We start from the raw sequence: 68,397 nt of genomic DNA on the forward strand, positions 1-68,397 counted from the left end.
ACACACGCACACACACGCACGCACACGCACGCACACGCACACACACGCACACGCACACACACACACGCACACACACGCACGCACACGCACGCACACACAGCGGGTGAGTGGGTGAGTGAGTGAGTGGGTGGGTGGGTGAGTGGGTGGGTGGGTGGGTGAGTGGGTGGGTGGGTGGGTGAGTGAGTGAGTGGGTGAGTGAGTGGGTGAGTGGGTGGGTGGGTGGGTGAGTGGGTGGGTGAGTGGGTGGGTGAGAGGGTGGGTGGGTGGGTGAGAGGGTGGGTGGGTGAGTGGGTGAGAGGGTGGGTGAGTGGGTGGGTGGGTGAGTGGGTGGGTGAGTGAGTGGGTGAGTGGGTGAGGGGGTGGGTGGGTGAGTGGGTGGGTGGGTGAGTGGGTGAGTGGATGAGTGGGTGGGTGAGAGGGTGGGTGGGTGAGTGAGTGGGTGGGTGAGAGGGTGGGTGAGAGGGTGGGTGAGAGGGTGGGTGAGAGGGTGGGTGAGAGGGTGGGTGAGAGGGTGGGTGAGGGGGTGGGTGGGTGAGGGGGTGAGTGGGTGGGTGGGTGAGAGGGTGGGTGAGGGGGTGGGTGAGTGGGTGGGTGGGTGAGAGGGTGGGTGAGAGGGTGGGTGAGAGGGTGGGTGAGTGGGTGGGTGGGTGAGTGGGTGGGTGAGAGGGTGGGTGAGTGGGTGAGTGGGTGGGTGGGTGGGTGGGTGGGTGAGTGGGTGAGGGGGGTGGGTGGGTGAGTGGGTGGGTGAGTGGGTGAGTGGGTGGGTGAGAGGGTGGGTGGGTGAGTGAGTGGGTGAGTGGGTGGGTGGGTGAGTGGGTGAGAGGGTGGGTGAGAGGGTGGGTGAGAGGGTGGGTGAGAGGGTGGGTGAGGGGGTGGGTGGGTGAGGGGGTGAGTGGGTGGGTGGGTGAGAGGGTGGGTGAGGGACTGGGTGAGTGAGTGGGTGGGTGGGTGGGTGAGAGGGTGGGTGAGAGGGTGGGTGAGTGGGTGGGTGGGTGAGAGGGTGGGTGAGAGGGTGGGTGAGGGGGTGGGTGAGTGGGTGAGTGAGTGAGTGGGTGGGTGGGTGAGTGGGTGAGTGGGTGGGTGGGTGGGTGAGTGGGTGAGTGGGTGAGTGGGTGGGTGAGTGAGTGAGTGGGTGGGTGAGTGGGTGAGAGGGTGGGTGAGAGGGTGGGTGAGTGGGTGAGTGGGTGAGAGGGTGGGTGAGAGGGTGGGTGAGAGGGTGGGTGAGAGGGTGGGTGAGAGGGTGGGTGAGAGGGTGGGTGAGGGGGTGGGTGAGGGGGTGGGTGAGGGGGTGGGTGGGTGAGTGGGTGAGTGGGTGGGTGAGTGGGTGGGTGAGAGGGTGGGTGAGAGGGTGGGTGAGAGGGTGGGTGAGAGGGTGGATGAGAGGGTGGGTGAGAGGGTGGGTGAGAGGGTGGGTGAGAGGGTGGGTGAGAGGGTGGGTGAGGGGGTGGGTGAGGGGGGTGGGTGAGGGGGTGAGTGGGTGGGTGGGTGAGGGGGTGGGTGGGTGAGTGGGTGGTGAGTGAGTGGGTGAGTGGGTGGGTGAGTGAGTGAGTGGGTGAGTGAGTGGGTGAGTGGTGAGTGAGTGAGTGGGTGAGTGAGTGGGTGGGTGGTGAGTGGCTCCTGACCGGAGCTTTCTTGTCGATGGGTTTGATGACGAACTTCTTGTCACTGAAGGAGATGTTCCGGATCTCACTCCAAGGGAAGCCAATCTTAGGGGTCAACCTGGGGTCAAACAGGTCACGGAGAGGTCACAGAGAGGTCACAGAGAGGTCACGGAGAGGTCACGGAGAGGTCACAAAGAGGTCAAGGAGAGTCCAGGTACACTCCTGCCTCTGAGTCCCAGTGAGTGAGTCTATGAGTGAGTCTGTGGGTCCCTGAGTGAGTCTGTGGGTCTGTGGGCGAGTCTATGAGTGAGTGAGTCTGTGAGTGAGTCTCTGAGTGAGTCTGTGAGTGAGTATCTGAGTGAGTCTGTGAGTGAGTGTGTGAGTGAGTCTCTGAGTGAGTCTCTGAGTGAGTGAGTCTCTGAGTGAGCGAGTCTGTGAGCGAGTGAGTCTCTGAGTGAGTCTGAGTCTGACTAACTTGTCTGTGAGTGAGTCTCTGAGTGAGTGAGTCTCCGAGTGAGTCTCTGAGTGAGTCTCTGAGTGAGTCTCCGAGTGAGTGAGTCTCTGAGTGAGTGAGTCTCTGAGTGAGTGAGTCTGTGAGTGAGTCTCTGAGTGAGTGAGTCTCTGAGTGAGTCTGAGTCTGACTAACTTGTCTGTGTGTGAGTCTCTGAGTGAGTGAGTCTCTGAGTGAGTCTCTGAGTGAGTCTCTGAGTGAGTGAGTCTCTGAGTGAGTGAGTCTCTGAGTGAGTGAGTCTCTGAGTGAGTGAGTCTCTGAGTGAGTGAGTCTCTGAGTGAGTGAGTCTCCGAGTGAGTCTCCGAGTGAGTCTCCGAGTGAGTCTCCGAGTGAGTCTCCGAGTGAGTCTCTGAGTGAGTCTCTGAGTGAGTCTCTGAGTGAGTGAGTCTCTGAGTGAGTGAGTCTCTGAGTGAGTGAGTCTGTGAGTGAGTCTGAGTCTGACTAACTTGTCTGTGTGTGAGTCTCTGAGTGAGTGAGTCTCTGAGTGAGTGAGTCTCTGAGTGAGTGAGTCTCTGAGTGAGTGAGTCTCTGAGTGAGTGAGTCTCTGAGTGAGTGAGTCTCTGAGTGAGTGAGTCTCTGAGTGAGTGAGTCTCTGAGTGAGTGAGTCTCTGAGTGAGTGAGTCTCTGAGTGAGTGAGTCTCTGAGTGAGTGAGTCTCTGAGTGAGTGAGTCTCTGAGTGAGTGAGTCTCTGAGTGAGTGAGTCTCTGAGTGAGTGAGTCTCTGAGTGAGTGAGTCTCTGAGTGAGTGAGTCTCTGAGTGAGTGAGTCTCTGAGTGAGTGAGTCTCTGAGTGAGTGAGTCTCTGAGTGAGTGAGTCTCTGAGTGAGTGAGTCTCTGAGTGAGTGAGTCTCTGAGTGAGTGAGTCTCTGAGTGAGTGAGTCTCTGAGTGAGTGAGTCTCTGAGTGAGTGAGTCTCTGAGTGAGTGAGTCTCTGAGTGAGTGAGTCTCTGAGTGAGTGAGTTCTGAGTGAGTGAGTCTCTGAGTGAGTGAGTCTCTGAGTGAGTGAGTCTCCGAGTGAGTCTCCGAGTGAGTCTCCGAGTGAGTCTCTGAGTGAGTGAGTCTCTGAGTGAGTGAGTCTCTGAGTGAGTGAGTCTCTGAGTGAGTGAGTCTCTGAGTGAGCGAGTCTCTGAGTGAGCGAGTCTCTGAGTGAGCGAGTCTCTGAGTGAGCGAGTCTGTGAGTGAGTGAGTCTCTGAGTGAGTCTGAGTCTGACTAACTTGTCTGTGAGTGAGTCTCTGAGTGAGTGAGTCTCCGAGTGAGTCTCTGAGTGAGTGAGTCTGTGAGTGAGTCTCTGAGTGAGTGAGTCTCCGAGTGAGTCTCTGAGTGAGTGAGTCTCTGAGTGAGTGAGTCTCTGAGTGAGTGAGTCTCTGAGTGAGTGAGTCTCTGAGTGAGTGAGTCTCTGAGTGAGTGAGTCTCTGAGTGAGTGAGTCTCTGAGTGAGCGAGTCTGTGAGTGAGTGAGTCTCTGAGTGAGTCTGAGTCTGACTAACTTGTCTGTGAGTGAGTCTCTGAGTGAGTGAGTCTCCGAGTGAGTCTCTGAGTGAGTGAGTCTGTGAGCGAGTCTCTGAGTGAGTGAGTCTCTGAGTGAGTCTGAGTCTGACTAACTTGTCTGTGTGTGAGTCTCTGAGTGAGTGAGTCTCTGAGTGAGTGAGTCTCTGAGTGAGTGAGTCTCTGAGTGAGTGAGTCTCTGAGTGAGTGAGTCTCTGAGTGAGTGAGTCTCTGAGTGAGTGAGTCTCTGAGTGAGTGAGTCTCTGAGTGAGTGAGTCTCTGAGTGAGTGAGTCTCTGAGTGAGTGAGTCTCTGAGTGAGTGAGTCTCTGAGTGAGTGAGTCTCTGAGTGAGTGAGTCTCTGAGTGAGTGAGTCTCTGAGTGAGTGAGTCTCTGAGTGAGTGAGTCTCTGAGTGAGTGAGTCTCTGAGTGAGTGAGTCTCTGAGTGAGTGAGTGAGTCTCTGAGTGAGTGAGTCTCTGAGTGAGTCACTGAGTGAGTGAGTCTCTGAGTGAGTGAGTCTCTGAGTGAGTGAGTGAGTCTCTGAGTGAGTGAGTCTCTGAGTGAGTCTCTGAGTGAGTGAGTCTCTGAGTGAGTGAGTCTCTGAGTGAGTGAGTCTCTGAGTGAGTCACTGAGTGAGTGAGTCTCTGAGTGAGTGAGTCTCTGAGTGAGTGAGTCTCTGAGTGAGTCTCTGAGTGAGTGAGTCTCTGAGTGAGTGAGTCTCTGAGTGAGTCTCTGAGTGAGTGAGTCTCTGAGTGAGTGAGTCTCTGAGTGAGTGAGTCTCTGAGTGAGTCACTGAGTGAGTGAGTCTCTGAGTGAGTGAGTCTCTGAGTGAGTGAGTCTCTGAGTGAGTCTCTGAGTGAATGAGTCTCTGAATGAGTGAGTCTCTGAGTATCTGAGTGAGTGAGTGAGTCTCTGAGTGAGTGAGTCACTGAGTGAGTGAGTCTCTGAGTGAGTGAGTCTCTGAGTGAGTGAGTCTCTGAGTGAGTGAGTCTCTGAGTGAGTGAGTGAGTCTCTGAGTGAGTGAGTCTCTGAGTGAGTCACTGAGTGAGTGAGTCTCTGAGTGAGTGAGTCTCTGAGTGAGTGAGTCTCTGAGTGAGTCTCTGAGTGAATGAGTCTCTGAATGAGTGAGTCTCTGAGTATCTGAGTGAGTGAGTGAGTCTCTGAGTGAGTGAGTCACTGAGTGAGTGAGTCTCTGAGTGAGTGAGTCTCTGAGTGAGTGAGTCTCTGAGTGAGTGAGTCTCTGAGTGAGTGAGTCTCTGAGTGAGCGAGTCTCTGAGTGAGTGAGTCTCTGAGTGAGTGAGTGAGTCTCTGAGTGAGTCTCTGAATGAGTCTGAGTGAGTCTCTGAGTCTGAGTCTGACTAAGTTGTCTGTGAGTGAGTGAGTCTCTGAGCGAGTGAGTCTCTGAGTGAGTGAGTCTCTGAGTGAGTCTCTGAGTGAGTCTCTGAGTGAGTGAGTCTCTGAGTGAGTGAGTCTCTGAGTGAGTGAGTCTCTGAGTGAGTGAGTCTCTGAGTGAGTGAGTCTCTGAGTGAGTGAGTCTCTGAGTGAGTCTCTGAGTGAGTGAGTCTCTGAGTGAGTCTCTGAGTGAGTGAGTCTCTGAGTGAGTGAGTCTCTGAGTGAGTCTCTGAGTGAGTGAGTCTCTGAGTGAGTCTCTGAGTGAGTGAGTCTCTGAGTGAGTGAGTCTCTGAGTGAGTGAGTCTCTGAGTGAGTGAGTCTCTGAGTGAGTGAGTCTCTGAGTGAGTCTTTGAGTGAGTCTTTGAGTGAGTGAGTGAGTCTCTGAGCGAGTCTCTGAGTGAGTCTCTGAGTGAGTGAGTCTCTGAGTGAGTGAGTCTCTGAGTGAGTGAGTCTCTGAGTGAGTGAGTCTCTGAGTGAGTGAGTCTCTGAGTGAGTCTGAGTCTGACTCACTTGTCTGTCGCCTCGTAGATGTTCAGTCCCAGTGAGTCTGAGTGAGTGAGTCTGAGTGAGTCTCTGAGTGAGTCTCTGAGCGAGTGAGTGAGTCTCTGAGTGAGTCTAAGTCTGACTCACTTGTCTGTCGCCTCGTAGATGTTCAGTCCCAGTGAGTCTGAGTGAGTGAGTCTGAGTGAGTCTGTGAGTGAGTGAGTCTCTGAGTGAGTGAGTGAGTCTGTGAGTCTCTGAGTGAGTGAGTCTCTGAGTGAGTGAGTCTCTGAGTGAGTGAGTCTCTGAGTGAGTGAGTCTCTGAGTGAGTCTGAGTCTGACTCACTTGTCTGTCGCCTCGTAGATGTTCAGTCCCAGTGAGTCTGAGTGAGTGAGTCTCTGAGTGAGTGAGTGAGTCTCTGAATGAGTGAGTCTCTGAGTGAGTCTGAGTCTGACTCACTTGTCTGTCGCCTCGTAGATGTTCAGTCCCAGGGCGTCCACTCCGAGCCAGAGGTCGGTGCCCTTCTTGTTTTTGATCTCAAAGTAGTTGACGCCGTACATCTCCAGGTCCTGCGCAATCTTCAAGTACTCCAGCATGGCATCCTCCCTGTTCATCATCATCACCATCATCACCATCATCATCACCATCATCATCATCACCATCATCAACACCATCATCAACATCATCACCATCATCATCATGACCATCATCATCACCATCATCATCACCACCATCATCAACACCATCATCATCATCACCATCATCAACACCATCATCAACATCATCACCATCATCACCATCATCAACACCATCATCAACATCATCACCATCATCATCATCATCATCACCACCACCATCATCATCATCACCACCACCATCAACACCACCACCATCATCATCATCACCATCATCAACACCACCACCACCACCATCATCATCAACACCATCATCATCACCATCATCACCATCAACACCATCATCATCACCATCATCACCATCAACACCATCATCATCATCATCACCATCATCATCATCACCATCATCAACCATCAAACACCATCAATCATCATCACCATCATCACCATCAACACCATCATCATCATCACCATCATCATCATCACCATCATCACCATCAACACCATCATCACCACTACCACGTCCACGATCAGATCCACGACCACCACCACCCACCAACCACCACCACCATCACAGCAACAATGCTAACCAATCAGTCACTTGGCCACCCACTCACCCACGTAGTCACCCACGTAGTCACCCACCCACCCACTCACCTTCCCGCTCGCTCACCCACTCACTCACTCACCCACTCACCCACCCCACCCACCCACCCACCCACCCACCCACTCACCACCCACCCACCCACTCACCACCCACCCACCCACTCACTCACTCACCCACTCATTCCCCCACCCACCCACTCACCACCCACCCACCCACCCACTCACTCACCCACCACCCACTCACCCACCCACCCACCCACTCACTCACCCACCCACCCACCCACCCACTCCCCTTCCCGCTCGCTCACCCACTCACCCACTCCACTCACTCACCCACCCACCCACTCACCCACCCACCCACTCACTCACTCACTCACCCACCCACCCACTCACCCACCCACCCACCCACCACCCACTCACCCACCCGCCCACCCACTCACTCACCCACCCACCCACCCACTCACTCACTCACTCACCCACCCACCCACTCACCCACCCACCCACTCACCCACCCACCCACTCACTCACCCACCCCACCCACTCACTCACCCACCCACCCACTCACTCACCCACCCACCCACTCACCCACCCACCCACCCCCCTTCCCGCTCGCTCACCCACTCACCCACTCCACTCACCCACTTCACTCACTCACCCACCCACCCACTCACCCACCCACCCACTCACTCACCCACCCATCCACCCACCACCCACCCACCCACTCACCCACTCACCACCCACCCACTCACTCCCCCACCCACCCACTCACCCACTCACCCACTCACCCACCCACTCACCCACCCACCCACTCACCCACCCACCCACCCACTCACTCACTCACTCACTCACCCACCCACCCACTCACTCACCCACCCACCCACTCACCCACCCACCCACCCACCCACTCACCAACTCACCCACCCACCCACTCACTCACCCACCCACTCACCCACCGACTCACCCACCCACCCACTCACTCACCCACTCACCCACTCACTCACTCACCCACTCACCCACCCACTCACCCACCCACCCACCCACCCACCCACTCACTCACCCACCTACCCACCCACCCACCTACCCACCCACCCACCTACCCACCCACCCACCCACTCACCCACCACCCACCACCCACTCACTCACCCACCACCCACTCACTCACCCACCACCCACCCACCCACCCACCACTCACCACTCACCCACTCACTCACCCACTCACCCACTCACCCACCCACCCACCCACTCACCCACCCGACCAACCAACCCACCCACCCACCCACCCAACCACCCACCCACTCACTCACCCACCCACTCACTCACTCACCACCCACCCACCCACCCACTCACCACTCACCCACTCACCCACCCACCACTCACCCACCCACTCACTCACCCACCCACCCACTCACCCACTCACCCACCCACTCACCCACCCACCCACTCACTCACCCACCCACCACCCACCCACTCACCCACTCACCCACTCACTCACCCACTCACCCACTCACCCCACCCACTCACTCACCCACCCACCCACTCACCCACCCACCCACTCACCACCCACCCACCCACCCACCCACTCACCACCCACCCACCCACCCACTCACTCACCCACCCACCCACTCACCCACCCACCCACTCACCCACCCACTCACCCCCACCCACCCACTCACTCACCCACTCACCCACTCACCACTCACCCACCCACTCACCCACTCACCCACTCACCCACCACTCACCCACTCACCCACTCACCCACCCACTCACCCACCCACCCACTCACCCCTCACCACTCACTCACCCACCCACCCACCACTCACCCACTCACCCACCCACCCACCCACTCACTCACCCACCCACCACTCACCCACCACCCACCCACCACTCACCCACCACCCACCCACCACTCACCCACCACCCACTCACCCACCCACCCACCCACTCACCCACCCACCCACCCACTCACCCACCCACCCACCCACCCACCCACTCACCCACCGACTCACCCACCCACCCACTCACTCACCCACTCACCCACCCACTCACTCACCCACTCACCCACCCACCCACTCACCCACCCACCCACTCACCCACCCACCCACCCACCCACCCACCCACCCACCCACCCACTCACTCACCCACCCACCCACCCACTCACTCACCCACCCACCCACCCACTCACCCACCCACCCACCCACTCACCCACCACCCACCACCCACTCACTCACCCACCACCCACTCACTCACCCACCACCCACCCACCCACCCACCACTCACCACTCACCCACTCACTCACCCACTCACCCACTCACCCACCCACCCACTCACCCACCCGACCAACCAACCCACCCACCCACCCACCCACCCACCCACCCACTCACTCACTCACCCACTCACCCACCCACCCACTCACTCACTCACCACCCACCCACCCACTCACCACTCACCCACTCACCCACCCACCACTCACCACCCACTCACCCACTCACCCACCCACCCACTCACCCACCCACCCACTCACCCACCCACCCACTCACCCACCCACCCACTCACCCACCCACCCACTCACCCACCCACCCACTCACCCACCCACTCACCCACTCACTCACCCACCCACCCACCCACTCACCACCCACCCACCCACTCACCACCCACCCACCCACCCACTCACCACCCACCCACCCACCCACTCACCCACCCACCCACTCACCCACCCACCCACTCACCACCCACTCACTCACCCACTCACCCACTCACCACTCACCCACCCACCCACCTCACCCACTCACCCACTCACCCACCACTCACCACTCACCCACTCACCCACCACTCACCACTCACCCACTCACCCACCCACCCACTCACCACTCACTCACCCACCCACCCACCACTCACCCACTCACCCACCCACCCACCCACTCACTCACCCACCCACCACTCACCCACCACCCACCACTCACTCACCCACCCACCCACTCACCCACTCACCCACCCACCCACTCACCCACCCACCCACCCACTCACTCACCCACTCACCCACCCACCCACTCACCCACTCACTCACCCACTCACTCACTCACTCACCCACCCACCACCCACCACCCACCACCCACTCACTCACCACCCACCACCCACCACCCACCACCCACTCACTCACCCACCACCCACTCACTCACCACCCACCACCCACTCACTCACCCACCCACCACCCACCCACTCACCACCCACTCACCACACACTCACCACACACCCACCACTCACCACCCACTCACCCACCCACCCACTCACCACCCACTCACTCACCACCCACCCACTCACCCACTCACCCACTCACCCACCCACCCACTCACCCACCCACCCACCCACCCACTCACTCACCCACCCACCCACTCACCCACTCACCCACCCACCCACCCACCCACTCACCCACCCACCCACCCACCCACTCACCCACCCACCCACCCACCAACCCACCCACCCACTCACCCACCCACTCACTCACCCACCACTCACCACTCACCACCCACCTCAGCACTCACTCCCCCACCCACCCACTCACTCACCACTCACCCACCCACCCACCCACCCACTCACCCACCACCCACCCACTCACCCACCACCCACCCACTCACCCACCACCCACCCACTCACCCACCCACCCTCTCACCCACCCACCCACCCACCCACTCACCCACCCACCCACCCACCCACTCACTCACCCACTCACTCACCCACCACTCACCACTCACCACCCACCTCAGCACTCACTCCCCCACCCACCCACTCACTCACTCACTCACCACACACCCACCCACCCACTCACTCACTCACCACACACCCACCCACCCACTCACCCACCCACCCACCCACTCACCCACCCACCCACCCACCCACTCACCCACCCACCCACCCACCCACTCACCCACCCACCACCCACCCACCCACCCACCCTCTCACCCACCCACCCACCCACCCTCTCACCCACCCACCCACTCACCCACCCACCCACCCAGCCACCCAGCCACCCAGCCACCCACCCACTCACCCACTCACCCACCCACCCACCCACCCACCCACCCACCCACTCACCCACCCACCCACTCACCCACCCACCCAGCCACCCACCCACCCACCCACCTCAGCATGGCGCGATGCTCTTGGTGCCAGTTCTGGATGCGCTCCTCCCACTGCTCCTTCGTCAACTTGTGCTGCTCCAGCACCCTGCAGAGTGGGGGGGGGGTAGTAGAGGTGGGTGGGGGGAGGGGGGTGATAGTGGGTGAGTGGGTGAGTGGGTGGGTGAGTCGGTGGGTGAGTGGGTGGGTGAGTGGGGGGGGGGGGGTAGTGGGGGGTAGAGGTGGGGGGGGGGGGGTGATAGTGGGTGAGTGGGTGAGTGGGTGGGTGGGTGGGTGAGTGAGTGGGTGGGTGGGTGGGTGAGTGAGTGGGTGAGTGGTTGGGTGAGTGGATGAGTGAGTGAGTGGGTGGGTGGGTGAGTGAGTGAGTGAGTAGGTGAGTGGGTGAGTGGGTGGGTGGGTGAGTGGTGAGTGTGGCGAGTGCGAGTGGTGAGTGTGAGTGGTGAGTGTGGCGAGTGTGAGTGGCGAGTGAGTGGTGAGTGTGAGTGAGTGCGAGTAGTGAGTGTGGCGAGTGTGAGTGCCGAGTGAGTGTGAGTGGTGAGTGTGTGTGGCGAGTGTGAGTGGCGAGTGAGTGGTGAGTGTGAGTGAGTGCGAGTAGTGAGTGTGGCGAGTGTGAGTGCCGAGTGAGTGTGAGTGGTGAGTGTGTGTGGCGAGTGTGAGTGGCGAGTGAGTGGTGAGTGTGAGTGAGTGCGAGTAGTGAGTGTGGCGAGTGTGAGTGGCGAGTGAGTGTGAGTGGTGAGTGTGTGTGGCGAGTGAGTGCGAGTGTTGAGTGTGGCGAGTGTGAGTGGCGAGTGAGTGGTGAGTGTGAGTGTGTGCGAGTAGTGAGTGTGGCGAGTGTGAGTGCCGAGTGAGTGTGAGTGGTGAGTGTGTGTGGCGAGTGTGAGTGGCGAGTGAGTGGTGAGTGTGAGTGAGTGCGAGTAGTGAGTGTGGCGAGTGTGAGTGCCGAGTGAGTGTGAGTGGTGAGTGTGTGTGGCGAGTGTGAGTGGCGAGTGAGTGGTGAGTGTGAGTGAGTGCGAGTAGTGAGTGTGGCGAGTGTGAGTGGCGAGTGTGAGTGGCGAGTGAGTGGTGAGTGTGAGTGAGTGCGAGTGTTGAGTGTGGCGAGTGTGAGTGAGTGGTGAGTGTGAGTGGCGAGTGAGTGCGAGTGTTGAGTGTGGCGAGTGTGAGTGGCGAGTGAGTGCGAGTAGTGAGTGTGTGTGTGTGGCGAGTGAGTGCGAGTAGTGAGTGTGTGCGAGTAGTGAGTGTGGCGAGTGTGAGTGGTGAGTGGTGAGTGTGAGTGGCGAGTGAGTGCGAGTAGTGAGTGTGGCGAGTGTGTGTGGCGAGTGAGTGGTGAGTGTGAGTGTGTGCGAGTAGTGAGTGTGGCGAGTGTGAGTGGTGAGTGGTGAGTGTGAGTGTGTGCGAGTAGTGAGTGTGGCGAGTGTGAGTGGTGAGTGTGAGTGGTGAGTGGTGAGTGTGAGTGGCGAGTGAGTGCGAGTAGTGAGTGTGGCGAGTGTGTGTGGCGAGTGAGTGGTGAGTGTGAGTGTGTGCGAGTAGTGAGTGTGGCGAGTGTGAGTGGTGAGTGGTGAGTGTGAGTGTGTGCGAGTAGTGAGTGTGGCGAGTGTGAGTGGCGAGTGAGTGTAAGTGGTGAGTGTGAGTGGCGAGTGAGTGCGAGTGTTGAGTGTGGCGAGTGTGTGTGGCGAGTGAGTGGTGAGTGTGAGTGTGTGCGAGTAGTGAGTGTGGCGAGTGTGAGTGGTGAGTGTGAGTGGTGAGTGTGAGTGGCGAGTGAGTGTGAGTGGCGAGTAGTGAGTGTGGCGAGTGTGAGTGGCGAGTGAGTGTGAGTGGTGAGTAGCGAGTGGTGAGTAGCGAGTGGTGAGTGAGTGGTGAGCGAGCGAGCGAGCGGTGAGTGTGTGTGTGTGGTGAGTGAGTGGTGAGTGAGTGGCTGAGGGAGTGAGCGAGTGGCTGAGTGAGTGAGCGAGTGAGTGAGCAAGCGAGTGAGTGACTGAGTGAGTGAGCGAGTGATTGGTGAGTGAGTGAGTGAGCGAGCGAGTGGCTGAGTGAGTGAGCGAGTGAGTGAGGGAGTGGTGAGTGAGTGGTGAGCGTGAGTGAGTGGTGAGTGAGTGGTGAGCGAGTGAGTGAGCAAGTGAGCGAGCGATTTTGCGAGCGAGCGAGCGGCTGAGTGAGTGGCTGAGTGAGCGAGTGAGCGAGTGAGCGAGCGAGCGAGCGCGAGTGGTGAGTGAGTCTCACCGCTGAGGCAGGAGACGGTCTCCAGAGAGGTATCCGGCCCTCTGAGACTCCTGGTCGTAGTCTCCGTACTTGTGTGTGTGGTGAGACTGAGTGGCTGAGTGAGTGAGTGGCTGAGTGAGTGAGTGGCTGAGTGAGTGAGTGAGTGGCTGAGTGAGTGGCTGAGTGAGTGAGCGGCTGAGCGAGTGAGCGAGTGGCTGAGCGAGTGGCTGAGTGAGTGGCTGAGCGAGTGGCTGAGTGAGTGAGCGGCTGAGCGAGTGAGCGAGCGAGCGAGTGAGTGGTGAGCGAGCGGGTGAGCGAGTGAGTGAGTGAGTGGCTGAGCGAGCGAGCGAGTGAGTGAGTGAGTCTCACCGCTGAGGCAGGAGACGGTCTCCAGAGAGGTATCCGGCCCTGTGCGACTCCTGGTCGTAGTCTCCGTATTTGGCCTGCACCGCGTACGAAGCCAGCAGCACCGATGTCTCAGGCGGGCAGTAGATGTCGTCCGATAGGATGCCCTCCTTCACCTGTACACAACAACAACAACAACAATGTAAACAACAACATCAACATTAACAACAACAACAACGTTAACAACATCAACAACATCGACAACAACATTATCATCAACAACATCAACAACATCAACAACATCAACAACAACATTATCATCAACATCATCAACATCATCAACAACATCATCATCAACATCATCATCAACATCAACATCATCAACATCATCAACAACATCAACAACAACATCATCAACATCATCAACATCATCAACAACATCATCAACATCAACATCATCAACATCATCAACATCATCATCAACATCATCAACATCATCGTCATCAACATCAACATCATCAACAACAACATCATCATCAACATCATCAACATCAACAACATCATCATCACCATCATCACCACCATCATCACCATCATCATCATCATCATCACCATCATCATCATCATCACCACCACCACCACCATCATCATCACCACCATCATCATCATCACCACCATCATCATCATCACCACCATCATCATCATCATCATTACCACCATCACCATCATCATTACCACAACCACCATCACCACCACAACCACCATCACCATCATCATCACCATCATCATCATCACCACCATCATCATCATCACCACCATCATCATCATCACCACCATCATCATCATCACCACCATCATCATCATTACCACCATCACCACCATCACCACCACAACCACCATCACCATCATCATCACCATCATCATCATCACCACCATCATCATCATCACCACCATCATCATCATCATCACCACCATCATCACCATCACCACCATCACCACCACCACTATCATCACTATCATCACCACCACCATCACCATCACCACCATCATCACCACCACCATCACCACCACCATCATCATCACCACCACCATCACCACCACCATCACCACCACCATCATCATCACCATCACCACCACCACCATCATCACCATCATCATCACCACCATCATCATCATCACCACCATCACCACCACCACCACCATCACCACCATCATCACCACCATCATCATCACCACCACCATCACCACCACCATCACCACCACCACCACCACCATCATCACCATCACCACCACCACCATCATCATCACCATCATCATCACCACCATCATCATCATCACCACCATCATCACCACCACCATCATCACCACCACCATCATCACTACCACCACCACCATCATCATCACCATCATCACCACCACCATCATCACTACCACCACCACCATCATCATCACCATCATCACCACCACCATCATCACTACCACCACCACCATCATCATCATCAACACCATCATCATCACCATCATCATCACCATCATCATCAACATCACCACCATCACCATCACCACCATCACCACCACCACCATCACCACCACCATTATGGTAACCGCATGGAGTCTCTGGGTGATCTCCTGTAACCCGGTAACCGAGTGGTAACCTCACGGTAACGTGGTGGTGGTGACGTGGTGGTGGTGACATGGTGGTAACATGGTGGTAACGCGATGGTCACGTGATAACGCCGTGGTAACGTGGTGGCAACGTGGTGGTAACGCGCTGGTAACGTGGTAGACGTGATGGTAAGGCCATGGTAAGGTGATGGTAACGTGGTAACGCGCTGGTAACGTGGTAGACGTGATGGCAACGCCATGCTAACGTGGTAACGTGATGGTAACGTGATGGTAACGTGGTAACGTGATGGTAACGTGGTACATGTGATGGTAACTCCATGGTAACGCGATGGTAACGTGGTAAACGTGATGGTAACGCCATGTTAAAGTGATGGTAACTCCATGGTAACGTGGTAACTCCATGGTAACGTGGTAACGTGATGGTAACGTGATGGTAACGCCATGTTAAAGTGATGGTAACACCATGGTAACGTAATGGTAACGTGGTAACGTGATGGTAACGTGATGGTAACGTGGTAACGCGATGGTAACATGATGATAATGCCGTGGTAATGTGGTGGTGACGTGGTGGTGGTGACGTGGTGGTGGTAACGCCATGGTAACGTGATGGTAACGCCATGGTAACGTGATGGTAACGTGGTAACGTGATGGTAACGCCATGTTAAAGTGATGGTAACACCATGGTAACGTGATGGTAACACCATGGTAACGTGATGGTAACGTGATGGTAACGTGGTAACGCGATGGTAACATGATGATAACGCCGTGGTAATGTGGTGGTGACGTGGTGGTGACGTGGTGGTGGTAACGCCATGGTAACGTGATGGTAACGCCATGGTAACGTGATGGTAACGTGATGGTAACGCGATGGTAACATGATGATAACGCCGTGGTAATGTGGTGGTGACGTGGTGGTGGTGACGTGGTGGTGGTAACGCCATGGTAACGTGATGGTAACACCATGGTAACGCGATGGTAACGTGTTAACGTGATGGTAACGTGGTAACGTGATGGTAACGTGATGGTAACGTGGTAACGTGATGGTAACGCCATGCTAACGTGGTAACGTGATGGTAACGTGATGGTAACGTGGTAACGTGATGGTAACGTGGTACATGTGATGGTAACTCCATGGTAACGCGATGGTAACGTGGTAAACGTGATGGTAACGCCATGTTAAAGTGATGGTAACTCCATGGTAACGTGGTAACTCCATGGTAACGTGGTAACGTGATGGTAACGTGATGGTAACGCCATGTTAAAGTGATGGTAACACCATGGTAACGTAATGGTAACGTGGTAACGTGATGGTAACGTGGTAACGCGATGGTAACATGATGATAATGCCGTGGTAATGTGGTGGTGACGTGGTGGTGGTGACGTGGTGGTGGTAACGCCATGGTAACGTGATGGTAACGCCATGGTAACGTGATGGTAACGTGGTAACGTGATGGTAACGCCATGTTAAAGTGATGGTAACACCATGGTAACGTGATGGTAACACCATGGTAACGTGATGGTAACGTGATGGTAACGTGGTAACGCGATGGTAACATGATGATAACGCCGTGGTAATGTGGTGGTGACGTGGTGGTGACGTGGTGGTGGTAACGCCATGGTAACGTGATGGTAACGCCATGGTAACGTGATGGTAACGTGATGGTAACGCGATGGTAACATGATGATAACGCCGTGGTAATGTGGTGGTGACGTGGTGGTGGTGACGTGGTGGTGGTAACGCCATGGTAACGTGATGGTAACACCATGGTAACGCGATGGTAACGTGTTAACGTGATGGTAACGTGGTAACGTGATGGTAACGTGATGGTAACGTGGTAACGTGATGGTAACGCCATGTTAAAGTGATGGTAACACCATGGTAACGTGATGATAACGTGATGGTAACGTGGTAACGCGATGGTAACATGATGATAACGCCGTGGTAATGTGGTGGTGACGTGGTGGTGACGTGGTGGTGGTGACGTGGTGGTGGTAACGCCATGGTAACGTGATGGTAACGCCATGGTAACGCCATGGTAACGTGATGGTAACGTGATGGTAACGCGATGGTAACATGATGATAACGCCGTGGTAATGTGGTGGTGACGTGGTGGTGGTGACGTGGTGGTGGTAACGCCATGGTAACGTGATGGTAACACCATGGTAACGCGATGGTAACGTGGTAACGCGATGGTGACGTGATGGTAATGCCGTGGTAATGTGATGGTAACGCGATGGTAACGTGATGGTAACGTGATGGTAACGTGATGGTAACGTGATGGTAACGTGATGGTAACGTGATGGTAACGTGGTAACGTGCCTGCAGGAAGAAGAGCCTCTGTGTGATCTCCTGGATGAGCTCCTCTGAGACGTCCTCGGGGAAGAATTTCCCTCGAAAGCGAAACGCAAACGGGTTCTCCTTCTTGACGTCCTGCGCAGACACCTACATAGACACATAGTTAGACACAGTTAGATAGACACAGTTAGATAGACAGAGTTAGATAGACAGTTAGATAGACAGAGTTAGATAGACACACAGTTAGACACAAACAGTTAGATAGACACACACACACACAGACACACACACACACACAGTGACACACACACACACACAGTGACACACACACACACACAGTGACACACACACACACAGTGACACACACACACACACAGTGACACACACACACACACAGTGACACACACACACACACAGTGACACACACACACACACAGTGACACACACACACACACAGTGACACACACACAGTGACACACACACACACAGTGACACACACAATGACACACACACACACAGTGACACACACAGTGACACACACACACACACAGTGACACACACAGTGACACACACACACACACACAGTGACACACACACAGTGACACACACACACACAGACACAGACACACACACACACACAGTGACACACACACACAGTGACACACACACACACAGACACACACACACACACACAGACACACACACACACACAGACACACACAGACACACACACACACAGACACACACAAACAGACAGACACACACACACAGACACCCACAGCGTGGTGGTGGTGAGTGTGGTGGTGGTGAGTGTGGTGGTGAGTGTGGTGGTGAGCGTGGTGGTGGTGAGCGTGGTGGTGAGTGTGGTGGTGGTGAGTGTGGTGGTGGTGAGCGTGGTGGTGGTGAGCGTGGTGGTGGTGAGCGTGGTGGTGAGTGTGGTGGTGGTGAGTGTGGTGGTGGTGAGTGTGGTGGTGGTGAGCGTGGTGGTGGTGAGCGTGGTGGTGGTGAGCGTGGTGGTGGTGAGCGTGGTGGTGGTGAGCGTGGTGGTGGTGAGCGTGGTGGTGGTGAGCGTGGTGGTGGTGAGCGTGGTGGTGGTGAGCGTGGTGGTGGTGGTGAGCGTGGTGGTGGTGAATGTGGTGGTGGTGAGCGTGGTGGTGGTGGTGAGCGTGGTGGTGGTGAGCGTGGTGAGGGTGAGTGTGGTGGTGGTGAGCGTGGTGGTGGTGAGCGTGGTGGTGGTGAGCGTGGTGGTGGTGAGCGTGGTGGTGGTGGTGAGCGTGGTGGTGGTGAGCGTGGTGAGGGTGAGTGTGGTGGTGGTGAGCGTGGTGGTGGTGAGCGTGGTGGTGGTGAGCGTGGTGGTGGTGAGCGTGGTGGTGGTGAGCGTGGTGGTGGTGGTGAGCGTGGTGGTGGTGAATGTGGTGGTGGTGAGCGTGGTGGTGGTGGTGAGCGTGGTGGTGGTGAGCGTGGTGAGGGTGAGCGTGGTGGTGGTGAGCGTGGTGAGGGTGAGCGTGGTGGTGGTGAGCGTGGTGGTGGCGAGCGTGGTGAGGGTGAGCGTGGTGGTGGTGAGCGTGGTGGTGGTGAGCGTGGTGGTGGCGAGCGTGGTGAGGGTGAGCGTGGTGGTGGTGAGCGTGGTGGTGGTGGTGAGCGTGGTGGTGGTGAGCGTGGTGGTGGTGAGCGTGGTGGTGGTGAGCGTGGTGGTGGTGAGCGTGGTGGTGGTGAGCGTGGTGGTGGTGAGCGTGGTGGTGGTGGTGAGCGTGGTGGTGGTGGTGAGCGTGGTGGTGGTGGTGAGCGTGGTGGTGGTGGTGAGCGTGGTGGTGGTGGTGAGCGTGGTGGTGGTGGTGAGCGTGGTGGTGGTGGTGAGCGTGGTGGTGGTGGTGAGCGTGGTGGTGGTGGTGAGCGTGGTGGTGGTGGTGAGCGTGGTGGTGGTGGTGAGCGTGGTGGTGGTGAGCGTGGTGGTGGTGAGCGTGGTGGTGGTGAGCGTGGTGGTGGTGAGCGTGGTGGTGGTGAGCGTGGTGGTGGTGAGCGTGGTGGTGGTGAGCGTGGTGGTGGTGAGCGTGGTGGTGGTGAGCGTGGTGGTGGTGAGCGTGGTGGTGGTGAGCGTGGTGAGGGTGAGCGTGGTGAGGGCTACCTTCTTGTTGAGCTTGAGCCAGGTGGAGTACCCTTTGCCATCCACGTATTGCAGCCCAAAGAACCAAATCTCCCTCAGGCCAATCGTCTTCACCACCTACACACACAGACACACACACACACACAGACACACACACACACACACAGACACACACAGACACACACACACAGACACAGACACACACACAGACACACACACAGACACAGACACACACAGACACAGACACACACACACAGACACACACACACAGACACACACACACACACAGACACACACACAGACACACACACACACACAGACACACACACAGACACACAGACACACAGACACACACACAGACACAGACACACAGACACACACACAGACACACACACACAGACACACACACACAGACACACACACACACACACAGACACACACACACATACACAGACACACACAGACAGAGACACACACACACAGAGACACACAGAGAAAGTGAGACACGGTGAGAGACACGGGGAGAGAGAAAGACACGGGGAGAGAGAGAGAGACACGGGGAGAGAGAAAGAGAGACACGGGGAGAGAGAAAGAGAGACACGGGGAGAGAGAGAGAGACACGGGGAGAGAGAGAGAGACACGGGGAGAGAGACACGGGGAGAGAGAGAGAGACACGGGGAGAGAGAGAGAGACACGGGGAGAGAGAGAGAGACACAGGGAGAGAGAAAGAGAGACACGGCGAGAGAGAAAGACACGGGGAGAAAGAGAGACACGGGGAGAGAGAGAGAGACACGGGGAGAGAGAGAGAGACACAGGGAGAGAGAAAGAGAGACACGGCGAGAGAGAAAGACACGGGGAGAAAGAGAGACACGGGGAGAGAAAAAGAGAGACACGGGGAGAGAGAAAGAGAGACACGGGGAAAGAGAGAGAGAGACACGGGGAGAGAGAGAGAGACACGGGGAGAGAGAGAGAGACACGGGGAGAGAGAGAGAGACACGGGGAGAGAGAGAGAGACACGGGGAGAGAGAGAGAGACACGGGGAGAGAGAGAGAGACACGGGGGGAGAGAGAGAGACACAGGGAGAGAGAAAGAGAGACACGGCGAGAGAGAAAGACACGGGGAGAAAGAGAGACACGGGGAGAGAGAGACACGGGGGGGAGCTACAGGGTGAAAGACACGGGGAGAGACACGGGGAGAGACACGGGGAGAGACACGGAGAGAGACACGGGGAGAGAGACACGGGGAGACATGGGGAGAAAGACACGGGGAGACAGAGACGGGGGGGGGGGTCTCTCTGAGTCCCCCCTCAAGTGATCAAGAGAGCGATACAAGACAGCCCTGTTGCTATAGAAACCACACCCACCCACTCACCCACACGGCCATCGTGACCCCACCCCCACCCACCAACTCATCCACCCACCCACACGGCCATCGTGACCCCACCCCCACCCACCAACTCACCCACCCACCCATACGGTCATCGTGAACCCCACCCACTCACCCACCCACCCACACGGCCATCGTGAACCCCAATCACCTACCCGGCCATCAGGAACCCCACCCACCCACATGGCCACCATGAACCCCACCCACCCACACGGCCATCGTGAACCCCACCCACCCACACGGCCATCGTGAACCCCACCCACCCACCCACCCACACGTCCACCATGAACCCACCCACACGGCCACCATGAACCCACCCACCCACCCACACGGTCACCGTGACCCCACCGTGACCCCACCCACCCACCTGGTCAAACAGCTGTTTCCCCACCCACCCACCCACCCACACGGCCACCATGACCCCACCGTGACCCCACCGTGACCCCACCCACCCACCTGGTCAAACAGCTGTTTCCCCACCCACCCACCCACCCGGCCACCATGACCCCACCGTGACCCCACCCACCCACCTGGTCAAACAGCTGTTTCCCCACCCACCCGGCCACCATGACCCCACCGTGACCCCACCCACCCACCTGGTCAAACAGCTGTTTCCCCACCCACCCACCCACACGGCCACCATGACCCCACCGTGACCCCACCCACCCACCTGGTCAAACAGCTGTTTCCCCACCCACCCGGCCACCATGACCCCACCGTGACCCCACCCACCCACCTGGTCAAACAGCTGTTTCCCCACCCACCCGGCCACCATGACCCCACCGTGACCCCACCCACCCACCTGGTCAAACAGCTGTTTCCCCACCCACCCGGCCACCATGACCCCACCGTGACCCCACCCACCCACCTGGTCAAACAGCTGTTTCCCCACCCACCCGGCCACCATGACCCCACCGTGACCCCACCCACCCACCTGGTCAAACAGCTGTTTCCCCACCCACCCGGCCACCATGACCCCACCGTGACCCCACCCACCCACCTGGTCAAACAGCTGTTTCCCCACCCACCCGGCCACCATGACCCCACCGTGACCCCACCCACCCACCTGGTCAAACAGCTGTTTCCCCACCCACCCGGCCACCATGACCCCACCGTGACCCCACCCACCCACCTGGTCAAACAGCTGTTTCCCGGTGGTATTTGGCTGAATGGCAAATTCCAGCTCAGCATCCATCGTGGTCACTCTGACGTTGATCTAGAGGGAGGGACGGGGGGGGGGGAGACACGGGGGGGGGGGGGAGAGAGACACGGGGGGGGGGGGGGAGAGAGACACGGGGGGGGGGGGGAGAGACACGGGGGGGGGGAGACACGGGGGGGGGGGGGACACGGGGGGGGGGGAGACACGGGGGGGGGGAGACAAGGGGGGGGGAGACAAGGGGGGGGGAGACAAGGGGGGGGGGAGACACACGGGGGGGGGGGGAGACAAGGGGGGGGGGGGGAGACAAGGGGGGGGGGGGGAGGGAGAGGGGAGGAGAGGGAGGGGGGGGAGGACACGGGGGGGGGGGGGGGGAGACACGGGGGGGGGGGGGGGGGGGAGACATCATCGTCACGGCCAAGTGGTTTCACACCCTCAGCACACAAACAAGAAACCCGCAGCTCACGCCCACACAGCCACCACACACAGCTCCCCCAGGTAGCCTCTAGCAGGGCTGTAGGGGCAAGTGCCGTTACACACACACAGACAAAGCTACCCCAGGTAGCCTCTAGCAGGGGCTGTAGGGGCAAGTGCTGTTACACACACAGCTCCCCCAGGTAGCCTCTAGCAGGGCTGTAGGGGCAAGTGCTGTCACAAACACAGACAAAGCTACCCCAGGTAGCCTCTAGCAGGGCTGTAGGGGCAAGTGCTGTCACAAACACAGACAAAGCTCCCCCAGGTAGCCTCTAGCAGGGCTGTAGGGGCAAGTGCTGTCACAAACACAGACAAAGCTCCCCAGGTAGCCTCTAGCAGGGCTGTAGGGGCAAGTGCCGTTACACACACACAGACAAAGCTACCCCCAGGTAGCCTCTAGCAGGGCCTGTAGGGGCAAGTGCCGTTACACACACACAGACAAAGCTACCCCAGGTAGCCTCTAGCAGGGCTGTAGGGGCAAGTGCTGTTACACACACAGCTCCCCCAGGTAGCCTCTAGCAGGGCTGTAGGGGCAAGTGCTGTCACAAACACAGACAAAGCTACCCCAGGTAGCCTCTAGCAGGGCTGTAGGGGCAAGTGCTGTCACAAACACAGACAAAGCTCCCCCAGGTAGCCTCTAGCAGGGCTGTAGGGGGCAAGTGCTGTCACAAACACAGACAAAGCTCCCCAGGTAGCCTCTAGCAGGGCTGTAGGGGCAAGTGCCGTTACACACACACAGACAAAGCTACCCCAGGTAGCCTCTAGCAGGGCTGTAGGGGCAAGTGCTGTTACACACACAGCTCCCCCAGGTAGCCTCTAGCAGGGCTGTAGGGGCAAGTGCCGTTACACACACACAGACAAAGCTACCCCAGGTAGCCTCTAGCAGGGCTGTAGGGGCAAGTGCTGTTACACACACAGCTCCCCCAGGTAGCCTCTAGCAGGGCTGTAGGGGCAAGTGCTGTCACAAACACAGACAAAGCTACCCCAGGTAGCCTCTAGCAGGGCTGTAGGGGCAAGTGCTGTCACAAACACAGACAAAGCTCCCCCAGGTAGCCTCTAGCAGGGCTGTAGGGGCAAGTGCTGTCACAAACACAGACAAAGCTCCCCAGGTAGCCTCTAGCAGGGCTGTAGGGGGCAAGGTGCCGTTACACACACACAGACAAAGCTACCCCAGGTAGCCTCTAGCAGGGCTGTAGGGGCAAGTGCTGTTACACACACAGCTCCCCCAGGTAGCCTCTAGCAGGGCTGTAGGGGCAAGTGCTGTCACAAACACAGACAAAGCTACCCCAGGTAGCCTCTAGCAGGGCTGTAGGGGCAAGTGCTGTCACAAACACAGACAAAGCTCCCCCAGGTAGCCTCTAGCAGGGGCTGTAGGGGCAAGTGCTGTCACAAACACAGACAAAGCTCCCCAGGTAGCCTCTAGCAGGGCTGTAGGGGCAAGTGCTGTTACACACACACAGACAAAACTCCCCCAGGTAGCCTCTGTGTGGTGAATCTGTGGGTCTCTGTGTGGTGAGTCTGTGGGTCTCTGTGTGGTGAATCTGTGGGTCTCTGTGTGGTGAGTCTGTGGGTCTCTGTGTGGTGAGTCTATGGGTCTCTGTGTGATGAGTCTGTGGGTCTCTGTGTGGTGAGTCTGTGGGTCTCTTGTGTGGTGAGTCTGTGGGTCTCTGTGTGGTGAGTCTGTGGGTCTCTGTGTGGTGAGTCTGTGGGTCTCTGTGTGGTGAGTCTGTGGGTCTCTGTGTGGTGAGTCTGTGGGTCTCTGTGTGGGTGAGTCTGTGGGTCTCTGTGTGGTGAGTCTGTGGGTCTCTGTGTGGTGAGTCTGTGGGTCTCTGTGTGGTGAGTCTGTGGGTCTCTGTGTGGTGAGTCTGTGGGTCTCTGTGTGTGAGTCTGTGGGTCTCTGTGTGGTGAGTCTGTGGGTCTCTGTGTGGTGAGTCTGTGGGTCTCTGTGTGGTGACTGTGGGTCTCTGTGTGGTGGGTCTCTGTGTGGTGAGTCTGTGGGTCTCTGTGTGGTGAGTCTATGGGGCGAGTCTGTGTGGCGAGTGTGTGTGTGGTGAGTCTGTGTGGCGAGTGTGTGTGTGGTGAGTGTGTGGTGTGGTGAGTGTGTGGTGTGGTGAGTGTGTGGTGTGGTGAGTCTGCTGTGTGGTGAGTCTGTGGGTCTCTGTGTGGCGAGTCTATGGGGCTCTGGTTAAAAATAATATGCGGAAGGAAAATGGACAGGGTGGGGTTTCCTGAGTGGGTGAGTGAGTGGGTGGGCGAGGTGAATGGGTGAGTGAGTGAGTTGGTGAGTGAGTGGTGAGCGAGTGGTTGAGTGAGTGGGTGGGCGAGTGAATGGGTGAGAGTTGGTGAGTGAGTGGGTGGGTGAGAGGGTGGGTGAGTGAGTTGGTGAGCGAGTGGTTGAGTGGGGTGGGTGGGTGGGTGAGAGAGTGGGTGAGAGAGTGAGTGAGTGAGTTGGTGAGTGAGTTGGTGGTGAGTGGGTGTGTGAGGAGAGTTGGGTGAGTGAGTTTGTGAGTGAGTTGGTGGGTGAGCGAGTGGTTGAGTGGGTGAGCGAGTAAGTAGGTGAGTGAGCGAGTGGGTGAGTGAGCGAGTGGGTGAGTGAGCGGGTGGGGTGAGTGAGCGGGTGGGTGAGTGGGTAGGCGAGTGGATGGGTGAGTGGATGGGCGAGTGGGTACACGAGTGTGGTGAGTCGGTTAGTGAGTTGGTGAGTGAGTGAATGGGTGAGTGAATGGGTGCGCGAGTGGGTGAGTGAGTTGGTGGTTTAGTGAGTGGATGAGTGAGTTGGTGGTTGAGTAAGCGGGTGAGTTGGTGAGCGAGTTGGTAAGTGGGTGAGTTGGTGAGTGGGTGAGTGAGTTGGTGGTTTGAGTGGGTGAGTTGGTGGTTTAGTGAGTGGGTGAGTGAGTTGGTGGTATGAGTGGGTGAGTTGGTAGTTGTGTAAGCGGGTGAGTTGGTGAGTGAGTTGGTAAGTGGGTGAGTTGGTGAGTGGGTGAGTTGGTGGTTTAGTGAGTGGGTGAGTTGGTGAGTGGGTGAGTGAATTGGTGGTTTAGTGAGTGGGTGAGTGAGTGGGTGAGTGAGTTGGTGAGTGGGTGAGATGGTGAGTGAGTTGGTAAGTGGGTGAGTTGGTGAGTGGGTGAGTTGGTGGTTTAGTGAGTGGGTGAGTTGGTGAGTGGGTGGGTGAGTTGGTGGTTTAGTGAGTGAGTTGGTGAGTGGATGAGTGAGTTGGTGGTTTAGTGAGTGGGTGAGTTGGTGAGTGGGTGGGTGAGTTGGTGGTTTAGTGAGTGGGTGAGTTGGTGAGTGGGTGGGTGAGTTGGTGGTTTAGTGAGTGGGTGAGTTGGTGAGTGGGTGGGTGAGTTGGTGGTTTAGTGAGTGGGTGAGTTGGTGAGTGGGTGGGTGAGTTGGTGGTTTAGTGAGTGGGTGAGTTGGTGAGTGGATGAGTGAGTTGGTGGTTTAGTGAGTGGGTGAGTTGGTGAGTGGGTGGGTGAGTTGGTGGTTTAGTGAGTGGGTGAGTTGGTGAGTGGGTGGGTGAGTTGGTGGTTTAGTGAGTGGGTGAGTTGGTGAGTGGATGAGTGAGTTGGTGGTTTAGTGAGTGGGTGAGTTGGTGAGTGGATGAGTGAGTTGGTGGTTTAGTGAGTGGGTGAGTTGGTGAGTGGGTGGGTGAGTTGGTGGTTTAGTGAGTGGGTGAGTTGGTGAGTGGATGAGTGAGTTGGTGGTTTAGTGAGTGGGTGAGTTGGTGAGTGGGTGGGTGAGTTGGTGGTTTAGTGAGTGGGTGAGTTGGTGAGTGGGTGGGTGAGTTGGTGGTTTAGTGAGTGGGTGAGTTGGTGAGTGGGTGGGTGAGTTGGTGGTTTAGTGAGTGGGTGAGTTGGTGAGTGGATGAGTGAGTTGGTGGTTTAGTGAGTGGGTGAGTTGGTGAGTGGGTGGGTGAGTTGGTGGTTTAGTGAGTGGGTGAGTTGGTGAGTGGGTGGGTGAGTTGGTGGTTTAGTGAGTGGGTGAGTTGGTGAGTGGATGAGTGAGTTGGTGGTTTAGTGAGTGGGTGAGTTGGTGAGTGGGTGGGTGAGTTGGTGGTTTAGTGAGTGGGTGAGTTGGTGAGTGGGTGGGTGAGTTGGTGGTTTAGTGAGTGGGTGAGTTGGTGAGTGGGTGGGTGAGTTGGTGGTTTAGTGAGTGGGTGAGTTGGTGAGTGGATGAGTGAGTTGGTGGTTTAGTGAGTGGGTGAGTTGGTGAGTGGGTGGGTGAGTTGGTGGTTTAGTGAGTGGGTGAGTTGGTGAGTGGATGAGTGAGTTGGTGGTTTTGTGAGTGGGTGAGTTGGTGAGTGGATGAGTGAGTTGGTGGTTTAGTGAGTGGGTGAGTTGGTGAGTGGGTGAGTGAATTGGTGGGTGAGCGAGTTGGTGAGTGGGTGAGTGAGTTTGGTGGGTGAGTGAGTCAGTGATTGAGTTGGTGAGTGGGTGGGTGAGTGTCCGTTATGCCCATTTAAGGGCGTGGGCAGGGCGGCTGGTTGCCATGTAATTATGAAGGCGGTTGCCATGGTAACAGGGGGCATGTGACGTCACTAATAACTAAGCCCCCCCCTCCCCCTATCCTTCGCATAGCTCTACACTGAGCTCAGCTGCGCCAGCACAGACAAAGCTGCCCCAGGTAGCCTCTAGCAGGGCTGTAGGGGCAAGTGCTGTTACACACACACAGACAAAGCTGCCCCAGGTAGCCTCTAGCAGGGCTGTAGGGGCAAGTGCTGTTACACACACACAGACAAAGCTGCCCCAGGTAGCCTCTAGCAGGGCTGTAGGGGCAAGTGCTGTTACACACACACAGACAAAGCTGCCCAGGTAGCCTCTAGCAGGGCTGTAGGGGCAAGTGCTGCTACACACACACACAGACAAAGCTCCCCCAGGTAGCATCTAGCAGGGCTGTAGGGGCAAGTGCTGTTACACACACACACAGACAAAGCTGCCCCAGGTAGCCTCTAGCAGGGATGTAGGGGCAAGTGCTGTTACACACAGAGACAAAACTCCCCCTGTAGCCTCTAGCAGGGCTGTAGGGGCAAGTGCTGTTACACACACACACAAAGCTGCCCCAGGTAGCCTCTAGCAGGGCTATAGGGCAAGTGCCGTTACACACACAGAGACAAAGCTCCCCCAGGTAGCCTCTAGCAGGGCTGTAGGGGCAAGTGCTGTTACACACACACACAGACAAAGCTGCCCCAGGTAGCCTCTAGCAGGGATGTAGGGGCAAGTGCTGTTACACACAGAGACAAAGCTCCCCCTGGTAGCCTCTAGCAGGGCTGTAGGGGCAAGTGCTGTTACACACACACACAAAGCTGCCCCAGGTAGCCTCTAGCAGGGCTAAAGGGGCAAGTGCTGTTACACACAGACAAAGCTCCCCCAGGTAGCATCTAGCAGGGCTGTAGGGGCAAGTGCTGTTACACACACATAGACAAAGCTGCCCCAGGTAGCCTCTAGCAGGCTGTAGGGGCAAGTGCTGCTACAGAGACAAAGCGGCCCCAGGTAGCCTCTAGCAGGGCTGTAGGGGCAAGTGCTGTTACACACAGACAAAGCTCCCCCAGGTAGCCTCTAGCACGGCTGTAGGGGCAAGTGCCGTTACCCACACACACAGACAAAGCTCCCCCAGGTAGCATCTAGCAGGGCTGTAGGGGCAAGTGCTGTTACACACACAGAGACAAAGCTTCCCCAGGTAGCCTCTAGCAGGGCTGTAGGGGCAAGTGCTGTTACACACACAGACAAAGCTCCCCCAGGTAGCCTCTAGCAGGGCTGTAGGGTCAAGTGCTGTTACACACAAACACACAGACAAAGCTCCCCCAGGTAGCCTCTAGCAGGGCTGTAGGGGCAAGTGCTGTTACACACACACAAAGCTGCCCCAGGTAGCCTCTAGCGGGGTTGTAGGGGCAAGCGCTGTTACACACACAGACAAAGCTCCCAGGTAGCCTCTAGCAGGGCTGTAGGGTCAAGTGCTGTTACACACACAGACAAAGCTGCCCCAGGTAGCCTCTAGCAGGGCTGTAGGGGCAAGTGCTGTTACACACAGACAAAGCTCCCCCAGGTAGCCTCTAGCACGGCTGTAGGGGCAAGTGCTGTTACACACAGAGACAAAGCTTCCCCAGGTAGCCTCTAGCAGGGCTGTAGGGGCAAGTGCTGTTACACACAGACAAAGCTCCCCCAGGTAGCCTCTAGCAGGGCTGTAGGGGCAAGTGCTGTTACACACACAGACAAAGCTACCCCCAGGTAGCCTCTAGCAGGGCTGTAGGGGCAAGTGCTGTTACACACAGACAAAGCTCCCCCAGGTAGCCTCTAGCACGGCTGTAGGGGCAAGTGCTGTTACACACACAGAGACAAAGCTTCCCCAGGTAGCCTCTAGCAGGGCTGTAGGGTCAAGTGCTGTTACACACACAGACAAAGCTCCCCCAGGTAGCCTCTAGCAGGGCTGTAGATCTCTCTACCCCCCCTCCCCCCCCTCTCTCTCTACCCCCACCATCTCCCCCCCCCCATCTCCCTCCCCATCTCTCTACCCCACCCCCATCTCTATCTCCCCCCCTCTCCCCCCCCCATCTCTCTCCCCATCTCTCTCCCTATCTCCCCCCCCCATCTCTCTCCCTATCTCCCCCCCCTCTCCCCGTGTCTCCCAGTGTCCCCCTCCCCCCATCTCTCTCCCCATCTCTCTCCATCTCCCCCCCCATCTCTCTCCCCATCTCTCTCTATCTCCCCCCCATCTCTCCCCCCCCCTCTCCCCGTGTCCCCCTCTCCCCCCTCTCTCTCTCTACCCCCCAGCTCCCACCTCTCTATCCCCCCCATCTCCCACCCTATCTCTCTCCCCCTCCCCGTGTCTCCCCGTGTCCCCCTCCCCCCCTCTCCCCCCCCTCTCCCCCCCCCATCTCCCCCCCCCTCCCCCCCCCCCATCTCCCCCCCCCTCCCCCCCCCCATCTCCCCCCCCCTCCCCCCGTGTCTCCCCGTGTCCCCCTCCCCCCCGTGTCTCCCCCCCTCTCCCCCCCCCCTCTCCTCCCCCCCTCTCCCCCCCCCCTCCCCGTGTCTCCCAGTGTCCCCCTCCCCCCCTCTCCCCCCCCCTCCCCCCCCCCATCTCCCCCCCCCTCCCCCCGTGTCTCCCCGTGTCCCCCTCCCCCCCGTGTCTCCCCCCCTCTCCCCCCCCCCTCTCCTCCCCCCCTCTCCCCCCCCCCTCCCCGTGTCTCCCAGTGTCCCCCTCCCCCCCTCTCCCCCCCCCTCCCCGTGTCTCCCCGTGTCTCCCCCCCTCTCCCCCCCCCTCTCCCCCCCCCTCTCCTCCCCCCATCTCCCCCCCCCCTCCCCGTGTCTCCCCGTGTCTCCCCCCCTCTCCCCCCCCCTCTCCTCCCCCCCTCTCCCCCCCCCCCTCCCCCCGTGTCTCCCCGTGTCTCCCCGTGTCCCCCTCTCCTCCCCCCATCTCCCCCCCCCTCCCCCCCGTGTCCCCCTCCCCCCCTCTCCTCCCCCCTCTCCTCCCCCCATCTCCCCCGTGTCCCCCTCCCCCCCTCTCCTCCCCCCCCGTGTCCCCCCCCCTCTCCTCCCCCCATCTCCCCCGTGTCCCCCTCCCCCCATCTCCCCCCCCCTCCCCCCCTCTCCTCCCCCCTCTCCCCCCCCCCTCTCCCCCCCCCTCCCCCCGTGTCTCCCCGTGTCCCCCTCCCCCCCTCTCCTCCCCCCTCTCCTCCCCCCATCTCCCCCGTGTCTCCCCGTGTCTCCCCCCCTCTCCCCCCCCCTCCCCCCGTGTCTCCCCGTGTCCCCCTGGTCTCTGACCCTAGTCCGGGTCACACGGACGACCCCGTTCCCATGGAAACCTCACAAGCAGCCACCCTGGGTCACGTGGCCAACCCCCACCACCCCACGTGTCTCTCCCCCCCCCGTTGCGCTAACCACGACACATTAACACGCACACACCAACACACACGCACACACCAACACACACACTAACATACACGCTAACACACACACTAACACACACACTAACACACACACTAACACACACGCACACACGCACACACCAACACACACACCAACACACACACTAACACACACACTAACACACACACACTAACACACACACTAACACACACACACTAACACACACGCACACACCAACACACACTAACACACTAACACACTAACACACTAACACACTAACACACACACACCAACACACACTAACACACACACTAACACACACACACCAACACACACACTAACACACACACTAACACACACACACTAACACACACACTAACACACACACTAACACACACACCAACACACCAACACACACTAACACACACACTAACACACACGCACACACCAACACACTAACACACACACACTAACACATTAACACACACACACTAACACACACACTAACACACACGCACACACTAACACACACGCACACACACACTAACACACACTAACACACACACTAACACACACACCAACACACACCAACACACACCAACACACACTAACACACACACTAACACACACGCACACACCAACACACTAAGACGCACACACTAACACACACGCACACACCAACACACACTAACACACACTAAGACCCACACACACCAACACACACGCACACACCAACACACACTAACACACACTAACACGCACACACTAACACACACGCACACACCAACACACACTAACACACACGCACACACCAACACACACTAACACACTAAGACGCACACACTAACACACACGCACACACCAACACACACTAACACACACTAACACGCACACACTAACACACACCAACACACACGCACACACCAACACACACTAACACACACTAACACGCACACACTAACACACACGCACACACCAACACACACTAACACACACGCACACACCAACACACACTAACACACACGCACACACCAACACACACTAACACACTAAGACGCACACACTAACACACACGCACGCACACACCAACACACACTAACACACACTAACACGCACACACTAACACACACGCACACACCAACACACACTAACACACACTAACACGCACACACTAACACACACGCACACACCAACACACACTAACACACACTAACACGCACACACTAACACACACCAACACACACGCACACACCAACACACACTAACACACACTAACACGCACACACTAACACACACGCACACACCAACACACACCAACACACACTAACACACACGCACACACCAACACACACTAACACACACGCACACACCAACACACACTAACACACTAAGACGCACACACTAACACACACGCACGCACACACCAACACACACTAACACACACTAACACGCACACACTAACACACACGCACACACCAACACACACTAACACACACTAACACGCACACACTAACACACACGCACACACCAACACACACTAACACACACGCACACACCAACACACACTAACACGCACACACTAACACACACACCAACACACACGCACACACCAACACACACTAACACACACACCAACACACACTAACACACACACACACTAACACACACTAACACTAACACGCACACACTAACATACATTCCTTCACACAACACACAAATACACACATTCCTTTACACTAACACACACACTAACACACACAAACACACACACACACACTAACACACATTCCTTCACACACACAAATACACACACGTACCTTTACACTTACACACACACACTAACACACACACTAACATACATTCCTTCACACAACACACAATACACACACACACTAACACACACCAACACACACACACACACTAACATACATTCCTTCACACACACAAATACACACACACACAAACACACAAACACACCAACACACACACTAACATACATTCCTTAACACAACACACAATACACACATTCCTTTGCACTTACACACACACACCAACACACACTAACACACCAACATACATTCCTTCACACACACAAATACACACACGTACCTTTACACTTACACACACACACTAACACACACACTAACATACATTCCTTCACACAACACACAATACACACACACACTAACACACACCAACACACACACACACACTAACATACATTCCTTCACACACACAAATACACACACACACAAACACACACACACACACAAACAAACACACACACCAACACACACACTAACATACATTCCTTCACACAACACACAATACACACATTCCTTCACACTTACACACACACACTAACACACACACACTAACACACACACTAACACACACACACTTAACACGCACACACTAACACACAACAACCGCCATTCGCCACTAAGTGGCGCTGACGTCACCACGGCGCTTGTGCCAGGCTAGGTGCATGCTGAGGCGAACGACCGCTGGCAGGTCACGGGGCAGACCCAGCAGGTGCCACGGGTCGACTGATTGAGTTGACCGGTAGATGCACCACCAGCTGTACCCCCCCTACTGTGCCAGGCTAGGTGCAGGAGGAGGTCACGGGACAGACCCAGCAGGTGCCATGGGTCGACTGCTGTGCCAGGCTAGGTGCATGAGGAGGTCACGGGACAGACCCTGCAGGTGCCATGGGTTGACTGCTGTGCCAGGCTAGGTGCAGGAGGAGGTCACGGGACAGACCCTGCAGGTGCCATGGGTTGACTGCTGTGCCAGGCTAGGTGCATGAGGAGGTCACGGGACAGACCCTGCAGGTGCCATGGGTTGACTGCTGTGCCAGGCTAGGTGCAGGAGGAGGTCACGGGACAGACCCTGCAGGTGACATGGGTTGACTGCTGTGCCAGGCTAGGTGCAGGAGGAGGTCACGGGACAGACCCTGCAGGTGCCATGGGTTGACTGCTGTGCCAGGCTAGGTGCATGAGGAGGTCACGGGACAGACCCTGCAGGTGACATGGGTTGACTGCTGTGCCAGGCTAGGTGCAGGAGGAGGTCACGGGACAGACCCAGCAGGTGCCACAGGTCGACTGAGATGACCGGTAGATGCATCACCAGCTGTACCCCCCCTACTGTGCCAACTCGCTGCGTTTTATCCACCCGGCGCTCCGCTCGTTGTTGTGAGCGTCGCTCCTCTGCCCTCCGTTGTTGCTGCTGCCCCGCTGTGCACCTAGCCTGGCACCCCCAGTAGCAGCGGGCATCCTTCACGAGCCTCCTCTACAGAGGCCGATCTTGACACCGCTGGTACCGGTCATCGGCAAGTCCACTCAGCTCCACGTCCTCCTGTACCACATCACTCCATCTCTTCTCTAGCCCGTGTCACCAACTCACTCACCAACTCACCCAACCACTCACTCACCCACTCACCCACCCACTCACTCCATCTCTTCTCTAGCCCGTGTCACCAACTCACCCACCCAACCACCCACCCACTCACCCACCCACTCACCCACCCACATCACTCCATCTCTTGTCGAGCCCGTGTCACGAACTCACTCACCAACTCACTCACCCACTCACCAACTCACTCACCAACTCACTCACCCACTCACCAACTCACTCACCCACTCACCAACTCACTCACCCACTCACCCACCCACGCACTCACCCACTCACCCACCCACGCACTCACCCACGCACCCACCCACGCACTCACCCACTCACCCACTCACCCACCCACCCACGCACTCACCCACTCACCAACTCACTCACCCACTCACCAACTCACTCACCCACTCACCAACCGACTCACCCACTCACCAACCGACTCACCCACTCACCAACCGACTCACCCACCCACCCACCCACTCACCCACCCACCCACCCACCCACTCACCCACCCACCCACCCACTCACCCACCCACCCACTCACCCACTCACCCACTCACCCACTCACCCACCCACTCACCCACCCATCTCTTCTCCAGCCCGTGCCGCGCCAGTTTAGCCCCCTCTATGCGGCCGAACAAAAGCTGTTGAGGCATGCGGCGGCTGGGCATGCAGGCTACATGACCCAGCCACACTACACTAACACACCCTCCATTCACTCACACGCTCACACGCTCACACGCGAACACTCACACACTCACTCACACTCACACACCCACTCCATTCACTCACACGCTCACACGCTAACACACACTCACTCACACTCCATTCACTCACACGCTCACACACCCTCCATTCACTCACACACACTCACACACACTCACACACACTCACACACACTCACAAACACTCATTCACACATTCACTCACACTAACACACACTAACACACACTCACACACACACTCCATTCACTCACACACTCACACACCCTCCATTCACTCACACGCTCACACGCTTACACTCACACTCACACACTCACTCACACTCACACACACACTCCATTCACTCACACACTCACACACCCTCCATTCACTCACACACTCACACACCCTCCATTCACTCACACGCTCACACGCTTACACTCACACTCACACACTCACTCACACTCACACACACTAACACACACTCACACACACACTCCATTCACTCACACACTCACACACCCTCCATTCACTCACACGCTCACACGCTTACACTCACACTCACACACTCACTCACACTCACACACACTAACACACACTCACACACACACTCCATTCACTCACACACTCACACACCCTCCATTCACTCACACGCTCACACGCTTACACTCACACTCACACACTCACTCACACTCACACACACTAACACACACCCTCCATTCACTCACACGCTCACACTCACACACACTCACACGCTAGTACACACAGACACAAACACACACAAACACTCACACTCACCCACTCACTCACCCACCCACCCACTCACTCACCCACCCACTCACTCACTCACCCACCCACCCACACACTCACACGCTAGCACATACACTCACTAACACACACTAACACACACTATCACACACAAACACACTCACACGCTAGCACACACTGACTCACCCACTCACACACACTCACACACACTGATATGCTAGCACACACTCACTAACATATACACACACACTAACACACACTAACATGCTAGCACACACTCACTAACACATACATACATACACACACACTCACTCACACACTCACTCTCACACTCACTCACACACTCGCACACATTCCTTCATACTAACACACTCGCTAACACACACACTCGCACACACACACACTCGCACACATTCCTTCATACTAACACACTCGCTAACACACACACTCGCACACACACACACTCACACACTCGCACACATTCCTTCATACTAACACACTCGCTAACACACACACACTCGCACGCTCGCACACATTCCTTCATACTAAGACACTCGCACACTCACACACTCACACGCTCGCACGCTCGCACGCTCGCACGCTCACACGCTCACACGCTCACACGCTCACACGCTCGCACGCTCGCACGCTCGCACGCTCACACGCTCACACGCTCACACGCTCACACGCTCACACGCTCGCACGCTCGCACGCTCGCACGCTCACACGCTCACACGCTCACACGCTCGCACGCTCACACGCTCGCACGCTCGCACGCTCGCACGCTCGCACGCTCGCACGCTCACACGCTCGCACGCTCGCACGCTCGCACGCTCGCACGCTCGCACGCTCGCACGCTCGCACGCTCGCACGCTCGCACGCTCACACGCTCGCACGCTCGCACGCTCGCACACTCACACGCTCACACACTCACACGCTCACACGCTCGCACACTCACACGCTCACACGCTCGCACGCTCACACGCTCACACGCTCGCACGCTCACACGCTCACACGCTCACACACTCGCACGCTCACACGCTCGCACGCTCACACGCTCACACACTCACACGCTCGCACGCTCACACGCTCGCACGCTCGCACGCTCACACGCTCACACGCTCGCACACTCACACGCTCACACGCTCGCACGCTCACACGCTCGCACGCTCACACGCTCGCACGCTCACACGCTCGCACGCTCGCACGCTCACACACTCACACGCTCACACGCTCGCACACTCACACGCTCACACACTCACACGCTCACACGCTCGCACGCTCGCACGCTCACACGCTCGCACGCTCACACGCTCACACGCTCGCACGCTCACACGCTCACACGCTCACACGCTCGCACGCTCACACGCTCGCACGCTCACACGCTCACACACTCACACGCTCACACGCTCGCACGCTCACACGCTCACACGCTCGCACACTCACACGCTCACACGCTCACACGCTCACACGCTCGCACGCTCACACGCTCGCACGCTCACACGCTCGCACGCTCGCACGCTCACACACTCGCACACATTCCCTTCATACTCACTCTAACACACTCACTCTAACACACTCACTCTAACACACTCACTCTAACACACTCACTCTAACACACTCACTCTAACACACTCACTCTAACACACTCACTCTAACACACTCACTCTAACACACTCACTCTAACACACTCACTCTAACACACTCACTCTAACACACTCACTCTAACACACTCACTCTAACACACTCACTCTAACACACTCACTCTAACACACTCACTCTAACACACTCACTCTAACACACTCACTCTAACACACTCACTCTAACACACTCACTCTAACACACTCACTCTAACACACTCACTCTAACACACTCACTCTAACACACTCACTCTAACACACTCACTCTAACACACTCACTCTAACACACTCACTCTAACACACTCACTCTAACACACTCACTCTAACACACTCACTCTAACACACTCACTCTAACACACTCACTCTAACACACTCACTCTAACACACTCACTCTAACACACTCACTCTAACACACTCACTCTAACACACTCACTCTAACACACTCACTCTAACACACTCACTCTAACACACTCACTCTAACACACTCACTCTAACACACTCACTCTAACACACTCACTCTAACACACTCACTCTAACACACTCACTCTAACACACTCACTCTAACACACTCACTCTAACACACTCACTCTAACACACTCACTCTAACACACTCACTCTAACACACTCACTCTAACACACTCACTCTAACACACTCACTCTAACACACTCACTCTAACACACTCACTCTAACACACTCACTCTAACACACTCACTCTAACACACTCACTCTAACACACTCACTCTAACACACGCACTCTAACACACTCACTCTAACACACTCACTCTAACACACTCACTCTAACACACTCACTCTAACACACTCACTCTAACACACTCACTCTAACACACACACTCTAACACACTCACTCTAACACACACTCTAACACACACACTCTAACACACTCACTCTAACACACTCACTCTAACACACTCACTCTAACACACTCACTCTAACACACTCACTCTAACACACTCACTCTAACACACTCACTCTAACACACTCACTCTAACACACTCACTCTAACACACTCACTCTAACACACTCACTCTAACACACTCACTCTAACACACTCACTCTAACACACTCACTCTAACACACTCACTCTAACACACTCACTCTAACACACGCACTCTAACACACGCACTCTAACACACGCACTCTAACACACGCACTCTAACACACGCACTCTAACACACGCACTCTAACACACGCACTCTAACACACGCACTCTAACACACGCACTCTAACACACGCACTCTAACACACGCACTCTAACACACGCACTCTAACACACGCACTCTAACACACTCACTCTAACACACTCACTCTAACACACTCACTCTAACACACTCACTCTAACACACTCACTCTAACACACTCACTCTAACACACTCACTCTAACACACGCACTCTAACACACGCACTCTAACACACGCACTCTAACACACGCACTCTAACACACGCACTCTAACACACTCACTCTAACACACTCACTCTAACACACTCACTCTAACACACTCACTCTAACACACTCACTCTAACACACTCACTCTAACACACGCACTCTAACACACGCACTCTAACACACGCACTCTAACACACGCACTCTAACACACGCACTCTAACACACGCACTCTAACACACGCACTCTAACACACGCACTCTAACACACGCACTCTAACACACGCACTCTAACACACTCACTCTAACACACTCACTCTAACACACTCACTCTAACACACTCACTCTAACACACTCACTCTAACACACTCACTCTAACACACTCACTCTAACACACTCACTCTAACACACTCACTCTAACACACTCACTCTAACACACTCACTCTAACACACTCACTCTAACACACTCACTCTAACACACACACTCTAACACACTCACTCTAACACACTCACTCTAACACACTCACTCTAACACACACACTCTAACACACTCACTCTAACACACTCACTCTAACACACTCACTCTAACACACTCACTCTAACACACTCACTCTAACACACTCACACACATTCCTTCATACTAAGACACTTGCACACACCAACACTCGCACCACCTCTTCATACTAACACCACTCCGTCACACACTAACACACACACTCACTCACTCTAACACACACTCGCACACTCACGCACACACACACACACATTCCTTCATACTAACACACTCGCTAACACACACACTCACACACACACACACTCACTCACCCACTCGCACACACTCACACGCTCACACACGCTCACACACTCACGCACACACACATTCCTTCATACTAACACACTCGCTAACACACACACTCACACACACACTCACACACACTCACACGCTCACACACGCTCACACACTCACGCACACACACATGCTCACACACTCGCACACACACCAACACTCGCACCACCTCTTCATACTAACACCACTCCGTCACACGCTCACACCAACACATTCCTTGACACCAACACACACACACGCTACAACAGCAACACTCACTAACACACACAACACTCACCCACCCACCCACTCACCCACACACTCTCATACATTCCTTCACACAGATACAAAGACAAAGCTCCCCTGTATAGCCCAGAGTGTTGTAGGTGCAAGTGCTGTCACTGTGGCACACAGAGGGGGGGGGGGGTGGACAGCACCACGCCCGGCCGCCTTTGTCTCTCCTCCAGTTCTGATGGTTACGACACATCCACACACAACCACTCACACACACACATCCATCCACACACATCCACACACCCACTACACACACACACATCCACACACAACCACTCACCCACACACACCCACACACACCCACACATCCACTCACCCACACACACCCAACCCCACACACACACATCCACACACATCCACCAACACCCACACACACACACCCACACACATCCACCAACACCCACACACATCCACCAACACCCACACACATCCACCAACACCCACACACATCCACCAACACCCACACACACACCCACACACATCCACCCGCACACACATCCACCCGCACACACATCCACCAACACACACACCCACACACATCCACCCACACACACATCCACTAACACACACACACCCACACACATCCACACACAACCACTCACCCACACACACACATCCACATACATCCACCAACACCCACACACACACACCCACACACACCCACCCGCACACACATCCACCAACACACACATCCACCAACACACACATCCACCAACACACACACACACATCCACACACACACACCCACCACACACACACACACACACACATCCACACACACACAACCACTCACCCACACACATCCACCAACACCCACACACCCACACACATCCACCCACACACACACACCCACACACCCACCACACACACACACACCCACACACCCACCACACCCACCACACACACACACATCCACACACAACCACTCACTCCCACACACACACAACCACACACACACACCCACACACACACACATCCACACACACACACCCACACACACACAACCACACACACACACATCCACACACACACCCACACACACACACACACATCCACACACACACCCACCCACACACACACCCACACACACACACATACCCACACACACACACACACCCACTCACCCACACACATCCACCAACACCCACACACACACACCCACACACACACACATCCACTCACCCACACACACATCCACACACCCACCCACCAAGACACACACCCACCCACACCCACCCCCCCTCACCTACCCACACACCAACACCCACCCACACCCACCCACTGACACCCACACACACCCACCCACCCACACTCACCCACACACACCTACCCAACCACCCACACACACCCACCCACCCACTCACCCACCCACTCACCCACCCACCCACTCACCCACCCACTCACCCACCCACTCACCCACTCACCAACCCACCCACTCACCCACCCACTCACCCACTCACCCACCCACTCACCCACCCACTCACCCACTCACCAACCCACCCACTCACCCACTCACCCACCCACTCACCAACCCACCCACTCACCCACCCACCCACTCACCCACCCACTCACCCACCCACTCACCCACTCACCAACCCACCCACTCACCCACTCACCCACCCACTCACCAACCCACCCACTCACCAACCCACCCACTCACCCACCCACTCACCCACTCACCCACCCACTCACCCACCCACTCACCCACTCACCAACCCACCCACTCACCCACTCACCCACCCACTCACCAACCCACCCACTCACCCACCCACCCACTCACCCACCCACTCACCTACACAGCACAGATTAGCCACGCTTTACAAAACCATATAACATAAGGACTTATCCAAATCCATAGCATGGATAAGCCATGATCTACAAAACCATAGAGCAGATAAGTATGATCTATCTAATCCATAGAACAGATAAGCCACGGTCGACAAAATCATACAGATAAGGCCCTATACAAATACATAGCATAGATAAGCAACGCTTTACAAAATCATACAACAGATAAGGCCCTATACAAATCCATAGCATAGATAAGCAACGCTTTACAAAATCATACAACAGATAAGGCCCTATACAAATCCATAGCATAGATAAGCAACGCTTTACAAAATCATACAACAGATAAGGCCCTATACAAATACATAGCATAGATAAGCAACGCTTTACAAAATCATACAACAGATAAGGCCCTATACAAATCCATAGCATAGATAAGCAACGCTTTACAAAATCATACAACAGATAAGGGTCGATCCAAATCTATAGCATAGATAAGCAACGCTTTACAAAATCATACAACAGATAAGGCCCTATACAAATACATAGCATAGATAAGCAACGCTTTACAAAATCATACAACAGATAAGGGTCGATCCAAATCTATAGCATAGATAAGCAACGCTTTACAAAATCATACAACAGATAAGGGTCGATCCAAATCTATAGCATAGATAAGCAACGCTTTACAAAATCATACAACAGATAAGGCCCTATACAAATCCATAGCATAGATAAGCAACGCTTTACAAAATCATACAACAGATAAGGGTCGATCCAAATCTATAGCATAGATAAGCAACGCTTTACAAAATCTTACAACAGATAAGGCCCTATACAAATCCATAGCATAGATAAGCAACGCTTTACAAAATCATACAACAGATAAGGGTCGATCCAAATCTATAGCATAGATAAGCTACGGAGTTTTGGTTGTAGTAGCATTAGTGGAGGTAGTGGTGGTAGTTGTAGTGGTGGTAGTAGTATTAGTGGAGGTAGTGGTGGTGGTAGTGGTGGTGGTAGTGGTGGTGGAGGTGGTGGTTGTAGTGGTGGTTGTAGTAGTGGTGGTTGTAGTAGTGGTGGTAGTGGTGGTAGTGGTGGTAGTGGTGGTGGAGGTGGTAGTTGTAGTGATGGTAGTAGTAGTGGTGGTAGTGGTGGTAGTGGTGGTAGTGGTGGTGGAGGTGGTAGTTGTAGTGGTGGTTGTAGTAGTGGTGGTTGTAGTAGTGGTGGTTGTGGTGGTTGTAGTAGTAGTGGTGGTTGTAGTGGTGGTAGTAGTAGTAGTAGTGGTGGTTGTAGTAGTAGTGGTGGTTGTAGTGGAGGTAGTGGTAGTTGTAGTGGTGGTGGTAGTGGTGGTAGTGGTGGTGGAGGTGGTAGTTGTAGTGGTGGTGGTTGTAGTAGTGGTGGTAGTAGTAGTGGTGGTAGTAGTGGTGGTTGTGGTGGTTGTAGTAGTAGTGGTGGTTGTAGTAGTAGTGGTGGTTGTAGTAGTAGTGGTGGTTGTAGTAGTAGTGGTGGTTGTAGTAGTAGTGGTTGTAGTTATAGTAGTGGTGGTTGTAGTGGTTGTTGTGGTGGTTGTAGTAGTGGTGTTGGTTGTGGTTATAGTAGTGGTTGTAGTAGTAGTGGTGGATGTAGTAGTGGTTGTAGTAGTAGTGGTGGATGTAGTAGTGGTGGTTGTAGTGGTTGTTGTGGTGGTGGTAGTAGTGGTGGTTGTGGTTATAATAGTGGTGGTTGTAGTGGTGATAGTAGTGGAGGTGGTTGTAGTGGTTGTAGTGGTTGTAGTGGTTGTTGTTGTTGTTGTGGTGGTGGTGGTTGTTGGCAGTGGTCTCTTACTGGCTTCGGCATGGTTGCGGTTGTGTGGGGGTTGTTGTTGTTGTGGTGGTGGTGGTTGTAGTGGTTGTTGTGGTGGTGGTGGTTTATGGTGGTGGTGGTTGTAGTGGTTGTTGTGGTGGTGGTTGTAGTGGTTGTTGTTGTGGTGGTGGTGGTTGTAGTGGTTGTAGTGGTTGTTGTTGTTGTTGTGGTGGTGGTTGTAGTGGTTGTTGTTGTTGTTGTGGTGGTGGTGGTTGTTGGCAGTGGTCTCTTACTGGCTTCGGCATGGTTGCGGTTGTGTGGGGGTTGTTGTTGTTGTGGTGGTGGTGGTTGTAGTGGTTGTAGTGGTTGTTGTTGTTGTTGTTGTGGTGGTGGTTGTAGTGGTTGTTGTTGTTGTTGTTGTGGTGGTTGTTGGCAGTGGTCTCTTACTGGCTTCGGCATGGTTGCGGTTGTGTGGGGGTTGTTGTTGTTGTTGTTGATTCGTCTTCAGCTCCAACAGATGCCGGCCTCTACAGACAGACAGACAGAGAGAGACACGGGCGAGTGAGACACAGGGAGACATCCTGCAGAGAGACAGGGGGAGGGGCAGGGGGAGACAGGGGGGGGGGGAGACAGGGGGGGGGGGCAAGGTAGACAGGGGGGGGGAGACAGGGGGAGACGGGGGGAGACACACCCAGTGGAGACAGACAGAGACAGAGAGAGACACACCCAGTGGAAACAGAGACAGGGGAGACAGTGGAGACAGGAGGAGACAGACACACCCTGTGGAGACAGAGACAGGGAGACAGAGACAGGGGAGACAGGGGAGACAGTGGAGACAGTGGAGACAGGAGGAGACAGAGACAGGGAGACAGAGACAGGGAGAGACTCACCCTGTGGAGACAGAGACAGGGGAGACAGACACACCCTGTGGAGACAGAGACAGGGAGACAGAGACAGGGGAGACAGGGAGACAGGAGGAGACAGAGACAGGAGACAGAGAGACAGAGACACACCCTGTGGAGACAGAGACAGGAGGAGACAGGGGAGACAGTGGAGACAGGAGGAGACAGAGACAGGGAGACAGAGACAGGGAGAGACACACCCTGTGGAGACAGGGGAGACAGGAGGAGACAGAGACAGAGAGACAGAGACAGGGAGACAGAGACAGGGAGAGAGAGACAGGGGGACAGAGACAGGGGGACAGAGAGAGGGAGACAGAGAGACAGAGAGAGGAGGAGACAGAGACAGGGGGACAGAGACAGGGAGACAGAGACAGGGAGAGAGAGACAGGGGAGACAGGGAGACAGGAGGAGACAGAGACAGAGAGACAGAGAGACAGAGACACACCCTGTGGAGACAGAGACAGGAGGAGACAGGGGAGACAGGAGGAGACAGAGACAGAGGGACAGAGACAGGGGGACAGAGACAGGGGGACAGACAGGGAGACAGAGACAGGGAGACAGAGACAGGGAGACAGAGAGACAGGAGGAGACAGAGACAGAGAGACAGAGACAGGGAGACAGAGACAGGGAGACAGAGACAGGGAGACAGAGACAGGGAGACAGAGACAGGGAGACAGAGACAGGGAGACAGACAGGGAGACAGAGAGACAGAGACACACCCTGTGGAGACAGAGACAGGAGGAGACAGGGGAGACAGGGGAGACAGGAGGAGACAGAGACAGAGAGACAGAGACAGGGGGACAGAGACAGGGGGACAGAGACAGGGAGACAGAGACAGGGGGACAGAGACAGGGAGAGACTCACCCAGTGGATTTGAGGAAGTAAGAAGGAAGCGAGAGAGACGGCACTGTACAGAGTCACGTGCCGGGCAATGTACAGAGACACGGGGGGGGGGCGGGGTGGGGCAGAGAGACACGGGGGGTGAGACAGAGAGACACAGGGGGTGGGACAAAGAGACACGGGGGGTGGGACAGAGAGACACGGGGGGGGAGGAGAGACACGGGGGGGGGGGGTAGGACAGAAAGACACGGGGGGTGGGACAGAGAGACACGGGAGGTGAGACAGAGAGACACGGGGGGTGAGACGGAGAGACACGGGGAGACATGGGGGTAGAGACACGGGGGGGGAGACGAGAGAGTGGGTGAGTGGGTGAGTGTGTGAGTGAGTGTGTGAGTGGGTGAGTGAGTGTGAGTAGTGAGTGAGTGTGTGGATGAGTGTGTGGGTGAGTGTGAGTGAGTGTGAGAGTGAGTGTGTGTGAGAGTAAGTGTGTGAGTGAGTGAGTGTTTGAGCGAGTGAGTGAGTGGCTGAGTAGGTGAGTGAGTGTGAGTGAGTGTGAGTGAGTGTGTGAGTGTGTGAGTGAGTGTTTGAGTGAGTGAGTGTGTGAGTGTGTGAGTGAGTGTGTGTGAGAGTAAGTGTGTGAGTGAGTGAGTGTTTGAGCGAGTGAGTGAGTGGCTGAGTAGGTGAGTGAGTGTGAGTGAGTGAGTGAGTGTGTGAGTGTGTGAGTGAGTGTTTGAGTGAGTGAGTGTGTGAGAGTGAGTGAGTGAGTGTGTGAGTGTGTGAGTGAGTGTTTGAGTGAGTGAGTGTTTGAGTGAGTGAGTGAGTGTGTGAGAGTGTGAGAGTGTGTGAGTGAGTGTGTGAGCGAGTGTATGAGTGAGTGAATGAGTGAGTGTATGAGTGTGAGTGTATGAGTGAGTGAGTGTGTGAGTGAGTGTGTGAGTAAGTGTGTGAGTGAGTGACTGAGTGTATGAGTGTGTGAGAGAGTGTATGAGTGTGTAAGTGTGTAAGTGAGTGAGTGTATGAGTGTGTGAGTGAGTGAGTGTCTGAGTGAGTGAGTATGAATGAGTGAGTGTGTGAGTGAGTGTGTAAGTGTGTGTATGTATGAGTGACTGAGTATGAGTGTATGAGTGAGTGTATGAGTGTGTAAGTGTGTGAGTGAGTGAGTGTATGAGTCTTTGTGTGAGTGAGTGTCTGAGTGAGTGAGTGTGTGAGTGAGTGTATGAGTGTGTGAGTGAGTGTATGAGTGTGTAAGTGACTGAGTGAGTGTACGAGTGAGTGAGTGTACGAGTGTGTGAGTGAGTGTATGAGTGAGTGAGTGTATGAGTGAGTGGGTGAGTGAGTGTGTGAGTGTGTGAATGAGTGAGTGTGTGAGTGAGTGTGTAAGTGTATGAGTGAGTGTATGAGTGAGTGTATGAATGAGTGAGTGTGTGAGTGTGTGTGTGTATGTATGAGTGACTGAATGTATGAGTGAGTGTATGAGTGTGTGTGTGTGAGTGTCTGAGTGAGTGAGTGTATGAATGTGTGAGTGAGTGTATGAATGTGTGAGTGAGTGTATGAGTGAGTGAGTGGGTGATTGAGTGTGTGAGTGAGTGGGTGATTGAGTGTGAGTGACTGAGTGAGTGTATGAGTGAGTGAGTGGGTGATTGAGTGTGTGTGTGTGATTGAGTGAGTGAGTGAGTGGGTGATTGAGTGTGAGTGACTGAGTGAGTGAGTGACTGAGTGAGTGTATGACTGTGTAAGTGACTGTGTAAGTGTATGAGTAAGTGTGTAAGTGAGTGAGTGTATGAATGAGTGAGTGTATGAGTGAGTGAGTGTATGAGTGACTGAGTGAGTGAGTGAGTGTGTAAGTGTCTAAGTGTATAAGTGTGTAAGTAAGTGTGTGAGTGTGTAAGTGTATGAGTGAGTGTATGAGTGAGTGTATGAGTGAGTGTATGAATGAGTGAGTGTGTGAGTGTGTGTGTGTATGTATGAGTGACTGAATGTATGAGTGAGTGTATGAGTGAGTGTATGAGTGAGTGTCTGAGTGAGTGTATGAGTGACTGAGTGAGTGTGTAAGTGTGTGAGTGTGTAAGTGTGTAAGTGCATAAGTGTATAAGTGTGTAAGTAAGTGTGTGAGTGTGTAAGTGTATGAGTGAGTGTGTGAGTGAGTGTATGAGTGACTGAGTGAGTGTGTAAGTGTGTGAGTGTGTAAGTGTATGAGTGAGTGTATGAGTGAGTGTGTGAGTGAGTGAGTGTATGAGTGACCGAGTGAGTGTGTAAGTGTATAAGTGTGTAAGTGTGTAAGTAAGTGAGTGTGTGTGTGTGAGTGTATGAGTGAGTGTAAGTGTATGAGTGAGTGTGTGAGTGAGTGTATGAGTGACCGAGTGAGTGTGTAAGTGTATAAGTGTGTAAGTGTGTAAGTAAGTGAGTGTGTGTGTGTGAGTGTATGAGTGAGTGTATGAGTGAGTGTGTGAGTGAGTGTATGAGTGACTGAGTGAGTGCGTAAGTGTGTGAGTGTGTAAGTGTATGAGTGAGTGTATGAGTGAGTGTGTGAGTGAGTGAGTGTATGAGTGAGTGTGTGAGTGAGTGAGTGTATGAGTGACCGAGTGAGTGTGTAAGTGTATAAGTGTGTAAGTAAGTGAGTGTGTGTGTGTGTGAGTGTATGAGTGAGTGTATGAGTGAGAGTGTGAGTGAGTGAGTGTATGAGTGACCGAGTGAGTGTGTAAGTGTATAAGTGTGTAAGTGTGTAAGTAAGTGAGTGTGTGTGTGTGTGAGTGTATGAGTGAGTGTATGAGTGAGTGTGTGAGTGAGTGAGTGTATGAGTGACCGAGTGAGTGTGTAAGTGTATAAGTGTGTAAGTAAGTGAGTGTGTGAGTGTATGAGTGAGTGTATGAGTGACTGAGTGAGTGTGCAAGTGTATAAGTGTGTAAGTGTGTAAGTAAGTGAGTGTGTGTGTGTGAGTGTATGAGTGAGTGTATGAGTGAGTGTGTGAGTGAGTGTATGAGTGACTGAGTGAGTGCGTAAGTGTGTGAGTGTGTAAGTGTATGAGTGAGTGTATGAGTGAGTGTGTGAGTGAGTGAGTGTATGAGTGACCGAGTGAGTGTGTAAGTGTATAAGTGTGTAAGTGTATAAGTGTGTAAGTAAGTGAGTGTGTGTGTGTGTGAGTGTATGAGTGAGTGTATGAGTGAGAGTGTGAGTGAGTGTATGAGTGACCGAGTGAGTGTGTAAGTGTATAAGTGTGTAAGTGTGTAAGTAAGTGAGTGTGTGTGTGTGTGAGTGTATGAGTGAGTGTATGAGTGAGTGTGTGAGTGAGTGAGTGTATGAGTGACCGAGTGAGTGTGTAAGTGTATAAGTGTGTAAGTGTGTAAGTAAGTGAGTGTGTGTGTGTGTGAGTGTATGAGTGAGTGTATGAGTGAGTGTGTGAGTGAGTGAGTGTATGAGTGACCGAGTGAGTGTGTAAGTGTATAAGTGTGTAAGTAAGTGAGTGTGTGAGTGTATGAGTGAGTGTATGAGTGACTGAGTGAGTGTGCAAGTGTATAAGTGTGTAAGTGTGTAAGTAAGTGAGTGTGTGTGTGTGAGTGTATGAGTGAGTGTATGAGTGAGTGTGTGAGTGAGTGTATGAGTGACTGAGTGAGTGCGTAAGTGTGTGAGTGTGTAAGTGTATGAGTGAGTGTATGAGTGAGTGTGTGAGTGAGTGAGTGTATGAGTGACCGAGTGAGTGTGTAAGTGTATAAGTGTGTAAGTGTATAAGTGTGTAAGTAAGTGAGTGTGTGTGTGTGTGAGTGTATGAGTGAGTGTATGAGTGAGAGTGTGAGTGAGTGAGTGTATGAGTGACCGAGTGAGTGTGTAAGTGTATAAGTGTGTAAGTGTGTAAGTAAGTGAGTGTGTGTGTGTGTGAGTGTATGAGTGAGTGTATGAGTGAGTGTGTGAGTGAGTGAGTGTATGAGTGACCGAGTGAGTGTGTAAGTGTATAAGTGTGTAAGTGTGTAAGTAAGTGAGTGTGTGTGTGTGTGAGTGTATGAGTGAGTGTATGAGTGAGTGTGTGAGTGAGTGAGTGTATGAGTGACCGAGTGAGTGTGTAAGTGTATAAGTGTGTAAGTAAGTGAGTGTGTGAGTGTATGAGTGAGTGTATGAGTGACTGAGTGAGTGTGCAAGTGTATAAGTGTGTAAGTGTGTAAGTAAGTGAGTGTGTGTGTGTGAGTGTATGAGTGAGTGTATGAGTGAGTGTGTGAGTGAGTGTATGAGTGACTGAGTGAGTGCGTAAGTGTGTGAGTGTGTAAGTGTATGAGTGAGTGTATGAGTGAGTGTGTGAGTGAGTGAGTGTATGAGTGACCGAGTGAGTGTGTAAGTGTATAAGTGTGTAAGTGTATAAGTGTGTAAGTAAGTGAGTGTGTGTGTGTGTGAGTGTATGAGTGAGTGTATGAGTGAGAGTGTGAGTGAGTGAGTGTATGAGTGACCGAGTGAGTGTGTAAGTGTATAAGTGTGTAAGTGTGTAAGTAAGTGAGTGTGTGTGTGAGTGTATGAGTGAGTGTATGAGTGAGAGTGTGAGTGAGTGAGTGTATGAGTGACCGAGTGAGTGTGTAAGTGTATAAGTGTGTAAGTGTGTAAGTAAGTGAGTGTGTGTGTGAGTGTATGAGTGAGTGTATGAGTGAGAGTGTGAGTGAGTGAGTGTATGAGTGACCGAGTGAGTGTGTAAGTGTATAAGTGTGTAAGTGTGTAAGTAAGTGAGTGTGTGTGAGTGTATGAGTGAGTGTATGAGTGAGTGTGTGAGTGAGTGAGTGTATGAGTGACCGAGTGAGTGTGCAAGTGTATAAGTGTGTAAGTAAGTGAGTGTGTGTGTGTGAGTGTATGAGTGAGTGTATGAGTGAGTGTGTGAGTGAGTGAGTGTATGAGTGACTGAGTGAGTGTGTAAGTGTGTGAGTGTGTAAGTGTATGAGTGAGTGTATGAGTGAGTGTGTGAGTGAGTGAGTGTATGAGTGACCGAGTGAGTGTGCAAGTGTATAAGTGTGTAAGTAAGTGAGTGTGTGTGTGTGAGTGTATGAGTGAGTGTATGAGTGAGTGTGTGAGTGAGTGAGTGTATGAGTGACTGAGTGAGTGTGTAAGTGTGTGAGTGAGTGTATGAGTGACTGAGTGAGTGTGTGAGTGAGTGAGTGTATGAGTGTATGAGTGAGTGTGTGAGTGAGTGTATGAGTGAGTGTGTGAGTGAGTGTATGAGTGACTGAGTGAGTGTGTAAGTGTATACGTGTGTAAGTGTATGAGTGAGTGAGTGTATGAGTGAGTGTATGAGTGACCGAGTGACTGAGTGAGTGTGTAAGTGTATAAGTGTGTAAGTGTGTAAGTGAGTGTGTGTGTGTTTAGCGGGACATGGGGAGGGAGGGAGAGGCCACCACGCCCACCAGTAACGGAGATCACAGCCTGCGGCCATAGCGAGACTCTCTCTCCCTCACACACCACTCCCTCATGTGTCTGTCTACACACACCACTCCCTCATGTCTCTCTACACACACCACTCCCTCATGTCTGTCTACACACACCACTCCCTCATGTCTCTCTCTCTCTCCGTCTGTCTCCCCGTGTCTCCCAGTGTCTCCCAGTGTCTCCCAGTGTCTCCCAGTGTCTCCCAGTGTCTCCCAGTGTCTCCCAGTGTCTCCCAGTGTCTCCCAGTGTCTCCCAGTGTCTCCCTCATGTCTGTCTACACTCACCACTCCCTCCTGTGTCTGTCTACACTCACCACTCCCTCATGTCTCTACACACACCACTCCCTCCTGTGTCTGTCTACACTCACCACTCCCTCCTGTGTCTCTCTACACACACCACTCACTCATGTCTCTACACTCACCACTCCCTCCTGTGTCTGTCTACACACACCACTCCCTCATGTCTCTCTCTCCGTCTGTCTCCCCGTGTCTCACAGTGTCTTCCTCATGTCTCTACACTCACCACACCCTCATGTCTGTCTACACTCACCACTCCCTCCTGTGTCTGTCTACACTCACCACTCCCTCATGTCTGTCTACACACACCACTCCCTCATGCCTCTACACACACCACTCCCTCATGTCTGTCTACACTCACCACTCCCTCATGTCTGTCTACACACACCACTCCCTCATGTCTGTCTACACACACCACTCCCTCATGTCTGTCTACACTCACCACTCCCTCCTGTGTCTGTCTACACTCACCACTCCCTCATGTCTGTCTACACACACCACTCCCTCATGTCTGTCTACACTCACCACTCCCTCATGTCTGTCTACACTCACCACTCCCTCATGTCTGTCTACACACACCACTCCCTCATGTCTGTCTACACTCACCACTCCCTCATGTCTGTCTACACTCACCACTCCCTCATGTCTGTCTACACTCACCACTCCCTCATGTCTGTCTACACACACCACTCCCTCATGTCTGTCTACACTCACCACTCCCTCATGTCTCTCTACACTCACCACTCCCTCATGTCTGTCTACACACACCACTCCCTCATGTCTCTCTACACTCACCACTCCCTCATGTCTGTCTACACACACCACTCCCTCATGTCTGTCTACACTCACCACTCCCTCCTGTCTCTACACTCACCACTCCCTCATGTCTGTCTACACTCACCACTCCCTCCTGTGTCTGTCTACACACACCACTCCCTCATGTCTGTCTACACACACCACTCCCTCATGTCTGTCTACACTCACCACTCCCTCCTGTGTCTGTCTACACACACCACTCCCTCATGTCTGTCTACACTCACCACTCCCTCATGTCTGTCTACACACACCACTCCCTCATGTCTGTCTACACACACCACTCCCTCATGTCTATCTACACACACCACTCCCTCATGTCTGTCTACACTCACCACTCCCTCATGTCTGTCTACACACACCACTCCCTCATGTCTATCTACACTCACCACTCCCTCATGTCTCTACACACACCACTCCCTCCTGTGTCTGTCTACACTCACCACTCCCTCATGTCTGTCTACACACACCACTCCCTCATGTCTCGTGTCTCTTTCTACACTCACCACTCCCTCATGTCTCTCTCTCTCTCTCCGTCTGTCTCCCCGTGTCTCAGTGTCTCCCTCATGTCTCTCTACACTCACCACTCCCTCATGTCTGTCTACACTCACCACTCCCTCATGTCTCTACACTCACCACTCCCTCCTGTGTCTGTCTACACTCACCACTCCCTCATGTCTCGTGTCTCTTTCTACACTCACCACTCCCTCCTGTGTCTCTCTACTCCCTCCTGTCTCTCTCCGTCTGTCTCCCCGTGTCTCCCCGTGTCTCACAGTGTCTCCCAGTGTCTCCCAGTGTCTCCCCCACCTCGTCTGTCTCCCCGTGTCTCCCCGTGTCTCCCCGTGTCTCCCAGTGTCTCCCAGTGTCTCCCAGTGTCTCCCAGTGTCTCCCAGTGTCTCCCAGTGTCTCCCTCACCTCGTCTGTCTCCCAGTGTCTCAGTGTCTCCCCGTGTCTCCCCGTGTCTCCCCGTGTCTCCCCGTGTCTCCCCGTGTCTCCCAGTGTCTCCCAGTGTCTCTCCATGTCTCACAGTGTCTCCCAGTGTCTCCCTCACCTCCCCGTGTCTCCCCGTGTCTCCCCGTGTCTCCCCGTGTCTCCCCGTGTCTCCCCGTGTCTCCCTCACCTCGTCTGTCTCCCCGTGTCTCCCAGTGTCTCACAGTGTCTCACAGTGTCTCCCCGTGTCTCCCCGCGTCTCCCCGCGTCTCCCAGTATCTCCCAGTGTCTCCCCGCGTCTCCCCGCGACTCCCAGTGTCTCCCAGTGTCTCCCAGTGTCTCCCAGTATCTCCCAGCATCTCCCAGTGTCTCCCCGCGTCTCCCCGCGTCTCCCAGTGTCTCCCTCACCTCGTCTGTCTCAGTGTCTCCCCGTGTCTCCCCGTGTCTCACAGTGTCTCCCTCACCTCGTCTGTCTCCCAGTGTCTCCCCGCGTCTCCCCGCGTCTCCCAGTGTCTCCCAGCGTCTCCCCGCGTCTCCCCGTGTCTCCCAGTGTCTCCCAGTGTCTCCCAGTGTCTCCCCACGTCTCCCAGTGTCTCCCAGTGTCTCCCCGCGTCTCCCCGCGTCTCCCCGTGTCTCCCAGTGTCTCCCTCACCTCGTCTGTCTCACAGTGTCTCCCCGTGTCTCCCCGTGTCTCACAGTGTCTCACAGTGTCTCACAGTGTCTCACAGTGTCTCCCCGTGTCTCCCAGTGTCTCCCAGTGTCTCCCCACGTCTCCCAGTGTCTCCCCGCGTCTCCCCGTGTCTCCCAGTGTCCCCCAGTGTCTCCCCACGTCTCCCAGTGTCTCCCCGCGTCTCCCCGCGTCTCCCCGTGTCTCCCAGTGTCTCCCAGTGTCTCCCAGTGTCTCCCTCACCTCGTCTGTCTCACAGTGTCTCCCCGTGTCTCCCCGTGTCTCCCTCACCTCGTCTGTCTCAGTGTCTCCCCGTGTCTCCCCGTGTTTCACAGTGTCTCCCCCACCTCGTCTGTCTCACAGTGTCTCCCCGCGTCTCCCCGCGTCTCCCCGCGTCTCCCTCACCTCGTCTGTCTCCCAGTGTCTCCCCGCGTCTCAGTGTCTCACAGTGTCTCCCTCACCTCGTCTGTCTCCCCGTGTCTCCCCGTGTCTCCCCGTGTCTCCCTCACCTCGTCTGTCTCCCAGTGTCTCCCCGCGTCTCACAGTGTCTCACAGTGTCTCCCTCACCTCGTCTGTCTCCCAGTGTCTCCCCGTGTCTCCCCGTGTCTCCCAGTGTCTCCCCGTGTCTCCCCGTGTCTCCCCGTGTCTCCCCGTGTCTCCCCGTGTCTCCCCGTGTCTCCCTCACCTCGTCTGTCTCCCAGTGTCTCAGTGTCTCCCCGTGTCTCCCCGTGTCTCCCCGTGTCTCCCTCACCTCGTCTGTCTCCCCGTGTCTCCCCGTGTCTCCCCGTGTCTCCCCGTGTCTCCCAGTGTCTCCCAGTGTCTCCCAGTGTCTCCCTCACCTCGTCTGTCTCCCCGTGTCTCCCCGTGTCTCCCCGTGTCTCCCCGTGTCTCCCCGTGTCTCCCTCACCTCGTCTGTCTCCCAGTGTCTCCCAGTGTCTCCCAGTGTCTCCCAGTGTCTCCCAGTGTCTCCCCGTGTCTCCCTCACCTCGTCTGTCTCAGTGTCTCCCCGTGTCTCCCCGTGTCTCCCAGTGTCTCCCCGTGTCTCCCTCACCTCGTCTGTCCCAGTGTCTCCCAGTGTCTCCCAGTGTCTCCCAGTGTCTCCCAGTGTCTCCCCGTGTCTCCCCGTGTCTCCCAGTGTCTCCCAGTGTCTCCCAGTGTCTCCCAGTGTCTCCCAGTGTCTCCCTCACCTCGTCTGTCTCAGTGTCTCCCCGTGTCTCCCAGTGTCTCCCCGTGTCTCCCAGTGTCTCCCTCACCTCGTCTGTGTCTCAGTGTCTCCCCGTGTCTCCCCGTGTCTCCCTCACCTCGTCTGTCTCCCCGTGTCTCCCCGTGTCTCTCTCACCTCGTCTGTCTCCCCGTGTCTCCCCGTGTCTCCCCGTGTCTCCCCGTGTCTCCCTCACCTCGTCTGTCTCCCCGTGTCTCCCCGTGTCTCCCTCACCTCGTCTGTCTCCCCGTGTCTCCCCGTGTCTCCCCGTGTCTCCCCGTGTCTCCCTCACCTCGTCTGTCTCCCCGTGTCTCCCCGTGTCTCCCCGTGTCTCCCCGTGTCTCCCTCACCTCGTCTGTCTCCCCGTGTCTCCCCGTGTCTCCCTCCCCTCGTCTGTCTCCCAGTGTCTCCCCGTGTCTCCCTCACCTCGTCTGTCTCCCCGTGTCTCCCCGTGTCTCCCTCACCTCGTCTGTCTCCCCGTGTCTCCCCGTGTCTCCCCGTGTCTCCCCGTGTCTCCCTCACCTCGTCTGTCTCCCCGTGTCTCCCCGTGTCTCCCCGTGTCTCCCCGTGTCTCCCCGTGTCTCCCTCACCTCGTCTGTCTCCCCGTGTCTCCCTCACCTCGTCTGTCTCCCCGTGTCTCCCCGTGTCTCCCTCACCTCGTCTGTCTCCCCGTGTCTCCCCGTGTCTCCCTCACCTCGTCTGTCTCCCCGTGTCTCCCCGTGTCTCCCTCACCTCGTCTGTCTCCCCGTGTCTCCCTCACCTCGTCTGTCTCCCCGTGTCTCCCCGTGTCTCCCCGTGTCTCCCCGTGTCTCCCCGTGTCTCCCTCACCTCGTCTGTCTCCCAGTGTCTCCCCGTGTCTCCCTCACCTCGTCTGTCTCCCCGTGTCTCCCCGTGTCTCCCCGTGTCTCCCCGTGTCTCCCCGTGTCTCCCTCACCTCGTCTGTCTCCCCGTGTCTCCCCGTGTCTCCCCGTGTCTCCCCGTGTCTCCCCGTGTCTCCCCGTGTCTCCCTCACCTCGTCTGTCTCCCCGTGTCTCCCTCACCTCGTCTGTCTCCCCGTGTCTCCCTCACCTCGTCTGTCTCCCCGTGTCTCCCTCACCTCGTCTGTCTCCCCGTGTCTCCCCGTGTCTCCCTCACCTCGTCTGTCTCCCCGTGTCTCCCCGTGTCTCCCCGTGTCTCCCTCACCTCGTCTGTCTCCCCGTGTCTCCCTCACCTCGTCTGTCTCCCCGTGTCTCCCCGTGTCTCCCTCACCTCGTCTGTCTCCCCGTGTCTCCCCGTGTCTCCCCGTGTCTCCCTCACCTCGTCTGTCTCCCAGTGTCTCCCCGTGTCTCTCTCACCTCATCAACCTCCTACCCCCTCGTCACTAATCGCCTCTCTCCCTCTCGACCCCACCCCGAGCCTCCCCATTGGCCAACGCAGCGGTGGGGGGGGGGGACGTCACGTGGTGCCCCCCCCACCCTCCCAGCCAATGGGAGTGCCGCACAACGGGCGGGGCACTCCCAACCGCGACCAATCAGATTGCAAGAAAACGCCCAGCCCCTCCCCTCAAATCCCCCACACAGCCCCGCCCCTCACACTGCTAACCCCCCCCACCCGCCCCGCCCTTCCGCCCCCCAACAGCCCCTCCCCTCCCCCACACACAGCCGCCCCGCCCCTCGCCTAACGGTTGTGGGTTAACGGTGGAAAGGGGAGGGGGGGGGGCTGTGGGGGATGAGGGGAGGGGCTGCGGGGGATGAGGGGGTGGGGTTACGAGGGATGAGGGGCTGAGGGGGGGGGCTGTGGGGGATGAGGGGAGGGGCTGCGGGGGATGAGTTGTGGGGGATGAGGGGGAGGGGTTACGAGGGATGAGGGGCTGAGGGGGAGGGGCTGCGGGGGATGAGGGGGGGGGCTGCGGGGGATGAGGGGGGGGGCTGAGGGGGAGGGGCTGCGGGGGATGAGGGGGGGGCTGCGAGGGATGAAGGGGGGGCTGCGGGGGATGAGGGGGGGGCTGCGGGGGATGAGTCGTGGAGGATGAGGGGGAGGGGTTGCGAGGGATGAGGGGGAGGGGCTGTGGGGGATGAGGGGAGGGGCTGTGGGGGATGAGGGGAGGGGCCGCGGGGGATGAGGGGTGGGGCCGCGGGGGATGAGGGGTGGGGCCGATAATTGAAACAAATTAACTTTGACAGCGGCCTCAATCGCTGAGGTACAAAATTTGTGAGAAAAAAAATTCATTTTAATAATTAACGCTTAAGAACATTTCTTTTTCAAGTAAACATCTTAAGTGAACGCATTCTAACACAAAAAACAAAGCGTTAATAGTCACAAAGTCCAACATTGCAACAGCATTTATAATAATTACAGCATTGCAATCATTTATTTTACCTCAGGTTTAAAAAATAAATGTTTTTTTTTACATTTTCCCCTCTTATATTCTTTTATTAACTTTAAATTTTTTAGTTTAATAAGTGAAAAGGCGGGAGTTCTTTCTATCTTTCTCGCTCCTCCACCACCGGTCCCACAAACGCCTCAGAATTTTTTTTATTTGTTTAAAAGAAAGTCACCGAAACTTTTATTCTTAGTTCTTTCGCTAAAGTCACGACCGCTCGTGTTGCGATCGAAACGCCGCAGTTTTCTTTAGTTATTTCTTTATTTATTTTCTTTGAACCGATATGAATCACCAAAGCTTTTAAAAGTCAAAATTTCACCGCAACTTACCTCGCGTCGATTAAACGAGTGGAACGTGAAGAAGAAGACGAAGAAACGACGAGTAGCTTGGAGGAGGTCGAGGCGAGCCCGTGAAATAGCCAACGAATGTTAACGGCAACGTTAAAAAAAGATTTTTTATTTCAAAGCGAAATAAAAAATAAATTCCTAGACGGAGGTTCAAAAGTGGTGGTGTTGGGGTGGGGTGGGGTGGGTTCTGTACAAAAATACGAGCAATAAACAAACGATGCTAATAAGCGAGTCTATTATAGGTAGGAGGAGGAGGAAGAAGAGATGATGATGATGAGGAGATGATGATGATGATGTAGAAGACCGCGAGAAAAAGGAAAAAAAATAAGAAAATCTGCGGCCCCGAGGCGACAACTCCCGCTCAGATTATTAAAAAAAAACTCTTTAAGATGGCCGGGAGGGGCGGTGACATGACGTCACGCTCGCGCACCACGCCCTGATTGGGGGGGAGTAGGGGCGTGACTATAGCGGTGACGTCATAGCGTCAGGCATATATATACACACGAGGGCGAGACTGAAGCGATGACGTAATGACGTCACGCGCGCGCGAACACTCCGCGGACGCGGTGTCAAGCGATGACAGCTTACGTAGTGACGCGATGACGTCATCGCCACCCACACACTCCACGAGGGAGTGACTGTACAGGCGTGTGGCGCGATGACGTCATATCGCCACCCACGCAACCCACTAACCACCACCAACCACCACCACTAACCACCACCACCAACCCACCACTAACCAACCCACCACCACCCCACTACCACCACCACCACCACCACCCCACGAACCACCACCACCCCACCAACCCACCACCACTAACCAACCCACCACCACCCCACCACCACCACCCCACTACCACTAACCACCAGAGGTGGGACAAAGTCATTGTTATGCAAGTCCAAGTCGAGTCGCAAGTCATCAAATTCATGACTCGAGTCTGACTCGAGTCCAAGTCACATGACTCGAGTCCACACCTCTGCTAACCACCACCACCAACCCACCACTAACCAACCCACCACCACCCCACTACCACCACCACCCCACCACCACCACCACCACCCCACTACCACTAACCACCACCACCAACCCACCACTAACCAACCCACCACCACCCCACTACCACCACCACCCCACCACCACTAACCACCACCACCAACCCACCACGAACCAACCCACCACCACCCCACCACCACCACCCCACGAACCACCACCACCCCACCACCACCAACCCACCACGAACCAACCCACCACCACCCCACCACCACCACCCCACGAACCACCACCACCCCACCACCACCAACCCACCACGAACCAACCCACCACCACCCCACCACCACCACCCCACTACCACCACCACCCCACCACCACTAACCACCACCACCAACCCACCACGAACCAACCCACCACCACCCCACCACCACCACCCCACGAACCACCACCACCCCACCACCACCACCACCCCACCACCACCACCCCACTACCACCACCACCCCACCACCACCACTAACCCACCACCACCACCCCACCACCACCACCACCCCACCACCAGTACCACCCCACCACCACTAACCAACCCACCACCTATCCACCACCACAAACCATCACCCCACCACCACCACCAACCCACCACCCCACCAACACCAACCCTGCTAGAGGCTACCTGGGGGAGCTTTAACTGTGTGTGTAACTGCACTTGGCCCTACAGCCCTGTTAGAGGCTACCTGGGGGAGCTTTGTCTGTGTGTGTAACTGCACTTGGCCCTACAGCCCTGCTAGAGGCTACCTGGGGAGCGTTGTCTGTGTGTAGCAGCACTTGCCCCTACAGCCCTGCTAGAGGCTACCTGGGGGAGCTTTGTCTGTGTGTGTGTGACAGCACTTGCCCCTACAGCTTGCTAGAGGCTACCTGGGGGAGCTTTGTCTGTGTGTGTAACTGCACTTGGCACTACAGCCCTGCTAGAGGCTACCTGGGGAGCTTTGTCTGTGTGTAGCAGCACTTGCCCCTACAGCCCTGCTAGAGGCTACCTGGAGGAGCTTTGTCTGTGTGTGTGTGACAGCACTTGCCCCTACAGCTTGCTAGAGGCTACCTGGAGGAGCTTTGTCTGTGTGTAACAGCACTTGCCCCTACAGCCCTGCTAGAGGCTACCTGGGGGAGCTTTGTTGGTGTGCGTGTAACAGCACTTGCCCCTACAGCCCTGCTAGAGGCTATCTGGAGTAGCTTTGTCTGTGTGTGTGACAGCACTTGCCCCTACAGCCCTGCTAGAGGCTACCTGGGGGAGCTTTGTCTGTGTGTGTGACAGCACTTGCCCCTACAGCTTGCTAGAGGCTACCTGGGGGAGCTTTGTCTGTGTGTGTAACTGCACTTGGCACTACAGCCCTGCTAGAGGCTACCTGGGGAGCTTTGTCTGTGTGTAGCAGCACTTGCCCCTACAGCCCTGCTAGAGGCTACCTGGGGGAGCTTTGTCTGTGTGTGTGTGACAGCACTTGCCCCTACAGCCCTGCTAGAGGCTACACGGGGGAGCTTTGTTGGTGTGCGTGTAACAGCACTTGCCCCTACAGCCCTGCTAGAGGCTACCTGGGGGAGCTTTGTCTGTGTGTGTGACAGCACTTGCCCCTACAGCCCTGCTAGAGGCTACCTGGGGGAGCTTTGTCTGTGTGTGTGACAGCACTTGCCCCTACAGCTTGCTAGAGGCTACCTGGAGGAGCTTTGTCTGTGTGTAACAGCACTTGCCCCTACAGCCCTGCTAGAGGCTACACGGGGGAGCTTTGTCTGTGTGTGTGTGTAACAGCACTTGCCCCTACAGCCCTGCTAGATGCTACCTGGGGGACCTTTGTCTGTGTCGCACCCCTTCCATGTGACGTCACGACGTACGCGTGCGCGATGACGTCACCGACCACACCCCGGTGCGCGATTGCGTCGACACGCAAAGCTGGCTCGCGACCACCGACCCCAAGGGCGTGGATGACGTCACGAAGCAGAAGAACCCAGATGACGTCATGCGCAACCAATCAGATCAATCAGAGCCGCGATAAGAGGGGGGCGGGGGGGTGTATGACGTCACCCCATATAAAAATTCCCGCGCAGAGCGCGAGACGAACCCTCCCCCCCAAAGGCCCTCGCCCCCCCTGTTTACCGCCAGCCAATCAGATTGATCATAGCCGCGATGAGAGGGTGGGGGGGGGATGACGTCACCATATATATAATTTTCCCGCGCAAGGCGCGAGACAGAAACCAGCCACCGTAACCCCCCCCCTCGTAAACCCCCCCCCAACCGCCGACCAATCAGATTGATCACAGCCAGCGATGAGAGGGTGGGGGGGGGATGACGTCACCCTATATATAATTTTGCGGCGCGAGACGGGCCGCCAACGCCCCCCCCCACCCCGCCCCTCGCTAGCCCCACCCCCCACCTCCATCCCCAACCGTCCCGGCCAATCATATCGGTCAAAGGTGAGAGGTGGGGGAGGGGCTCGGTTGGGGGGGGGGTATGACGTCACCGCGTTGTGTTTTTTTTGTCGCGAGACGACCCACCCTGCCCCCCTCCACCTCAAGCCGCCCCCACCCTCCCCCCCTTACTAACCTCCAGCCAATCAGATCGCGATATGTTGGGGGGGGGGGGTGCATGACGTCACCCTACATAACTTTTTTCCCGCGCGCGGAGCGAGACAGCCCCCACCGACCCCCCAGAAATGACGTCACGGCACCGGCGGGAGGTGGGGGGGACTGGGTGTGGGCCTATGACGTCACCCCAACCCCCGGAGTTCGGCGCTCAGCCAATCAGCAACCGCGGCGGCGTCACCCGTTAATTATTTATTAATTTTTGTTGGGTAGCGGCAACGCCCGAAGGGACCGAGGGGAGGGGGGGATGACGTCACCCACACCCCCCACATAGTTGCTTGGACTCATAGAGACCCATAGACTTACACAGAGACCCATAGACTTACACAGAGACCCATAGACTTACACAGAGACCCATAGACTCACATAGAGACTCAAAGACTCACATAGAGACCCATAGACTCACATAGAGACCCATAGACTTACACAGAGACCCATAGACTTACACAGAGACCCATAGACTTACACAGAGACCCATAGACTTACACAGAGACCCACAGACTTACACAGAGACCCACAGACTTACACAGAGACCCATAGACTCACAGAGACCCATAGACTCACACAGAGACCCATAGACTCACATAGAGACCCATAGACTCACATAGAGACCCATAGACTCACACAGAGACCCATAGACTTACACAGAGACCCATAGACTCACATAGAGACCCATAGACTCACATAGAGACCCATAGACTTACACAGAGACCCATAGACTCACACAGAGACCCATAGACTCACATAGAGACCCATAGACTCACATAGAGACCCATAGACTTACACAGAGACCCATAGACTCACAGAGACCCATAGACTCACACAGAGACCCATAGACTCACATAGAGACCCATAGACTCACATAGAGACCCATAGACTTACACAGAGACCCACAGACTCACATAGAGACCCATAGACTTACATAGAGACCCATAGACTCACATAGAGACCCATAGAATCACACAGAGACCCATAGACTTACATAGAGACCCATAGACTTACACAGAGACCCATAGACTCACATAGAGACCCATAGACTCACATAGAGACCCATAGACTCACACAGAGACCCATAGACTTACACAGAGACCCATAGACTCACATAGAGACCCATAGACTTACACAGAGACCCATAGACTCACAGAGACCCATAGACTCACATAGAGACCCATAGACTCACATAGAGACCCATAGACTTACACAGAGACCCACAGACTCACATAGAGACCCATAGACTCACATAGAGACCCATAGACTTACACAGAGACCCATAGACTCACAGAGACCCATAGACTCACACAGAGACCCATAGACTCACATAGAGACCCATAGACTCACATAGAGACCCATAGACTTACACAGAGACCCACAGACTCACATAGAGACCCATAGACTTACATAGAGACCCATAGACTCACATAGAGACCCATAGAATCACACAGAGACCCATAGACTTACATAGAGACCCATAGACTTACACAGAGACCCATAGACTCACATAGAGACCCATAGACTCACATAGAGACCCATAGACTCACACAGAGACCCATAGACTTACACAGAGACCCATAGACTCACATAGAGACCCATAGACTTACACAGAGACCCATAGACTCACAGAGACCCATAGACTCACACAGAGACCCATAGACTCACATAGAGACCCATAGACTCACATAGAGACCCATAGACTTACACAGAGACCCACAGACTCACATAGAGACCCATAGACTTACATAGAGACCCATAGACTCACATAGAGACCCATAGAATCACACAGAGACCCATAGACTTACATAGAGACCCATAGACTTACATAGAGACCCATAGACTCACATAGAGACCCATAGACTTACACAGAGACCCATAGACTTACATAGAGACCCATAGACTCACACAGAGACCCATAGACTCACATAGAGACCCATAGACTTACATAGAGACCCATAGACTCACATAGAGACCCATAGACTCACATAGAGACCCATAGACTTACACAGAGACCCATAGACTTACACAGAGACCCATAGACTCACATGGAGACCCATAGACTTACATAGAGACCCATAGACTCACATAGAGACCCATAGACTCACATAGAGACCCATAGACTTACACAGAGACCCATAGACTCACATGGAGACCCATAGACTTACATAGAGACCCATAGACTCATATAGAGACCCACAGACTCACATAGAGACCCATAGACTTACACAGAGACCCGTAGACTTACATAGAGACCCATAGACTCACACAGAGACCCGTAGACTTACATAGAGACCCATAGACTTACATAGAGACCCATAGACTCACCACACAGAGACCGAGACACACAGAGACCCATTGACTCACACAGAGACCCACACACTCAACACACAGAGACCCATAGACTCACCACACAGAGACCCACACACTCAACACACAGAGACCCACAGACTCACCACACAGAGACCCACAGACTCACCACACAGAGACCCACAGACTCACCACACAGAGACCCACAGACTCACCACACAGAGACCCACAGACTCACCACACAGAGACCCACAGACTCACCACACAGAGACCCACAGACTCACCACACAGAGACCCACAGACTCACCACACAGAGACCCACAGACTCACAACACAGAGACCCATAGACTCACCACACAGAGACCCACAGACTCACCACACAGAGACCCACAGACTCACCACACAGAGACCCACAGACTCACCACACAGAGACCCACAGACTCACCACACAGAGACCCACAGACTCACCACACAGAGACCCACAGACTCACCACACAGAGACCCACAGACTCACCACACAGAGACCCACAGACTCACCACACAGAGACCCACAGACTCACCACACAGAGACCCACAGACTCACCACACAGAGACCCAAAGACTCAACACAGAGAGACCCACAGACTCACCACACAGAGACCCATAGACTCACCACACAGAGACCCACAGACTCACCACACAGAGACCGAGACACACAGAGATCCATAGACTCACACAGAGACCCACACACTCACCACACAGAGACCCAAAGACTCAACACAGAGAGACCCACAGACTCACCACACAGAGACCCACAGACTCACCACACAGAGACCCACAGACTCACCTCACAGAGACCCAAAGACTCACCACACAGAGACCCACAGACTCACCACACAGAGACCCACAGACTCACCACACAGAGACCCAAAGACTCACCACACAGAGACCCACAGACTCACCACACAGAGACCGAGACACACAGAGACCCAAAGACTCAACACACTGAGATCCATTGACTCACACAGAGACCCATAGACTCACCACACAGAGACCCACACACTCACCACACAGAGACCCAAAGACTCAACACAGAGAGACCCACAGACTCACCACACAGAGACCGAGACACACAGAGACCCATAGACTCAACACACTGAGATCCATTGACTCACACAGAGACCCATAGACTCACCACACAGAGGCCCACACACTCACCACACAGAGACCCAAAAACTCAACACAGAGAGACCCACAGACTCACCACACAGAGACCCATAGACTCACCACACAGAGACCCAAAGACTCAACACAGAGAGACCCACAGACTCACCACACAGAGACCGAGACACACAGAGACCCAAAGACTCAACACACTGAGATCCATTGACTCACACAGAGACCCATAGACTCACCACACAGAGACCCAAAGACTCAACACAGAGAGACCCACAGACTCACCACACAGAGACCGAGACACACAGAGACCCACAGACTCACCACACAGAGACCCAAAGACTCAACACAGAGAGACCCACAGACTCACCACACAGAGACCGAGACACACAGAGACCCATAGACTCAACACACTGAGATCCATTGACTCACACAGAGACCCATAGACTCACCACACAGAGACCCATAGACTCACCACTCACCACACAGAGACCCACAGACTCACCACACAGAGACCCACAGACTCACCACACAGTCAAGGGGGACGGGGTAGGGTGCGGAAATGGTGGGGTGTGATTCAGGGTGTGCCCCCGTCTGTGCCCGCTGATTCATCGCTGAGGCCACTCAAATCAAGCTGCCCGCGTCGGTACAATAACCACTTCACTCCCCAGACGTCTCCACGTCTTTGGCGATGTGTGATGGGTGGGTGAGTGAGTGGGTGGGTGAGTTAGTGAGTGGGTGAGTGGGTGGGTGGGTGAGTGGGTGAGTGGGTGAGTGGGTGGGTGAGTGGGTGGGTGAGTTAGTGAGTGGGTGGGTGGGTGAGTGGGTGAGTGGGTGAGTGGGTGGGTGAGTGGGTGGGTGAGTGGGTGGGTGGGTGGGTGAGTGAGTGAGAGGGTGGGGTGAGTGAGTGGGTGGGTGGGTGGGTGAGTGGGTAGGTGGGTGGGTGAGTGGGTGAGTGAGTGAGTGGGTGAGTGGGTGAGTGAGTGGGTGGGTGGGTGGGTGAGTGATAGTGAGTGGGTGGGTGGGTGAGTGAGTGGGTGAGTGAGTGGGTGAGTGGGTGGGTGAGTGGGTGGGTGAGTGGGTGAGTGAGTGAGTCGGTGGGTGAGTGGGTGGGTGAGTGGGTGAGTGGGTGAGTGGGTGGGTGAGTGGGTGAGTGGGTGGGTGGGTGAGTGGGTGGGTAAGTGGGTGGGTGAGTGAGTGGGTGAATGAGTGAGTGGGTGGGGTGAGTGGGTGGGTGGGTGGGTGAGTGGGTGGGTGAGTGGGTGAGTGGATGGGTGAGTGAGTGAGTGGGTGAGTGTGTGGTGGGTGGGTGGGTGAGTGGGTGAGTGGGTGAGTGAGTGGGAGAGTGAGTGAGTGGGTGAGTGGGTGGGTGGGTGAGTGGGTGGGTGAGCCCTGCTAGAGGCTGCCTGGGGGAACTTTGTCTGTGTGTGCAACAGCACTTGCCCCTACAGTCCTGCTAGAGGCTGCCTGGGGGAGCTTTGTCTGTCCGTGTGTAACAGCACTTGTCCCTACAGCCCTGCTAGAGGCTCCCTGGGAGAGCTTTGTCTGTGTGTAACAGCACTTGCCCCTACAGCCCTGCTAGAGGCTATCTGGGGGAGCTTTGTCTGTGTGTGTAACAGCACTTGCCCCTACAGCCCTGCTAGAGGCTACCCGGGGGAGCTTTGTTTCTGTGTGTGTAACAGCACTTGCCCCTACAGCCCTGCTAGAGGCTACCTGGTGTAGCTTTATCTGTGTGTGTGTGTAACGGCACTTGCCCCTACAGCCCTGCCAGAGGCTACCTGGTGTAGCTTTATCTGTGTGTGTGTAACGGCACTTGCCCCTACGGCCCTGCTAGAGGCTACCTGGGGCAGCTTTGCCTTTGGTGAGCCCCGCCCCGCGTTATAACGGGGGGGGGGGGGCTCGACATCGCAGCAGGCGGCTCCTGATTGGTCGAGACGGGGGACCCCCCCCCCCCACTTCGCCCCCACCCCGCGCCGCCCGCGTGACGTCACTCGCCCTCAAGTTTACCCCACCGATTCTCTAGATTTGAAGCTTTCGTGACAGCAAGATTCATATTTTTAGTTATTTCGGTAAAGTCACCGTGTTAGGTAAAAAAATTAAATTAAAATGAATAAAAAATAACACGTTAAAAATCACGACGTTTCGGAGGCAACACAAGCTTCCGAAACGTCGTGATTTTTATTGTTTTATTTTTTATTAATTTTAATTTCATTTTTTTACCTAACACGGTGACTTTACCGAAAGAATTAAGAGTATTTACCCCACCGAGTTTATAACTCGAGTCCATTTGTAGTAGATGAGGAGGGGGGGTTTGGGTGAGTCCATTTGTAGTAGATGAGGGGGGGGGGGGGTTTGGGTGAGTCCATTTGTAGTCGATGAGGAGGGGGGGTTTGGGTGAGTCCATTTGTAGTAGATGAGGGGGGGGGGGTTTGGGTGAGTCAATTTGTAGTAGATGAGGGGGGGGGGGTTTGGGTGAGTCCATTTGTAGTAGATGAGGGGGGGGGGGGTTTGGGTGAGTCAATTTGTAGTAGATGAGGGGGGGGGGTTTTGGGTGAGTCCATTTGTAGTAGATGAGGAGGGGGGGTTTGGGTGAGTCCATTTGTAGTAGATGAGGAGGGGGGGTTTGGGTGAGTCCATTTGTAGTAGATGAGGAGGGGGGGGTTTGGGTGAGTCCATTTGTAGTAGATGAGGAGGGGGGGTTTGGGTGAGTCCATTTGTAGTAGATGAGGGGGGGGGGGTTTGGGTGAGTCCATTTGTAGTAGATGAGGAGGGGGGGTTTGGGTGAGTCCATTTGTAGTAGATGAGGAGGGGGGGTTTGGGTGAGTCCATTTGTAGTAGATGAGGGGGGGGGGGGGTTTGGGTGAGTCCATTTGTAGTAGATGAGGAGGGGGGGGTTTGGGTGAGTCCATTTGTAGTCGATGAGGAGGGGGGGTTTGGGTGAGTCCATTTGTAGTCGATGAGGAGGGGGGGTTTGGGTGAGTCCATTTGTAGTAGATGAGGGGGGGGGGGGTTGGGTGAGTCCATTTGTAGTAGATGAGGAGGGGGGGTTTGGGTGAGTCCATTTGTAGTAGATGAGGAGGGGGGGTTTGGGGTGAGTCCATTTGTAGTAGATGAGGAGGGGGGGTTTGGGTGAGTCCATTTGTAGTAGATGAGGGGGGGGGGTTTTGGGTGAGTCCATTTGTAGTAGATGAGGAGGGGGGGGTTTGGGTGAGTCCATTTGTAGTCGATGAGGAGGGGGGGGTTTGGTGAGTCCATTTGTAGTCGATGAGGAGGGGGGGGGTTTGGGTGAGTCCATTTGTAGTAGATGAGGAGGGGGGGGTTTGGGTGAGTCCATTTGTAGTCGATGAGGGGGGGGGGGTTTGGGTGAGTCCATTTGTAGTAGATGAGGAGGGGGGGGGGTTTGGGTGAGTCCATTTGTAGTAGATGAGGAGGGGGGGGTTTGGGTGAGTCCATTTGTAGTAGATGAGGAGGGGGGGGGGGGTTTGGGTGAGTCCATTTGTAGTAGATGAGGAGGGGGGGGTTTGGGTGAGTCCATTTGTAGTAGATGAGGAGGGGGGGGGTTTGGGTGAGTCCATTTGTAGTAGATGAGGAGGGGGGGTTTGGGTGAGTCCATTTGTAGTCGATGAGGAGGGGGGGGGGTTTGGGTGAGTCCATTTGTAGTAGATGAGGGGGGGGGGTTTGGGTGAGTCCATTTGTAGTAGATGAGGGGGGGGGGGGTTTGGTGAGTCCATTTGTAGTAGATGAGGGGGGGGGGGTTTGGGTGAGTCCATTTGTAGTCGATGAGGAGGGGGGGTTTGGTGAGTCCATTTGTAGTAGATGAGGGGGGGGGGGTTTGGGTGAGTCCATTTGTAGTAGATGAGGGGGGGGGGTTTGGGTGAGTCCATTTGTAGTAGATGAGGGGGGGGGTTTGGTGAGTCCATTTGTAGTAGATGAGGGGGGGGGTTTGGTGAGTCCATTTGTAGTAGATGAGGGGGGGGGGGTTTGGGTGAGTCCATTTGTAGTAGATGAGGGGGGGGGGTTTGGGTGAGTCCATTTGTAGTAGATGAGGGGGGGGGGGTTTGGGTGAGTCCATTTGTAGTAGATGAGGGGGGGGGGTTTGGGTGAGTCCATTTGTAGTAGATGAGGGGGGGGGGGTTTGGGTGAGTCCATTTGTAGTAGATGAGGGGGGGGGGGTTTGGGTGAGTCCATTTGTAGTAGATGAGGGGGGGGGGTTTGGGTGAGTCCATTTGTAGTAGATGAGGGGGGGGGGGTTTGGGTGAGTCCATTTGTAGTAGATGAGGGGGGGGGGTTTGGGTGAGTCCATTTGTAGTAGATGAGGGGGGGGGGTTTGGGTGAGTCCATTTGTAGTAGATGAGGGGGGGGGGTTTGGGTGAGTCCATTTGTAGTAGATGAGGGGGGGGGGTTTGGTGAGTCCATTTGTAGTAGATGAGGAGGGGGGGGTTTGGGTGAGTCCATTTGTAGTAGATGAGGAGGGGGGGGTTTGGGTGAGTCCATTTGTAGTAGATGAGGAGGGGGGGGTTTGGGTGAGTCCATTTGTAGTAGATGAGGAGGGGGGGGTTGAGTCATTGTAGTAGATGAGGGGGGGGGGTTTGGGTGAGTCCATTTGTAGTAGAGGAGGGGGGGGTTTTGGGTGAGTCCATTGTCAGTCAATGAGAAGGGGGGGATTTACAACTTCTTGGTTCTTT

General features: G+C 55.2%; 1 protein-coding gene across 1 annotated transcript; it reads right to left on the bottom strand.

Annotated features, from left to right (window-relative positions):
• Window positions 1-1,622: 1,622 nt before the first annotated feature.
• Window positions 1,623-55,318, bottom strand: LOC144954745 (radixin; the record flags this gene model as incomplete). Its single annotated transcript, XM_078885173.1, has 9 exons — window positions 55,231-55,318; window positions 43,339-43,418; window positions 21,925-22,008; window positions 19,428-19,523; window positions 17,327-17,449; window positions 13,405-13,556; window positions 10,844-10,927; window positions 5,925-6,071; window positions 1,623-1,719 (listed from the first exon to the last, which is right to left on the bottom strand). Coding segments are annotated over exons 2-9 (795 nt in total), but the record flags the coding sequence as incomplete, so codon positions are not given.
• Window positions 55,319-68,397: the final 13,079 nt, after the last annotated feature.

The sequence above is a fragment of the Lampetra fluviatilis genome, unplaced genomic scaffold (assembly GCF_964198595.1).
Source record: "Lampetra fluviatilis unplaced genomic scaffold, kcLamFluv1.1 SCAFFOLD_561, whole genome shotgun sequence".
Taxonomy (NCBI): Eukaryota; Metazoa; Chordata; class Hyperoartia; order Petromyzontiformes; family Petromyzontidae; genus Lampetra; species Lampetra fluviatilis.